Source organism: Nelusetta ayraudi, unplaced genomic scaffold (assembly GCF_046127955.1).
Source record: "Nelusetta ayraudi isolate G7.1 ecotype Tasmania unplaced genomic scaffold, CSIRO-AGI_Nayr_v1 ptg000050l, whole genome shotgun sequence".
NCBI classification, from domain to species: domain Eukaryota; kingdom Metazoa; phylum Chordata; class Actinopteri; order Tetraodontiformes; family Monacanthidae; genus Nelusetta; species Nelusetta ayraudi.
In genome coordinates, this window is record NW_027466100.1 from 4,435,344 (window position 1) to 4,507,432 (window position 72,089).

At 43.1% G+C, this 72,089-nt stretch overlaps 1 protein-coding gene across 1 annotated transcript; it reads right to left on the bottom strand.

The window, feature by feature from the left end:
- Window positions 1–16,539: 16,539 nt before the first annotated feature.
- LOC142895950 (ribonuclease inhibitor-like) lies at window positions 16,540–42,666 on the bottom strand. Its single transcript, XM_076037324.1, has 4 exons — window positions 42,647–42,666; window positions 17,459–17,632; window positions 17,006–17,179; window positions 16,540–16,620 (listed from the first exon to the last, which is right to left on the bottom strand). The coding sequence occupies exons 1-4, from the start codon at window positions 42,664–42,666 to the stop codon at window positions 16,611–16,613; spliced, it is 378 nt and encodes a 125-aa protein (XP_075893439.1). The 3' UTR covers window positions 16,540–16,610.
- Between the last annotated feature and the right edge of the window lie 29,423 nt (window positions 42,667–72,089).

Sequence of the window (72,089 nt, forward strand, 5' to 3'; positions counted from 1 at the left end):
GCAGGCATTTGTGTGTTGACAAAGAGGGAGAAGAGGTCTAATCATCATATGCCTGTGTATGCAAATGATGCATATTTTTGACCTGCATTTTTTTTTAAGTGGCTGTCAAATGTAAAATATAGGTCTTGATGAGACAAACACGTGGATGTTTGAATGACGTCTGTAGCACTTTTGTAAAGGAAACTGCAGCCATTTACAGTATAGTGTGTGTGTGTGTGTGTGTGTGGAAGTAGGGATGTGCGATACCACTATTTTTCCTTTCGATACGATACCAGGTGATACCAAGGCTAGTATCCCGATACCAATACAGATACCGATACTTTTAGACGTCCAACTTGTGTATATGAAAATGATGACTTTTACAACGAAAACTCGTGAATGTTATTATAAAAAATGTATTTTATACCTATGTATAAGAATTAAACAAGCTGCCAAATATCAGACTTTGTTTTAATTTTAATCAGAGAAATCAAATCAACAGGTCAACTGAAAATCTGAGCAAATCTCTCTCAAAAAAGAGAAAATAAGAACAGCTGCTCTCAATTCAATATAATTCTTTTTGGACCAGACAGAGTGGTCTTCAGGTTAGAACTTGACAGAATATGTCTGTCTCTTTGGGAGTCATCTATGAAAAATTTAAATATTCTTGATGTAAAAGGAAGTCTTTTTATGGGAAGTATAACTCACATACCACCACAAATAGACTAAATAGCAACTGTTTTACTTGAAATGTGCCATTTAAGTAATTTAATTATTATGCTTTTCCAACTTAAAAGTGACACTGAATTGTGTTAAGATGATGGCAGGAATGTGAGTTAAATTAACAAATACATATTGTGCTGGGAGGAAACATTTTTATCTAACTAAATAAATAAAATATGTTTTAATGAAAAATTGACAAATATTCTGGTATTTTATGTAAATGTATCTTATCTACGTCTATGTGCCTGTGATGGTGGGCACTGGGATGTATTTTCACTCCACCTGGATATTGCCTTTCTCTCTGCAGTGCTGGTTGGAAATTGCGCTCACGTTGACGGGGGGGGGGGGGGGGGGACGCACGCTATCGCTGTCGCGCTACGCTAACGTGTCGGCAAAGTTAACGTGCCAAGTTTCGTTGCAGGGGGGGTGGGGGCTGGACTCCAAGATGCTCCTGCTGATCACTGCTATGCTGGAGATGTGGGCTGTGATGTCTGCACTGGGAGGAAACTGAAGGCCCTCAAGTCCTGTCTGGTCTGTCGGGCCTCCTACTGTGACTCTCACCTCCAGCCTCATCGTGATCCTGCTCCCCTACAGAGACACAAGCTGGTGGAACCCAGCCAGCAGCTCCAGGAGAACATCTGCCCTCGTCATGATGAGGTGATGAAGATGTTCTGCCGCACTGATCAGAAGATCATCTGTGCTTTATGCTGTATGGATGAACATAAAGGTCATCAGACAGTGTCAGCAGCAGTACAGAGGCCTGGGAGGCAGAGAGAGCTGGAGGAGACCAGGCAGAAGATCCAGCAGAAGATCCAGCACACAGAGGAAGACCTGAAGGGGGTGGAGTCCATCAACGGCTTTGCTGATAAAGCAGTGAAGGACAGCGAGAAGATCCTCACCCAGATGATCCGTCTGCTGGAGAAAAGACGCTCTGAGGTGCAGCAGCAGGTCAGATCCACACAGGGGGCAGCAGTGAGTGGAGTCAAAGAGCTTGAGAAGAAGCTGGAGCAGGAGATGATGGAGCTGAAGAGGAGAGACGCTGAGCTGGAGAAGATCTCACACACACTGGACCACAGCCAGTTTCTCCACAGGTTCTCCTCACTGCCAGCACTCAGTCCGTCTCCAGACTCCTCCAGCCTGGAGATCCGTCCTCTGAGATACTTTGAGGACGTGGCAGCAGCTGTGACCAAGCTGAGAGATGAAATACAGCAAGTTCTGCAGAGTGCACAAACGTCTGTTATTATCTGAGGAGAACAGAAAAGTGACATTCATGGAGGAAGTTCAGTCTTATTGTGATCATCCAGACAGATTCACTGACAAGAAGCAGGTCCTGAGTAGAGAAGGTGTGACTGGACGATGTTACTGGGAGGTTGAGTGGAGAAGGGGGAGGGACTTCTGTGGTTTATTTTAGGGGGTTGGTGTAGCAGTGGCCTACAGGAACATCGGCAGAGCAGGAAGGTCAGAGGAAAGTAGATTTGGATTCAATTGCTGTGTCTCAATTCAGGTTCTGCATCCTTGAAGTGCGCATTTTGAAAGGAAGTTGCGTCATCGCACTGCGCAAAGGCTTGTCCCAATTCCCGAGGGTGTTTAGGACGCTCAAAATGCGCACTCGTAAATACGCACTCGTTTTAGCCGATTCCAAAGATACACCGCTACTATCCTTCGCGTACTTGGGTATCCCATGCTGCTTTGCGTGCTGCTGCAAACCATCGTGGGATCCTGGGAAGTCAGCTGAAATTAGCGGCATGTACTGGTTAAGGCACGACATATAAATCTAAATATTGACGTTTCACATAAAGTATCCAGTTTTTAACGTACATTCAACGGCATCGTTAGATGGCGAACCAATGGTTAGCGTGATACTATAAAAACGTCACTTCCGGGGTTGGCCAGCAGGAGGGAACGGCGGTGACGAAACAAGGAAATACGCCGAAGGCTAGACCGCCCCGATTGGTTACCGGGGAGGCGGGGTTTGGTCCGTCCTTCTAGGCTGGGAACTCTAAGAACGCTTCTTTCAGACGGAGGACACTCGGTCTCAAGGGTGCAGAACCTGAATTGAGACACAGCAAATGACAAATCCTGGAGTTTATATTGTTACCCAGGTGAATATTGGTTTCGTCACAACAACATCAGTACTCGTGTCTCAGGTCCTCGGTCCTCCAGAGTGGGAGTGTACCTGGACCACAGAGCAGGTCTTCTGTCCTTCTACAGCGTCTCTGGAACCATGGAGCTCCTCCACAGCCACTCAGCCGCTACATGTTGGACTTTATGTTCCTTCAGGTTCTTCAGCTGAGTTGATGAAAGTGTGACTGAAGTCGTCAGAGAGACTCTGAGCTGAATTCTCACCTTTGATTCTTCTTCTGTCTTGACGTTTGTTACCCAGTGTCTCCGGCAGTCAATCACAGGGTGGGCGGGGCCTGTACGCCACTTCCTGTTGGTGCTCCTGGTGACTGTTGTCCACCTGCTGGATGTTTGTTCCCTCTAAGCTGCTTGCTTGCGCAATCGCGCACTACTTGCACATTCTCAGCGCACAAGGAAATCTATGTAGCACATAAAATAAAATTCGACAGAAACGTATTAATTAATAATTTTAGAGCTTTTATTAGGCGGCGCACCGCTACGCCTTCGGAATGATGTTTTTTTTTTTTCTTCCAGCTGCACCGTATGAGTCCAAAAGGCAGAGAAAGTTTCCAGGCTGCAGCACCGCGCTGACATAGATTGCGTAACAAAGTGAAGAGGTGCCACTCCGCTCTATTTTCACTGGCTAATTGCAGCACACTGGCTTAACTTGTCTATTCAGAGAAGAGCTATCACTTCGGCTTATTTTTCAATCTATCACGCGCATGCCACTGCACATTGACGCAACATGACCCTCAGCCAGGCCAAAGCAGGACTCTTCCTATGGTTAAAGCAGGACTCTCACATATAACACACTACACATCTCATCAACAACAAGATTTTGCTCTTTTTCATTTGAAGTGGGCCAAATCACTTCTATTCAAAGTAAACTCATGAAAATTGCTGCTGGAATTTGATTCTTTTAATAAGCCATGTAACTTGCTATGATCCAAGGTTTTGAACAGGTGTGATACTGGTGTGTGGCCACAGCGTGCACATCTGATGTTGCCCACAGTGGTCCTCAGTGTGCTCAAGGAGCTTGTCTGGATGCCCAGACACATGGAAAATTAGAGGGAGCATTGATCATAACACCCGTGATCATGTGAATTCATATATAGGGATTATATAATTCTATAATATGTTATATATTATGTTGCCTGACAGCGCCACCTGGGGAGTTGCACCCCAGGAAATAGACTATAATAAAAATTCCTCGGGCTACACAGGTTCGTTACGCTTTGAGATTTGAGAGGATGAGACGGACTTCCAAAGAAACAGCTTTATTCAATCACAATTTAAAATAGTTGACTCTTTTTTAAACACACCAAGGAAAATCTTTTTTTAAAAAAACAATAAGACCAGGTTTAGCTGCCTGAGTGAGTGTCAAAAAAAATAAGTACTATACCAAAAAGATTGTTCAACATCATAAGAAAATAAGGGGAGCAGGGCTGGACGTAGCCGAGCGGAAAGGCTAAAGAAAAAACAAAGAAAAACTGAAAAAAGGGAATAAACAAAGCGAAGGGAATCACTACAAAGCAAAATTTCCCTCGTGCTGTGCAAAATAAAGCAAAGTGAAGGGGAACCACCGACGCAGTCTGCCGCACGCTACGCCAACTCCTGTCCAAAAGAAAAGAGAACACAATGAATACACTAATACATTGAGACACTCAGGCAAGCGTTAAACAGTTCAAACAAAAGAAAATTTTTCTTTAGTTTTCACACACACACAAAACAAAAGGTAACGATCACTGGGGAACAAAATAGTAATGAACTAAAAAGGAAATCAAACTACTCAATAGAAAACCCAAAATTTCACCAAAATTTTACCAAGAAAACAAAAGCAACCAAAGAAAGTGGTGACACCAACAACAAAAACAGACAAACTCAGTTGTCTACACCAAATAAACCACAACCAAAGGAGGGGTGGGGGGGTTTAAACATTCAGCAATGAATGCCCATTGCCCACCTCTGGGATTGCGAGCCGAAATGCCAAGAACTGCGGAGGACAGAGTTCTCAGCGTGGACACTGGGGTTGCCGGGGCGACGGAGTGGAGACAAAGTCAAGTGCGTCCCGTCTCAGTTCATTACGGGACAGCTTTTTTAGTTGCCAAATACGGGACAATCGCGTATTTGAGCACGGAAACGACGCAAAGTCACAAACACAAATACAAGTTTACAACGGTACAAAAAGAGGATCGTGGTGCAAACGCAAAAAAAACAAAACAAAAAAACAACACGCTGCAGGACATAAAAACATTCACTTCATCAGAGGAGCGATGCAAAGCAAGAAAACACATGCAAAAGAAAAAACGCTGCATAACGCATTCCCTACACCGGAAGTAGAGTTGCTCCACGAGGAGCGCTCCCCTACAGCGAAGAACAGTCCCGACACTTCCAGTGAGAGTCGCCGCCTCCTACAGTTTCAACACCGGGACATCTCGCGGGGGTGGAGGACCTCCACCTGAATGTGGAAGTGGGTGTGTTTCCACAAAATATGTGTCTTCATGGTATTTAGCTTTTTAATGAAAGGACTCTTAAAACACTGAAAAATAAATGCAATATAGCTATTTTATGACTTACTGTAAATGTACAGGTAGGAGACATTTCCTGCTTGGCATTGCTGCCTGTCGCACTTCTTTCGGTGCCCACGGGTCAGCTGCAGGGTCATCAACCATGAACTACCATTCATTGACGTTTCGCCCCTTTTGGCGGGACAGTGACAGGGACGTATGCCTCGTTGATTCTGTGGTTGTTGATGGGGTGAGGCGTTTTTTCCCCAACTCCTGTCCTTGTTTCGTTCTTTCTTTTATACAGTCAGGCAATCTTTGTAGATACACTACTTTTATTGTATGGCCGCTAGTTATAACAGTGCTCATCAGGTAAAACACCCGGAAGCCAACGTCATCAACTCGCACTAGATGTCTCTGCATATTGCATGGAACTTGGCTGCCATCTAGTGGTTAACTTTCGTAACATCTCCTTTAACATATGGAAAGAAAGCAGTTGAAAATGGACAATAGTGACCGGATGAGAGTTACGTGGCCAGCAACAACAATAGCTGGCTACAGGTTAAACAGAAATGACTAGTTCACTCTCCTAAACATTAGAAAAAAATGAACAGTCCACATGAACAAAGTGGCACAGAAATAAACAAGAGATGACATTCCTTCTTCAGAAAGTTTAAACAACAAAGTGTTTGCGGTACCTCTCAGGAGGTTTTATGTTGGATCTGGTTCTGGTCTGCTTGAGGCCTAAATGTCCAGATTGGGGGACACTTGGCATATCAGTCAACACTGGAGCCCGTTCTAGTTCTGAAGCCCCTTCCCTCCTGTCACCAACTATGTGCTCGAGTCTGCTGTCTGTTTGACTGTTGTCCCAGTCATCTTCCACCAGGGGACTATCAGATTGCATGATGAGACTTTCATCCACCGGTCGAATGTGCCTCCTGTTGCGCCTGTATACCTTGTCCTGTACAACCACTTCATATGACCTGTCACGCAATTGGTTGGTGCAAATCCCCAGTGACCAGGAGCGAGAGGGCCCATTTGGTTGTAGGAAGACCCAAACTGTGTCGCCTTGCATTATCATGGGCTTGTCGTGAGCATGTTGGTCATATCACCACTTCGATGCAGTGACCCGTGCCAGCTTACGAGGAAGTACCCCCTGTATCACAGCCGGCTTCAGCAGAGGTGGATGAGAGGGTAACAATGTGCGTGTGCGTCTGGACTGGAGTCGCTGAACAGGAGAGCTATTGAGTCCCTCTGTGGAAGTGTTCCTCCGTGCTAGTACGGCCCTCCATCTGTCATCACCAGCATGCACTGCCTTTCTCAGCAGGGTCTTGGCAATTTTGACAGCCGACTCAGCTTTACCATTACTCTGGCTGTGGTATGGTGAGGATGTGAGGTGTTTGAAGTCCCATACTGTTGAAAAAGTTTGAAAGTCCATGCTGGAGAACGGTTGTCCGTTGTCTGTGATGACAATATTTGGTATTCCATGCCGGCTAAACTGACGCTTGCAGCATTCAATGACAGTGGAAGCCGTTGTGTCTAGTGATGTCCAAACGAGGCTTCATGAGGCTTTGAACCCTTTTGGACTATTGTGTTGAAAATTGGTTCATTACTCGAAGCTTCATTCATTAAGAACGTGGGGGTCATCTGCTGGCGCACTGGTTGTACTGCAGCCATGCAAAAGGTTAATGACCATAGCAAGTGTGCGCCTTGAGATTTTCTGTATTTGTACACTTTTATTATTTATTTATTCAAACGTTGGTAACTTTTACTTTGTTTTATGACTCTGTGTTTTCGTATGTCCTTTTATGTATGTTGGCTACTGAACACAAATTTCCCCCTCTGGGGGATTAATAAAGCATCTATTTCTAGATAAAACTGAAACGAACTTCATTTCATGTGTTGCTGTTCCTTCTTGCTCCGCCCTACCAATATATCAAGGTTACCTTGATATATTGTTCATGTTAAACGAAATTTGTTCCTCTGTCTAACATTAAATAAATAATTAATAATAAATAAATAATAAACCATTGCCAAAATCATTGCTGAAAATGTTAGGGTCAGAAATAATAGTAGTAAAGAGGTAAAGTTCATGTGAATATGCAGATAAAAAGAAGAAATTGATTCATAATATATATATGTATATATATATATATATATATATATATATATATATATATATATATAAATATATGTATACACATTTGTATATATATGTATATATATATATAGTTGTTATCTTGCGTTGTTATCTCATAGTTTTCCCATTGTGCTCTAAAGAATGTCCAGTTGTTATATACGTCGCCCTTCATGTCCATTGCGTCTGGTACAGGAATCGAAAAACCCATGGTACGTCAGGTATTAGCTTAGCAGTTTAGCTCCATTGAAAAAACGTCCAGCCTTTATAGCGCCTTGTTGTTCTGTCTTCAGCCGCGGCATTAAGTTTCCGCTTCTTTTATACAGTCAGGCAATCTTTGTAGATACGCTACTTTTATTGTATGGCCGCTAGTTATAACCATAGATATATACAGAAGGCTAGATGTCTCACGGCGCAGAATCAAACGTCCGCACTGGCCGCCATCTTTCCACAGTCAGGCAGTCACGGTCTGATGTAGTGAATGTGAGGGAACGTGAGTGATCTGAACAAACATTAACACTCTGATCTCGCTGAAAACTTGACGGCTTTGCACACGGTTTGCTTTCTTACAAACGTTCATAATGTAGCAATAATTCTGGATGGTTGAACATGTTGAGAGTGCAGCTTTCTATGAGAAAAAAAACACAACGGTGCTATGGCAGCTGCACAAGTTAATACGACTGAGACCACTAAGATTTTCATTTCTTAAGTTAAGTTTAGCCAACATCTATTTCAGGACAAACTAGTATTTTGTTCACATACAATATTTGTGGTGTCGGTTGTAGTTATTCGCTGAGGTGCGTTTCCTATAACGTTGCTGCTGCATGAACGCAGTCTCATCAGTTCATGCAGCAGAGACACGGTGATCAATGAACTAGAGCTGCTGATATCTCATCCCCCACCTGTTTGATTCAGAGTCGAACGGTGACAACCTGAGATTACAGTCCGTCTTTTTTCTTGTTGTGATAAAAGGGATTAGGATTGGTAGGTGTAAATAAAACAAGCAATTTGACATATGGAGAGACAGAATAGCTTTTTTTCTATATCATTTAACTTAATTCGCAAATGATTTACAATTGGATTGCTTTGCTACAGCATCATGCATTATGGTTTCTACAGGAAATCGGTGACTGAAAAAATGCCGAACTTCTGTGCCGCTTATGGATGCAGCAATCGTCGCTGTCCACAAACAAAAGCTTGTAGGATCACATTTCATCTGTAAGCTATTGTTGGAGCTGTTTGATTAATGTTACGATTTAGTGCTGGTTTGTTTAGTTTAGCGTTTAGCATATATGTTTTTATTAAATACGGGTGTGTGCGTGTGTTTGCTATTTTCACATGAAAGCCTATGGTTATAAATCATTAATAAGTATGCAGTATCATAACTATGCTTATAACCTTTATAACAAACCAAACCGCTCGAAATTCGGTTGAAAATAGAGCAATTTAGGGCTATTTAAAAGAACATGCACAATAAGAATACATAGTTATGAGTGAGAGGGGCGGAGCGAGGTGACTGTGGCAAGATGGCCGCCAGTGCGGACGTTCGATTCCATTGGCCAGCAGCGCGGATAAGACATCTCGCCTTCTGTATATATCTATGGTTAGAACAGTGCTCATCAGGTAAAACAACCGGAAGCCAACGTCATCAACTCGCACTCGATGTCTCTGCATATTGCATGGAACTTGGCTGCCATCTAGTGGTTAACTCTCGTAACACTGTCCATTATGAGACATTTCGTCATCTACTCAAATCTTACAATAAAACTGTCAAACAGGCAAGAATAACCCATTTCTCCAACCTCATCACAAACAATAGCAAAAACCCTTGATTTCTTTTCTCTACCTTCAGTCTTTTAACCAATACAAATTTTAATCAGGACGTACAGACACCAACAGATTTCTCATTATGATTATTCTCCCTTTTATACTTTTAGTGCCAGTGTTTCCTCATGGGGGGCCCTTCACGGTGGGAGCTACGCCTGGTCTGTCCATAGGGGCGCTGCAGGCCATGATGCCCCCTTGTATGGACGGCTCCCCATAGTGGCCTTTCCTCATCAGATTCTTCACTGCCAAGCCGTTTTATCTAATGTCTGTGTGAATATGGGGGTGGGCGTTTGTCTGTGTGCGTTGGTGGGGAGGGGTGGGTCCGTATGGGGTGGGGGGAGGGGAAGTGGAGCTTTTTATTTTTTCTCATTGTTATTATTATGATTGTTGTTCTTCTTATTATTATTATTACCTTTCTTTGTTTTGTTTTGTTTTATTTTGTTAAGCACTGTGGGTTGCACATGTTGTGTATGAGCAGTGCTATATAAATAAAGTTTATTGTTATTATTATTATTATTATCAGAGAAACATAAAGACACATCAAAGAGTAACATGAGGTTGTTGTTGTGACAGTGGACGGTAGAGAGTCTGAATCCCCGTCCCAGGCGCAAATCCTCATGGAGGCTTCTGAGGAGGTCAAAGATGGCCAATCCGTCAATCCCAGCTCCATAACCGGGGTCTATGGAATGAAGCCGCGAGCATTGCGCACTGATCCAGGACAGCTTTCACCTGGCTTGATGGATCCGTGTCTTCTCATCCTGGATGGCTTTTAGTGCGACCCATGAAGCCTGGACACACGTGTTGTGGATTGGTTGAACGCTGAAGGCTTAGTGACTCATCTTGGATGACGCAATCCTACTTTGGTGCAAGGGGGCCCAGACACCAACATCATCAAGAGCCAGTAATGGCCTCCACAGTGTAGCACTCGTTCACTTGCCCTCCCTCTCCCATTTTATTTTGTAGAGTCAGATTCTGAAGTCGATTTCACTTTGATTTTCAGAGTGATGACACCCTGGAAAAACTCTCCATCATTATAAACTCTCCATCATTTATTCTCTATTCAGGTTGGAGGGGTGCAGTTTGTCAGAGCTCAGCTGTGATTGGCTGCTCTCAGCTCTGAAGTCCAACCCCTCCCACCTCAGAGAGCTGCACCTGAGTTGGAACCAGCTGCAGGATTCATCAGTGAAGGAATTGAGTGGTTTTCTGCAGAGTCCAGACTGTAAACTGTAAACTCTGAGGTCAGTACTGGTTTGGAACCAGTGGATGATGGTTTCAGCACCAAACACAGTTCATCACACATGTTGAATAAACATTGAACTGAAGGTTGATTCATATCAAAATGACATCCAGAATATGAAAACTTCATTCTGTTCATGTTTGAAGTAAAAAAAAAAAAAAAAAAAGGAAAAGGAAAAGGAAAAACAGGTCATCAGTGGTCATGTGACCAAACATCATTTCAACACACATTAGTTTTGGACTGAGGATTTAATTTCAAGGTGACATTTTCTGTAGTGTCAGATTCTGAAGTCGACGTTTCACTTTGATTTTCAGAGTGATGACACCCTGGAAAAACTCTCCATCATTATAAACTCTCCATCATTTATTCTCTATTCAGGTTGATTGACTGCAGTTTGTCAGAGCTCAGCTGTGATTGGCTGCTCTCAGCTCTGAAGTCCAACCCCTCCCACCTCAGAGAGCTGGACCTGAGTAGGAACCAGCTGAAGGAATCATCAGTGAAGCCACTGATGGATCTTGTCTACAGCAGTGACCATCAACTGGAGAGTGTGAGGTTAGTACTGGTTTGGAACCAGTGGATGATGGTTTCAGCACCAAAGCCAGTTGATCCCACAGCAGAGGTCCAGTGTTCCCAGTCACAGTGTGAGAGGAGGATGGTGACGTCCAGCTGCTCCTCATTCATCCAACATCTGCTGCCAAACTGCTTCTTCTCTCAGTTCACCACTCAATTATTGATCAGTTCATCTTCATCAGGCCTCAGTATCAGTCCAACACTCCATGGTCACATGACCTTCTGATGTTCCACACTTGACATGTGACTGAGAGTCTGCTTCTTCTCACCAGTCACTCCATCATCTCCATCAACAGTCAGCGTCTCTGTGATGATGCGTTCAAGGACCGTGAGTCCTGACTCCTGCTGTCTCTTCTTATCTTTGCAGGTGGTGGTGAGGATGAGGAGAGTGAAGAGGAGAGCTCCATCTACTGGTGGCTGACAGAACTACAACCAATGGAGCCAAACAGCAAGCTGCACGCACCAACACTGTGTGGGCGTGTCACGACCTTTGACCCCAGTGCAGCCTGGTGGCTGGCGGACTGCTTCTCCCTACAAGCTGCTGTGGTTACTGGGAGAGACGTCCCAGAAGCCACTGGTGGAGCTGAATCCTCAGTGGAAGAAGCAGGACTTGGAGCAGCTGCTCAGTGAAGGCAGCAGCAACACAACCACTGCTTCTGCTCTCCTCATCCACGGCTGGAACATCTCAGCATGAAGGTTCCACACATTAACAACACACTGCTCTGCTCTCACTTCAGACTTCTATAACATCTTCATTTTGGAGGTGAAAAATACTTTTCAAGAGACTTTATTTCTGCTTCATGATTTTAAATAAGGAAATCATGTGGAAAAGATAAAGTGATTCACAACACCTGTGATGGGAACTCAAATCATTATTGAATTATAAGTAAGACAAAAGAAATTTCCCTCAAAATAATTCATGGTTTTGATGCTTGCCAGATGTTTGTGTGGAGATTTCAGAAGGACGTCAATGAATCAGAAGGAAACCAGATCATTTATTTTATGTGATTATGTTATATCATACTAACTTTGTTACAAGCTCAAACATTATATTTCAATGATTCAATATTCTGACAATAAAAGCCATCACAACCTCTGACCTGTGTGACCTTGACCTCAACTGTTTCATTTCTGCTGCTTTAACACTTTGATTATATATCTCCTGAAGTCCTGCCATGGGGATTCTCCATATCTGAATAACTTGTGTACTCAAACCTTCTGTAGGCCATACCCACTTCTCCACTCGGTCTCAACATAAACCACATGAATCAATGAAAATAAATCTCACTTTTACAAACAAATCCAATTCAGTTCAAATATAATTTAAATAAAATAAATGATACATTATAATTAATCACCAACAGATAAATCAATGCTGGATATGAGGTGGTTTGCCCTCTCTGGGTCGGTGGGGAGGCCCTGCCTCAGGGGGAGGAGTTCCAGCATCTCGGGGTCTTGTTTGGGACGCCTCCCTGGGGAGGTGTTCCAGGCATGTCCCACCAGGAGGAGACCCTGCTGGAGGGACCAGGTCTCTGGGCTGGACTGCCTTGGGGTCCCACTGGAGGAGCTGGAGGAGGTGACTGGGTCCAGGGAAGTCTGGGGGTCTCTGCTGAGGCTGCTGCCCCAGAGACCTGACTCCGGATACGGCAGTAGAAGATGGATGGATGGATGGATGGATGGATGGATGGATGGATGCCAGGTGATAGAACATTTCATAAAAACAGACTCTGCATTATAACTTCTATTACACTAAAAATAACTCACTCCAATATAACTGCACTTGTCCTTCTCTCACATTACATTGGATCACAATGACCAAACAACACAAAAAAGACAATGATCCAACTGTACTGCCACATCCAGACTCAGTGTAGGTCTGTAGGCCTCTTGGACCTTCATGTGAACCACTGCGTGTTGACTGGAGGTGAAACATGGCTGACTGCTGTCCTCCTACCCGGACAATGCAATCTCACTTTCAATCTCACAGCCACTAAAAAACCTGATTGTGATTGAGAGGTCCTCAGCAGCCAATCACTGTTGGGAGTCCAGCCTTCAAACACTCCTCCTGAATCCAGACTCACATCTGTGAGCATCTGGAACTTTGGCCCTGATCCTCCACACCACACAACTTGGGATGACAGCGCCACCTACCTGGATCCTTTCAGCAGCCAGTCCATGCTCTGACCCGTTTCCACTGTGGCCTCTTGGCTCATCTGGACCGGAGTCTGGATCATCAGTGTCCAGGTTCATGGAATCTGTCAGAGTGCCGCCCTCCTGTGATGTAATGATAGAGAATCACTCTATTTATACTAATGTGCAGAACCACTAGAGTGTCATTTCTTCACTGCTGTCAGCAACAAGCATTTGGTGTCACACTGGTGTACAACACTTATGGGCTAATTAATAAGAAATGACATATTTATGAATCACCCGCAATACCCAGATTGTTGCTGCTTATCTGCTGATATGAGCCGTCAACTGTTGCAATATAGAACCACGGGCAGGAAATTACAATTAGTGTAGAGTGTATTATAATTTAAAAGTTTACTAACGGTAGTTCTTTAAAGAATTTAGCAGGGATGGAACAGGCTAACGTGACGACGTCACCTGTAACACGGTAGGAGCTCAACCTGCTGTCACGGCGAAAACTCTGTGTTATGTCCCGTCTTGGGGGGCCGAGACGCAACGTGTGGGACACCTTCCCCCACTCCCAAGCGTCATTAATTTCTCACGGCAGTTGGCAGTTTTAACAAAAAACATTTATGAATCAGTAAATGAAAGAAACAAAACAACTTAACCAGTGGGCAGCAAAGGCTTCAGGGTGGGCCCAGGCCAAAATAATAAACCAAACTCCAACTAGCTCACCTTAAGAACTAACTAAAGAAAGAAAGAGAAGCCAAATACAGAAAGGCTAACCTCCCTACATACTTAATAAACAGGAGAAAAGAGGGGACAAAGAAAATGGCAGCCCACCCCCTTTTTTTTATTAACCTCATTCAATGAACTCCAAAACATACATGGTCAAAATTCATATTATTATTATGTTGTTGTTTTTTTTTAATGCTCATACAAAACAAAAAAAGTGGAGGGAGAGTCGTCTGAATTGGGTTCAGTGAGGGTCACATCCACTTGTAGCGCATTATTTCCAGTAAGCTTCTCCTGTTATGACTTTTCCGTTCACTAACTCACTCAACCATGATGGGTGTGGTGGAGTGACGAGCACACAGCACGTGACCTCTACGATGAGCTTCCTCCCACGGAAGTGCCATAGGAGGACACGGATTAAATAGTATGGCTTTTCCACCAGAAGGCTGGATTATGGTGTACGTAATATAAAACTTTGGCCCAGTTCTGCTTGTATTGCATTGTATTGGTTGGTGTTCCTGAAGTTTCATTTTTCGTCCCTTTTTATTTTTTACATCCATGTTTGTGATGAAATAGTATTGTGAATCGCTAGCTCGCATTGCATGCTGGGAAACAGCGTCACTCAAGGAAGTTTTGGCTTCGCTGACACGGTCCTGGAGGGAAGTGGGTTTTAGTGCACTGGAACGGGATGACTGTGTTTAATCAAGCAGTACAAACCTGATTAATTGTCTTAATACTTCACTTCGAATGGCCATATTGTTTAGGATTAGAATTAGATGACAACTTCTTCACAATATTTGCAACTATTCAATTTGACCAGCAGGTGTCAGTAGAAGACGAAATTTCATGTTGACTATTTCCTAATGGAAGTGCTCTCTTGACGGATGGTGTAAAAGGAAAATGGCCAGCTGCAGCAGAAAAGTGGACCCATATATATATATGTATATATATATATATATATATATGAATCTGCAATTCATATTTTAACGGTTTATATAGACCCCTCAGGCTCCATTCAAAATGGGGGTCATTGTAGGAGAGTTGCAGTCAACTGAGATTTGGAGAGAGTTTGGATTACTAGATTTTTGATAGCGTTTATAGTTTGGAGTGTTTGAGACTAGATAGCGTTTAGTTTGGAGATATTTTTGAGAGCTTAGGGAGAGAGTGAGGAGAGGAGAGGTGATAGGATGGAGCCCCCTGTCCTGTACATCAATGTCCATGTTACACAAGCATCTATGCCATGCCCATTACGTCCATCGCGATCTACTGGTCAATTGCGAAGAGAGTTTGGGTCTATCGCATGGAGAGAGAGAGGGAGAGAGAGAGTGAGTGTGAGAGAGAGAGAGAGAGAGAGAGAGAGAGAGAGAGAGAGAGAGATCCGCGTCAATTACAGCAGGTAGAATCGTTCAGGCAGGATTAGAAAACACGGTGGATCTGGTTGATTTTGATCATAATGTACAATGTGCTGGATTTTGTTCTTATTTGTGCTGTGCTTTACAGTGAAACGTAAATGTGACGTATCGGCTTCGGCACCATTCAGATCAAATAAAGACCAGACAGGGACAGGAAAAAGAGTTTCGCTGTTGTTTTACACGCAAAACTAACGGGGTTGTCGCGTGAGCTTGCAATCCTGGCGTAAACTGATGGAGACGCCTCGCTCGGAAAATGCGCTTCAAAGTGCGCACGCATTGCAGACGCGCCGGAGATCCTGGGAGATGCTGCTGGCAAAACGTCTGCGTCACACACACACGCACACCAATTATCCCTAACCTATGCGCTGGAAAACACAAAAATATACAGCAAAACATCTTAACTTAAACACACTTTTATTGATAAAACAGATATAACCTTAACAATTTTAAACCATGAGTTTTCTGTGCAATGATGAGCATAAATGCACATGGGAACATGTTGACCCATTTAATCCTTTCTTTCTTTATCATTGGACTACAAATATATTTCTGAATGACTTTTCCTGTTTTATAGGAGGTGGATCTTTTTGACTTGCTCATTTTAAAAGTAGCTTGCATGTTGAAAAAGTGTGAGCACCCCTGATCTATGCCCTTTTCCAAGTCCCACAATCACTTTCACTGTCATCTGCCTGATTACACCCATGCCATTTTCAGAAAAAAATTGCACAAACAGAATACATTCAAAAAATGTATCATACACATAGTTATCAAGTCAAGTTATTTATTTATTGTCATTGTTGAACAAAGTTAACAACAAAATTTGTTTGGAGCATCCCCATAACCACTGGCATCAGTACCGATAAAACAATCATAAATAAGTGAGAAAAAAAAACATATATATATATATATATATATATATAATTTATGTACAGAAATTATTTGGTCATTCATTTTTTGCAATTCATAGTCATTCCCAACAGACATAACAGACAAAAATTCAATGCATCACACGTGGTTCAGACACAGCTTGCCTGTGATTGTACATTTGGCCAGTAGGTGGTTTCGTGTGCACATGAAGCTTCGAACCAGTTGGCTCAAGTGGTTCAATGCCTCATGAGGCTTCACCTCACCATCACTAGTCGTGACACACAGCTTGCTGTTTGGCTCCACTTGTTGTAGTTCTGTCAGCCACCACTAGATGGAGCGCTCCTCTTCAGTCTCCTCCTCATCCTCCCTCACCTCCACCTGTAGAGAGAAGAAGAGACAGCAGGAGTCAGGACTCAGGGTCCTTGAACGCATCATCACAGAGACGCTGACTGTTGATGGAGATGGTGGAGTGACTGGTGAGAAGAAGCAGACTCTCAGTCACATGTCTAGTGTGGAACATGTGAAGGTCATGTGACCATGGAGTGTTGGACTGATACTGAGGCCTGATGAAGATGAACTGATCAATAATTGGGTGGTGAACTGAGAGAAGAAGCAGTTTGGCAGCAGATGTTGGATGAATGAGGAGCAGCTGGACGTCACCATCCTCCTCTCACACTGTGACTGAGAACACTGGACCTCTGCTGTGGGATCAACTGGCTTTGGTGCTGGAACCATCATCCAATGGTTCCAAACCAGTACTGACCTCACACTCTCCAGTTGATAGTCTCTGCTGTGGACAAGATCCATTAGTGACTTCACTCCTGAATCCTGCAGCTGGTTCCCATCCAGGTCCAGGTGTCTGAGGTGGGAGGGGTTGGACTTCAGAGCTGAGAGCAGCCAATCACAGCTGAGCTCTGACAAACTGCAGCACCACAACCTGAATAGAGAATAAATGATGAAGAGTTTATAATGATGGAGAGTTTTTCCAGGGTGTCATCACTCTGAAAATCAAAGTGAAATGTCCACTTCAGAATCTGCAATCTGCAAGCTGACCACTAGATGGGAGGATTTTACACACTGTACCTTTAAACCCAGTTTCATTCATTTCAAACACAAACCAGTGTCTGCAAATTGAATTTCCAACAGCAGTCAAGTGCAAATCATGATGACAACAACAAGAGTGATAGAAGTTGTCGAGTGAAGAGGGTGAACTGACCTCAGAGTCTCCAGTTTACAGTCTGGACTCTGCAGAAAACCACTCAGCTCCTTCACTGCTGAATCCTGCAGCAGGTTCTCACGCAGGTCCAGGTGTCTGAGGTGGGAGGGGTTGGACTTCGGAGCTGAGAGCAGCCAATCACAGCTGAGCTTTGACAACCTGCAATACTCCAACCTGAATAGAGCATAAATGATGGAGAGTTTATAATGATGGAGAGTTTTTCCAGGGTGTCATCACTCTGAAAATCAAAGTGAAATGTCGACTTCAGAATCTGCAACAACACTTATATCAGTAGACTCATCAAGTTGCAAGGCAAATTTCTTACTGATAGGGATCTTGTCCAAAACCACACTTTCGATGTCTGCAGACATCTCATTCATACGTCTGGAGATTGTGTTATCTGAGAGAGGGACTTTGGCTATTTCTTTAGCCGCTTCGGGTCCGAGCGTCTCATTTACAATGGCTTTGCAGGCGGGAAGTATTAATTGCTCTGCCACAGTGTGGGACTTTTTTGATTTAGCCACAAGTTCAGCGTAGTGTTGCCACCCGTCCCGTTTTTCCCAGAATTGTTCTCTCCTTGTCTCCAAGCGCAAGGCAATTAGCTACCTGCTGCTGCCACCTACTGGTATGGAAGAGTACTACATGATTACTCTGCCAGGCGCTAGACTGCACAGGCACACAAATGGGATAATTTCCCACGGCACGCCTGACAATATCTCGCGGCACACAAACACTGGTTTACAGGAACGGGTGCTCATCAGAAAACGCTGGCAGTGTGTTTCCCGTGTCTTACTTCCGGTATAAAGTTCGCTTCAAAATTACAACAGAAATACTACCGAAAGATGCCAGTAGGTGGCAACGACGCTCTATAAATGCTTCTCTTAATGCAACAAATAAATGAAATGACTTTGATACTTACACCAACTGCTCTTAACCTATTTATTAAACAATTTAGACTTAAAGGCTTCTTTGTTGTTTCACCTTAACAGAACACTAATAATAATAATAATAATAATAATAATAATAATAATAATAATAATAATATTAAAAAATTGCCATTTACAAAACGTGCACATTTCTTTTAAACTTAAGTGTAGTTGTTTTCCATATCTATTGACGCAAATGACGTTAACCTTGCAATGAACGCAGCAACACTTGTACCTAATAACACTAATGATACAACAAATACACGTCAAAATGGTGCAGTGAAAATGGACGCTTTTAATCATATATCAGTATATAATATATAATATAATATATAATATATCATATATTATACGATTGTATAAAGCGCTTTGAGACGCCTTTGGTTGTGATTTAGCGCTGTACAAATAAAAGTTTATTATTATTATTATTATTATTATTATTATTATTATTATTATTATTATTATATATGTTTTGGCTCTTGCCAAGTAAAATTTCAGGAATTATTCTTTGTTTGTTTAGAATGTCGGACATGTATTCAGCGCTTTGTGATGAAGAGCTGGATGCCGTCATTGCAGAAATCCAACTCAGTCACCCAAACACAGGGTACAGAATGATGAGAGCATTCCTTCATGCCAGGGGATTACGAGTGCAAAGTAAGTTTGATATGAAGTTGATCCCCACATGAATGTATTCAGTAATCTGTATTGAGCATCAGTTTAACCGAAACAAACAAATATAATTAGCTTTATTGGTATAACGCTTTCCGTACAAAATGTAGCTAAAAGTGCTTACATGGATGATTAAAAAAAGAATGGCGGTATATTTAAAAAAAGAAAGGGGGGGTATTTAATAAATGAAATCATACCTTTTGTCAGCATTATCTGTGTTAACACGGATTTGTGCCTTTAATATTTTATGTAGTTTGTCTTTCTTTTTTTTTTTGCTGTTGTTGTAGTTCAAAGAGTACGTGATTCCTTAAGAAGAGTGGACCCAATTGGGACTGAAGTGCGAGCCTTGGCCAATCGCACACTAAGACGGAGGCAGTATTCTGTTCCTGCACCAAATGCAATGTGGCACATAGATGGAAACCACAAATTAATACGGTATTTTTCAAAACTGTTTTTAAATACTTGAACAAATGAAACATTGAGATTTTCTACCCACTCCAAATCTTTTCATCTTTGTACCATACCTTTTTTGTGTCAAATAAGCTGTGCATGAACCTTTTTCAATTAGCTATCTGATGCCTTATATATTTTAGATTTCTCTTTCCATCTTCTCTCCCTTTTTTACCAAAAGCTGGAGATTTGTCATTCACGGTGGAATAGATGGCTTTAGCCGTTTAATTGTTTATCTGTCTGCTGCAATAAACAACCGAGCATCCACAGTGTTGGAAACAGGGGCGGTCCTAGAATTTTTTTCTTGGGGGGGCAAGCTCGGGGCACAGACTGTGGAAGGGTGGCACACCGGAATGACATTTGTTTTGTTTTTTTAAATGCCCTATGCCTTCGGTAATAATAAATGGTAGGCGGAGGTATGAATAATAGAACTATTTTATTTACCCAAATAATGCACAAAACAGTGTATCATCCAGCATTTAGTAATCTTATCTGACTGAGTAAAATGCTTTTTGTTTGTTTGAGTGGGTTGATCTGTGCTCCGGGAGAGTATACTGGTGTATCTAGTACTAGTAACCTAGTATTAGTTTCAGCAAGATAAACAAGTGTTTCATAGGTATCTATGTATCCTTGTTAACTTATAGAGATGGAGACCAACAACTGAGTTTAGTTATGAATGTTTTTTTTTTTTAAATTCATAACAGATACAAAGTGCATACACATGAAAAATCCCTTTGTGAGAATTATATTCAAGTTACCAAAGTTTGACTTATATTACAAGTACACAGTTTATATGTATTATTTACAAACAGGATTATGACAGCTGAATACACTTGTTTTGGTGTTGACTACCTGCAGAATGCTGAATTGCAGATGATGGGCCCTCAACCTCATCATTGGGAAAAGTTCCTGGGAAAGGTTGTATAAATTACTCATAATGTCAATACAAGTATAACATCAACTCAACTTTTAATACTTATTCAAATGTTATCGATTTTAAAGACACCCTGCTTCCTTTCTTGACATTGTGGACATATCCTATTCACTTCATTTAAGCGTCTTATGTTATAGGCCACCTGTCTATCCATTAGCTCATAAAACAACAACCACACTTCCATTCAGCACCAATAAAGAGCATTAAAATAGACATAAAGTAATAAAACAGAATGTAATTAGATTAAATTAATATTGCCCATTCCACAGTCCAGAACAAAGCAGAGGTGGTGTGCGACTTTGAGTGTGACTGATTCAGGATGCAGTGACTGTAGTGATGGTGAGGTGAAGCCTCATGAGGCATTGAACCACTTGAGCCAACTGGTTCGAGAAACGGTTCATTTCTCGAAGTTTCATGTGCACACGAAACCACCTACTGGCCAAATGTACAATCACAGGCAAGCTGTGTCTGAACCACGTGTGATGGATTGAATTTTTGTGTCTGTTATGTCTGTAGGGAATGACTATGAATTGCAAAAAATGAATGACCAAATAATTTCTGTACATAAATTATATATATATTTTTGTTTTTTTTTCTCACTTATTTATGATTATTTTATGGGTACTGATGCCAGTGGTTATGGGGATGCTCCAAACAAATTTTGTTGTTAACTTTGTTCAACAATGACAATAAATAAATAACTTGACTTGATAACTATGTGTATGATACATTTTTTGAATGTATTCTGTTTGTGCAATTTTTTTCTGAAAATGGCATGGGTGTAATCAGGCAGATGACAGTGAAAGTGATTGTGGGACTTGGAAAAGGGCATAGATCAGGGGTGCTCACACTTTTTCAACATGCAAGCTACTTTTAAAATGAGCAAGTCAAAAAGATCCACCTCCTATAAAACAGGAAAACATATTCATTCAGAAATATATTTGTAGTCCAATGATAAAGAAAGAGAGGATTAAATGGGTCAACATGTTCCCATGTGCATTTATGCTCATCATTGCACAGAAAACTCATGGTTTAAAATTGTTTAGGTTATATCTGCCTATGTTTGATTTTATCAATAAAAGTGTGTTTACGTTAAGATGTTTTGCTGTATAGTTTTGTGTTTTCCAGCGCATAGGTTAGGGATAATTGGTGTGCGTGTGTGTGTGACGCAGACGTTTTGCCAGCAGCATCTCCCAGCATCTTCGGCGCGTCTGCAGTGCGTGTGCACTTTGAAGCGCATTTTCCGAGCGAGGCGTCTCCATCAGTTTACGCCAGGATTGCAAGCTCACGCGACAACCCCGGTAGTTTTGCGTGTAAAACAACAGCAAAACTCTTTTTCCTGTCCCTGTCTGGTCTTTATTTGATCTGAATTGTGCCGAAGCCGATACGTCACATTTACCCTGGACACCCTTGTCCAGGGTGTCCCCTGCCTTCGCCCTAAGACAGCTGGGAGAGGCTCCAGCAGACCCCCGTGACCCTGAGTTCGGGACTAAGCGGGTATGGAAAATGAATGAATGAATGAATGTAAAGCACAGCACATATACGAACAAAATCCAGCACATCGTACATTATGACCAAAATCAACCAGATCCACCGTGTTTTCTAATCCTGCCTGAACGATTCTACCTGCTGTAATTGACGCGGATCTCTCTCTCTCTCTCTCACACTCACTCCCTCTCTCCCTCTCTCTCTCCATGCGATAGACCCAAACTCCCTTCGCAATTGACCAGTAGATCGCGATGGACGTAATGGGCACCCCTGGCATAGATGCTTGTGTAACATGGACATTGATGTACAGGACAGGGGGCTCCATCCTATCACCTCTCCTCTCCTCACTCTCTCCCTAAGCTCTCAAAACTATCTCCAAACTAAACGCTATCTAGTCTCAAACACTCGAAACTATAAACACTATCCAAAATCTAGTAATCCAAACTCTCTCCAAATCTCAGTTGACTGCAACTCTCCTACAATAACCCCCATTTTGAATGGAGCCTGAGGGGTCTATATAAACCGTTAAAATATGAATTGCAGATATACAAAAATGAAAATGGCCAGCTGCAGCAGAAAAGTGGACCCATATATATGTGTATATATATGTATATATATATGTATATATATATATATATATATATATATATATATATATATATATATATATATATATATACACATATATATGTATATATATATATATATATATATATATATATATATATATATATATATATATATATATATATACATATATATATTTATATATATACATATATATATACATATATATATACATATATATACACATATATATGGGTCCACTTTTCTGCTGCAGCTGGCCATTTTCATTTTACACCGTCCAAATTTACAGCTCAGGGCGCTGGGACGAATTCCAAATTGTGTGCAGATACAGGCCTACACTTCAAATAATTATGAGAAAAATCCAACGTAAAGAGAGCACTTCCATTAGGAAATAGTCAACATGAAATTTCGTCTTCTACTGACACCTGCTGGTCAAATTGAATAGTTGCAAATATTGTGAAGAAGTTGTCATCTAATTCTAACCCTAAACAATATGGCCATTCGAAGTGAAGTATTAAGACAATTAATCAGGTTTGTACTGCTTGATTGAACACATTCATCCCGTTCCAGTGCACTAAAACCCACTTCCCTTCAGGACCGTGTCAGCGAAGCCAAAACTTCCTTGAGTGATGCTGTTTCCCAGCATGCAATGCGAGCTAGCGATTCACAATACAATTTCATCACAAACATGGATGTAAAAAATAAAAAGGGACGAAAAATGAAACTTCAGGAACACCAACCAATCCAATGCAATACAAGCAGAACTGGGCTGAAGTTTTATATTATGTACACCATAATACAGCCTTCTGGTGGACAAGCCATACTATTTAATCCGTGTCCTCCTATGGCACTTCCGTGGGTGGAAGCTCGTCGTAGAGGTCACGTGCTGGTTGCACGTCACTCCAGCGATCACCTCTGGGAAGGTCGTTGCCCTTGCAGGGTACCTGATTTAGGTGAGTATATGGACAATATGGGTCAATGTGGTCAGTGTAACAAGAGAAGCTTGCTGGCAAAAATAATGCACTACAAGTGGATGTGACACTTTTTTTTTGTTTTGTATGAGCATTTAAAAAAAACAACAACATAATAATAATATGGATTTTGACCATGTATGTTTTGGAGTTCATTGAAAGAGGTTAATATATATATGTATATATATATATATGTGCGTGTGTGTAACTTTAACTAACTTATCTATTTCTATCCATCTATCAAACTTACTATCTAGGGATCTATCTACTACGAACTCTCAAAAAACTAACGGACAACCAAGAGCAGCAAAACCAACCTACTGCAATTCGTATATTTTAGTGTGAGTGTGTGTGTGTGTGTGTGGGGGGGGGGGGGGGGTTGGGGGGTTGGGATGAGCACAGTGATGGTTCCGCAGCATAAAGTGTATCTTCAGTCGTCGATTGTATGTGTGGGAGTCCCTCAGGTTCAGCCCAGCTGATTTAGTGTTCGGTGAGAGGACCCTTGCGTCTGTTAAGGGGTAAGTGGCTTTCCGATGTTAAACGAGTAGAGAATAATGTGTTAGATTACGTAATTTTTTTTCCGTGAACGCTTGCATCGTGCTTGTGAAACTGCTCACCAAACTCTTGTCGCCAGCCAGTCTAAAATGAAGCGGCAGTTTGACAAGAAAGCTGTGGCTCGAGTTTTTGAGACAGGCGTTGTGTGTTGGTATTGTTGCCGTTACCCGGTTCCGGTTTGCAGGCTGTTTTTTCTGGTCGGTATGTCGTGGAGCGCAAACTTTCCAATACAGATTATGTAGTGCACACTCCTGATAGAAAACGATCGTCCCACGTCAAAATGTTGAAAAGTTACGCCCGGTTCACACAGGACGCGGAAGCGCCGCGAAGCGAAGCGCCGCGAAGCGAAGCGCTGCGAATCGCCAAGCGCTTCCATTCAGCGCCCATGTTAATCAATCAGTGCGTTTACATGCAGAGCTTAATCGGACTAAGCAATCATTCGGTTTTCTCGTCCAATCGGAGTTCTCACCTTGGTCCCCGTATCCATGCAACTGAGAAATTCAAATTATTGACGGGTCCTCCTCCCAACACTAGGGGGTGGAGTGAGTCTTTTCAGCCGGTCAGCTGCTTTCGGTTGACATATTAAATCTATTATGATATGGAACGATAGTTCATAATGTACGTGTTACTTGCTTTGCAGATAAGGTGTACCCTATTTCTTGTGCTCCTGGTTATTTTAAAAGGCAGACAAGAACGTTGTTTGCTGTTGGAGGACTACAACAACACTTCGATGCTACGCTTTGTGCCGTCGCTACGGACCCCAAACTCTCGTTCTTGTTGGATTCGGGTTCGGAGCAGACTGGTGGGAGAGTTTGTGTACAGGTTTTGCAAAGGAACGGTGTCTTCAGTTATACACACGCTCATTAAAGTGCCGACTGTGGAGGAAGCTCGTGCCGCTGCAGGCCGTTTCCAGCAGAATAACAGCGAAATTACCCAAATAAAAACAAATCAGGAAAACATCTCTTTGCTGTGCTTTTATTTACAAAGTTAAATTTCTTCTAACTTACAAAAAATGTGAACGAAAAGGTAGAAATATAAATACGAAGGAATACGTATTTGTTCAGGGGTGCGTAAAGCCGGAGCCCTGCATTTGCTGCGCTACCGTTTTTAAAAAGGTCTCCGTTGCGCGTTATTTTAATATGTCCATCTCTTTTAGAAGAGAAAGCATCGCCCCGGTCTCATCCTCTCTCCAAATGTCAACATTCTTATTCGCGTTTGCCAGGTTGTTTCACGCCGTCTGTTTTGTTAGACGACGTAGTTGTGCGGTCATGAGTCGCGAGAGCGAGGCGTGGCGCATGCGCACTCGCATTGTCCAGTTAATAGTCCGATTAAGGCGTATACATGGCAGAGAAATTCGAATTCCAATCGCATTATCTGGGTGTCCTAATCGGAGTTCTCAAACTCCAATCATAATCGGAGTAAGGTGTTTACATGCACGTGAGTTCTCCGATCATAATCGGACTAAGGCAATAGTTAGATTTTCTCTAGTGCCATGTAAACGCACTGAATGTAGTGGTTCAGACCAGACGCGAACAGGCGCGCGGCTCGTGCCATTCATTTCAATGGAAGCGGAAGCGCCGCGCCAACGAATTTCGCGAGCGAGGCTCCAACTGGTTCACACCAGACGCGAACAGCTCCGCGACGGTCGACAAGCGCTTCTGCTCAGCTGCACTCTTTTTTTCACTCCCACTTTTTCACTTCTTTTTTTTTTCTTTAAAAAAAAATAAAATAAAAAAAATCATTTTCGTCATCGCCCCCCCTCGCCCCGTAGCCAGCCCGCTCCATAGCTCACTTTTGTGCGTGTGTGTGTAAATAAATAGAAACACGCTCTCAGGTGTCCATCTCAAGACAAGACCTCTTTCATAATGATCATTGACCGGCATCTCTAGGATCAAACAGACGTATTTTGATCAAGTCTTCCTCTGTGTGTGTGTGTGTGTGTGTGTGTGTGTGTGTGTGTGTGTTTAATCTCTCTCGCACTCTGATACAATGTACTGACAAATATAACATACAAATATGATATATGATCGAATTTGTCATTGGGTTTTTATTTTTGAAATTAGTTTATTTTGAAAATTCACCGGATTTTCTCGTTTTTATTGAGCGACTTCCTGTACTATTGACGAGGATCGCTCGCGGCTCGCGCACGAAATAGAGCAGACGCCGAAACAACAAATGCATGCCGCGAGCCGCGCAACCACCACATTGATTAACGTGGGCGCCGAATGGAAGCGCTCGGCGGCGCTTCGCTTCCACGTCCAGTGAACTGACGTTAAATGCATGGCGCGATCCGCGAGGGGAGCCGCGCGCCTGTTCGCGTCTGGTGTGAACTACTACATTGCTTAACATGGGCGCCGAATGGAAGCTCTCGGCACTTTGCGGCGCTTTGTGGCGCTTCCGTGTCCAGTGTGAACCGGGCGTTACGTCGCTAGGAAAAATGTGTCGTCTGAGCCTCCGCCCCCTCCGTGCCCATTGGCGGAGGGAGGGCTCATTGAAAAAAAAAAAAAAAAAAAAAAAAAAAATCGGTGTTCCTTCGGCGCGCCTGGGAAACTCTGAAATTATGAATAACTTAAGCTTGTTTTTGTCCCATTTGCCTGCATCAGCCCGTCATGATATTGTTAAATTAATTGAGAGCCACCCACTATTGTTTTCTGACCACCCCCGCCATACGTCAGTTTTGCACCATGACATAGAAGTAGAGGGACATGCCACAAGTAAGCAGCACGCACACAGAGTCAATATTGGGAAGTTAAGAAAGAAGCTTTGGCTCTCCTTCTGGCAGTGCCCATCTTGATGTTAATTTGGGGTCAGGTTTTTACAGACTATAATGCCCTCGTGGTCCTGGATAGGATGCGCAATCAAACCAGCCGTAGATGCGGTGGTCTCTGCTCCTGCAAGACTTCAATCTCCAGATTTGCCACAGGAAGGGGGGTTGATAATGTGTTGGCAGATGCGTTATCACGTGTACATGTGGACTAGCTGCGGAATTCTTATTTCAGGGGAACTGAGGTTTTTCTTGTTTAGTTTTGTTTGTAGGTATGTTAATAGGGTTTAGTTCTTAAGAGAGGGGGTGTTATGACCCACAGGTGGGTCTAGGTGCCTCTATCTAAATAACTATTACCAATTTTAAACGTTTAGTTTTTTACTACTACACAAATGTAAAGTCAAACAACATACGCTTACAGAAACTCACACAACAAAATATGAATTAAAATGTGTAAAACAAAAAGAAAAAAAAATCAGCATTCAGAGAACAGTTTTGTCCTTTAGTGAAGATTGACAATGAGAAAAAGCAAGAGCCTCATCTTTGTGCGGCTGATCCTGTTTCTTCTCTCTGTAAATATCTGCCCTGTTTTGGAGAAGATTCTCTCTGAGGGGACTGATGTTGCTACAATGCACAGTCTCCATGCCATCACATGTGTAAGGCGTCGGTAAATTGAAGCCTGTTGCAGCTGTTGCACGACAAAACGGGTCAACCAACCCGACAAACGACCCAGGTGATAATCGGCTCCGATCGGCTTGCGATGGAATTGGGACACCCAGGACAACACCACCTTTTTTTTTACCTGCCGCACGGAATGACGTTGAGCGTAACGTACGCTAAATCATAATATCGCGCCAGTCAAGGTCATATCGCGGGCCTGTCCCGCTCACCAGATATCCAAGAAGGTTGGTGAGGGCTGAGCGGGCAAAACCTTTGGTGACTAAGTACCGAAGGGGTGAATTTTTTCTCTACCTTTTTGCGCCTGAGTAAAAAAAGGGGGCACAGGGACGCCTGTGCAGCTACAAGTAATAAGTCTAGACAGGGATGGGGAAGAACCAGAGCAAAGTGGCTGCTGCAGTTCCCCAGGGGGGACAAATTGTGGACGACATGCGGAAAAAATACGGTCCAGATTGTCTTGATATGTTGGATGTTTGGGTTGAAAAGTATGGTTTCCCAGAGGGGGGATCACTGAGTATGGAGGAATTGAGAAACCTCCGGGATAAACTGAATATAGCCGAGGGAAAGGTTACAAAAAAGAAAAACAGGTGGGAGATTCAAATCATCAAAGATCATGAAAGGTGTTTTTCATTCTGGAAACCTGAAGCAGAGGTCAGGGACAGGAAACAAGTAAAGAAACGTGTGAACAGCGCTGGGCGCTGGAGCACAGGGGTGACAGAGATAACGGCAGAGGGTGCACACACTCACACACACTCCCCAGAGGAGGGAGAAAAGGAGCCGCTCACACACGAGCATTCAAATGCACCAAATCGTCTGTATCCTTCTCTTACAGGCCCGAGGGACCCTCTCCTGGACATGCCTGTCTTCCCTCCTCCCGCCTGCCCTCATCCAACGCTACCACCGTACAACCCTGCGCACTCCAGCACCGACGCCGCAGCGTCGCCACGTTCATCAGGACTGCCGTCAACCAAACGGCCAGCCTCATCACTGCTTTCAGACAAGGGCTGCTCCCCCAGATCGCCAAAGCAGTTAACAGAAACTGCTGTGTGGGGATTGAAGATGCCCGGCTGACAGAGGTCCGACGTCATGCAGTGCACGCTGAGAGGCTTCTGCAGGAGGCCAGCGATGCAGAGGACAAGAAGATAAAGCGTGCCTCCCTCACCATGATGAAGCACCTCAGTGACACGGCGAGACGGCCCTACAGGAACAACGACAACCGACGAAGGGCGACTAGCGGAGACAGAGGCGAAAAGGGGGCGTGCCACATCTGCGGCCGCATAAATCACTGGGCCAGAGAATGCCCTGACAAAGGAAGACACCGCGGGCAGAACCATGCCCATCGCAGCCAAGAGAGTGATCACGAGGACCGGAAAAGAGGATCCAGAGGGGATCAGGACGTGTTTATGTAGCATAATTGTGGCAAAGCACTGTTCCTGCTTTTGTTGTGGTTTGTGGCGTGTGTGAGAGTGATCAGTGAGCAGGGTGCAGTTACCCACTTCTACCAGTGGAGGTCGTGTTCGCCCCGGGGAATAACGCTAGAGAGGTCTCTCAAGTGGCTCGTGAGACCTATGCGGAGCGAATCGTAGTAGCGGACGTTAACATGTGTGTTGTCTGTTGTGCTTCCACAGGTGAGAAGGGGAAATGGTTGAAAATAAGAGCAAATGTATGTGTGGCTGTTTCGTAATTGAAGTCTGAGATCGAGGGTATGTGAGTTAAATTTACGTTTTGAATGTATCGTCTCTGAGTGATTACCTAGCAAAGAGGAAACAACGGCTAGCCCATTGCTAGGTTACCAGGAGGCGGGGTTGACGCTCGGTTACGTTAGTGTTCGTTTAACGTTATGGGATGTTTATTCAGTAGAAATGTGAATATTTAAACATATACGAGTAAGATTGAATGTGGGAAACGACATGATTAATAAGTTCAAGTCGAAGTCGGGTATGGATCTGTGTTTTGAAATGTAAAAAGTAGATAACGCTCGAGAGGAAGTCTCTCAAGTGGCTCGTGAGACGTATGCGGAGCAAACCGTAGTAGCGGACGTTAACATGTGTGTTGTCTATTGTGCTTCCACAGAAAACCAAAATAAAAGCTTCTAAAGAAACAAAGAAAAACAAAAATAAATGTGTCTTCGCAACATTACCATGCTACATTTACGTTTGACTATCTGCTTTAATATAAAACCACAACAAATGTGTTTTATAATTGTCTTTATATAATCTACAAATGTATTTGTGTGATCCAGGGAAAATTCCATGTTTGTTTGTTTGTTTGCGAAACTCATTGGAAGAATGAAGAAAATCTGTTTGATTGTTATTGTCATGAACATGAATCACAAAACATATATATATTATTATTATTATTATTATCATTATTATTATTATTATTATTATTATTATTTTTCCATGTGTCACTTTAACAGAGACAACACCATCTGTAATTACTATGTTTGGTTGCATTTCCCTGGCAGGCAAAGATAGATGGAAGAGACATCTCTCTGGGTGGAAGATGGGACTGGCTTGTCTGTGGATGGTGGAGGCTCGCTGGGCTCATCAATCCGTCCATCCATTCACCTTGTTCGTCTCATCCTGACTGCAGCACGCCACTGTGGAGGCTTGACATAACACACATTAGATTAATAACAGAAAAGCAAAATGTGACTGATGGTGTATTATTTAGTGTGCTTCAGTTATAATTCTCATAATGACTATTTTGCTGGCTTCAGACAATATAATATAATTGTCCTGTCTTAGTTAAAAGCCCACTCACCACGACAAGATGCAGGCCAAGAGTGGGAACACAAACACAGACCAGAAACAAACAGGACAAATCCAGACAAGACTACAAAAAACACAAACACAAATAACACTAATATCACTTTGACCACTATCTTTTTTCACAAGAACTTTTATTTCTTTACAAATTGAACCTTAGATTGTGTCACAACAAACTAAATAAACCCTTGAAACAGCCAACAAAACATGAAATAACACTTCATCAATATTATAATGAGTATCCTCATAAATGATTTCAAGATAACTTTCAACACTTTCTTACAAATTTTTTTTTACGTCTGCCGTAACGATTTTCAAGTTTTTTTCATGTGAATATTTTAACATTGAACATGTTAACTGAACAGTCAATGTAAAATCCCTTCATTGTTGCTCTGACCTCTTCATCATTTGTGACCTCTTCATCATTGGTGATCTCTACATCATTTGTGACCTCTACATGTACATCAGACACAGTATGGCTGTCACATGGCTCCTGAATCACGAGAAAACTGTCTTCTTCAAAGATCTCTGACACCTCTTTACATTTTTTAGAATATGTGTGGTCAAAGATTTGATCAAAATCACGTGTGTGTGTGTGTGTGTGTGTGTGTGTGTGTGACTCACTTACCTTTTGTTTGGTAGCCATGCTCTTACCTGATTTGAAGAAACTAAAAATGGTTGGTACAGCTGTTGAAGTTAGGCACTTTCTCTAACCACGCAAAATGAAAGATTTCTCCTCAAAGTGAAGAGCACACAGCCTGGAGTTGTCATTGGGTGTCCAGTTTTTTCTTCTCACATTTTCCACCCATTTGTGCAACCTTTTTCTGTCCCCAAAAGGAAAGCTGTAAAAAGCAAAACATTCCAAAATTTTTTTTGTGTAATTTTACTTAAAATTGGGTATGCAAACATATTTAACTCATTTAAGCTTGAACACAATGCAGACAGTTGTGCAGAAAGTTTAGTGTTAGCTAAAATATCGGGCACACAGACGTACTTATTATGTATACATTTCTTTCCATTGTAACAGGTCACTACAAGATCTGCAATCCATTACCTAGAATTGGTTTTCCTTAAACTGATGTACAGGATTACTAATCTGACTTTGATGGGCAAATTTGACAACAGAATACAATTATGAAGCACTAAAACACAGGACCACAAAACAATTAAATGCATGATGAAATAATGATATGCTTTGTTAAATGAAATAAAATGGCATTTTCAACTGAGTAATAAAATAGTCGGTGGTGCAGTGGTTAGCGCTGCCGCCTCACAGCAAGAAGGTCGTGGGTTCGATTCCGGGGCCTGGACCTGGGACCTTTCTGTGTGGAGTTTGCATGTTCTCCCTGTGTCTGCGTGGGTTCTCTCTGGGTTCTCCGGCTTCCTCCCACACTCCAAAAATATGCACGTGAGGTCAATTGAACGTTCTAAATTGTCCGTAGGTGTGCATGTGAGTGTGAATGGTTGTTTGTCTCTATGTGGCCCTGCGATGAACTGGCGACTTGTCCAGGGTGTCACCCTGCCTTCGCCCTAAGACAGCTGGGATAGGCTCCAGCAGACCCCCGTGACCCTGAATAGGAATAAGCGGGTATAGAAGATGAATGAATGAAATCTTTATTGAATGAATGACACATTTTATTTCACTCGTGGTTTATGTAATTATTATTTTTTGCTCCATAGCTTTCATGATTCAGCATTACATGTTAAGCGTGATGAATTGCATGAAAAGAGAGAGCACTCGCTGATAAATTAACATGGTGTGCTGTTTAATTCCATGAGGACGACAAAATATTTGCAAATTTGTGTTAGCTACACACACACGGACGTACGTACGTAAAAACGTCAGCGGCATAAAAGTTCCTTACAGTCATTTCATTAATCATTCTTACCGAAGTAACGTGGGTCCTTTGCACCCTTTGCCTGTTGATCGGGTGACACAGTTAATTGCAGCACAGGTCGGCATTTTCTCGAACACTGTAGAGAAGCCAAAAGTTGACCGGTCGACAGGTGCAAGAGAAAGGGAGGAACTTTCAAGATCGTTCAGTTTTTATTTTTTATTTTTTAGTTCTGATGAAATAAATAGACCAATCATTTCATTACTTTGTCTGCTTTCCAAAGAGAGTTGCTTCAAATAATTATCATTTATTATTCAGTGGCACATTGCTCACTTGTTTAATACACAAATAATAGTATATTATTATAATAATACTATTTTATTAATATAATAATAATAATCGTCATCATCATCATCATCATCATCATCATCATCAAAATTTCCAAACAACAATCGTCAGTTGTTCCGTAAAAAATACATTCATTTCCACGTTGAATTTCGTACGGTTCGTGACGGTCTCCACACTGACACAACTGCGCATGTTCTATTATCCCATCAATGCGGAAGTCAAAAAGTTTTTGGGAGCCATGCGCTGGGTGAGCAACTTCATTGAAAGGAATGGGACGCCATCTTGGACTCTGGGGGCTTGCCGCACTGTCACGCAGGTTTTGACGTAGCGGGCCGGCGACGCACAGGTATGATGTGAATGATTGACAGCTACCATTCGTTCCCGTTAGCGAGAGGATTAAAAACAAACAGACACCATAATGGCATCAAAAAGGACTTATCCCAGCGGTGCGGAAAAACGGAAGGAAAAGAAAACTGATCAAGAAAAACTTGCAAAGGGGAAAGGTAAGTTATTTGTTTATGTGGGCTGGAGAGGTGGAGGTGAAACGCTGTTGTCCCCCCCCAAGTTTGTTTATTTGTCCTGCTAGCCAGCTAGCTAGCGTCGGATAAATGTTAGCTGGCTGGCTAATATTTGTTCGTCATGAATCAGCGTTTTTGTTTGTTTTATGAAAGTTGACCATATCCTGCCATGTTGGCCTATCCTGCCATGGGAATGACTGATTGACTCCACACCCGTTTATTCACATTCTAACAGGGAAGGAGGGAGGGAGGGCATGTTGTAGTTGTTGTTGTAGTCAGTCCCCTGTTATTGTTCAGTGGAAGTTGTCTCTCACATATTTGACTCTTAATGTTATTTTAGCCTTAACTTAGGATGAATTTACTAAGCTTAGTTTGTATTTTGTAGGCCCTTCATTAGAAATGTGCTACTGTTTTATAATTCAAAGAAATATTTTATGGAAATACTTTATTTGGCATGGTGTTGACTATTTTAGACTATTGTGGTAGTGGGTCATTTATCTTAGTTTTATTACTTTAACTAGTACAGTGTGTAAAGAAATGCCAAAAACTCTTAAAAGTGACAGTTTTGTAATTGGGTAAAAGCTTTAAAGGGACACTGCAATCATAATGTTTAATTTAAAAACAAATACATTTTTAATTTTCCTATATTACTGCAACATCACTGTAATAATAAAATAGGAAAATGTGCTTCTGATCTGTTTTGCTTGATGATCTAGTGAGCTTTGTCTCTGCAGGAGCAATTCTAAAATATGTTGGCGCTGCAGACATTGAGCCCGAGGGATCTCCCGAACATCCTGACCAGGAAGCTCCAGGACCAACATGTTCCTCAGAACCTCCTTCTGTCCAGGTGAATAATGTGTGTTATTCTTAGTAGCTAAGCTGATAAGTGTGGGACGAAGCTAAGGCAATTAAGCATTATTTTGATTGTTGGTTTGCTTTTTAGTGTTGCACTTGTTGGTTTGTTGGATTTTCTTATTTAAAGTAAGCATTTTTTTTTATGAATACTCAATCTGTTGTATTTATTGACATATAGAGGATTCTTTTCCTAGTATTATAGTGTTTGTTTGTTTTTAAATCAGTTTAACTTGCCTGAGTTGCTCAACTGAAGATGTTTAATTTTACCTGTAGCCTGTTTTGCTCACGAGGTGTAATAGATTGTGGAATCTTAGTAGACCTTAGTAGACGCACGCTGCTGAGAGTGGCAGCGATCAGCTCCGATGACCGTGGTGCTTGTAAATAAGGCAAATGCGCCATCTAGTGGGACGCAACGTTTATTCGTGTTGGAGCAATGACAAGTACTACTAACAAAACAAAAGATGCACAGGGTAAAAAAAATAATCATAAACTCAAGCCCAACAAAGATAACAGATGGGCATAACTGTACATAGTAATGATTACTAGTACTTCCAACATTTGTATATTTTACTTTCAACTCGAATTTGAACTATTCATCCCCTTTTTTCAGCAGCCATTAACACTAATAAATTAAATTAAATCAAAACAATAAATTAAAGCTGCAGGCAGCGTTTGCGGGACTGAGCCGCCGTGGCCGACGTGATGCCCGATGACCCCCAATGACGCCTGACCCCTGTCGACGCCCGCAATTGACCCCCGTCCTCTGCCGACGCCCGGCGACATCTGCTGAAAGAAGTCTATGCAAATGATGCAGATTTCTCACCTCCATTTTTTTTTGGGGGAGGATGCTGTCAAATGTAAAATATTGGCCTTGATGAGACAAACACGTAGGTGTTTGAATGACGTCTGTAGCACTTTTCTAAAGGAAACTGCAGGCATTTGTGTGTTGACAAAGAGGGAGAAGAGGTCTAATCATCATATGCCTGTGTATGCAAATGATGCATATTTTTGACCTGCAGTTTTTTTTAAGTGGCTGTCAAATGTAAAATATAGGTCTTGATGAGACAAACACGTGGATGTTTGAATGATGTCTGTAGCACTTTTGTAAAGGAAACTGCAGCCATTTACAGTATAGTGTGTGTGTGTGTGGAAGTAGGGATGTGCGATACCACTATTTTTCCTTTCGATACGATCCCATGATGCTTTGCGTGCTGCTGCAAACCATCGTGGGATCCTGGGAAGTCAGCTGAAATTAGCGGCATGTACTGGTTAAGACACGACATATAAATCTAAATATTGACGTTTCACATAAAGTATCCAGTTTTTAAGGTAGGATTTTATTTATTTGAACATTCAACGGCATCGTTAGATGGCGAACCAATGGTTAGCGTGATACTATAAAAAGGTCACTTCTGGGGTTGGCCAGCAGGAGGGAACGGCGGTGACGAAACGAGGAAATATGCCGAAGGCTAGACCGTCCCGAGTGGTTACCGGGGAGGCGGGGTTTGGTCCGTCCTTCTAGGCTGGGAACTCGGTCTCAAGGGTGCAGAACCTGAATTGAGACACAGCAAATGACAAATCCTGGAGTTTATATTGTTACCCAGGTGAATATTGGTTTCGTCACAACAACATCAGTATTCGTGTCTCAGGTCCTCGGTCCTCCAGAGTGGGAGTGTACCTGGACCACAGAGCAGGTCTTCTGTCCTTCTACAGCGTCTCTGGAACCATGGAGCTCCTCCACAGAGTCCAGACCTCCTTCACTCAGCCGCTACATGTTGGACTTTATGTTCCTTCAGGTTCTTCAGCTGAGTTGATGAAAGTGTGACTGAAGTCGTCAGAGAGACTCTGAGCTGAATTCTCACCTTTGATTCTTCTTCTGTCTTGACGTTTGTTACCCAGTGTCTGCGGCTGTCAATCACAGGGTGGGCGGGGCCTGGACGCCACTTCCTGTTGGTGCTCCTGGTGACTGTTGTCCACCTGCTGGATGTTTGTGCCACGTTGTTTCTCTTCCTCTGCAGCCCATTCATTCCGCAGATTAATAATGTGTCATTAGTCCACATGACAACTTTATTACTGTGGAAACACAGCTGAGGTCTGTTTCCACTCTGGACCTTTCCACCCTGACCTTTGACCTTTCAACAACTCATCCATTTGATCAACCTTCTGACTGTTGATCCGTTTGTCAACAATCAGATGAATGCATGTAAATATTGTGAGAGAATTTTGTCTTTTGATTCTGCTTGTTGGCTCAATGTGACAACAGTCAATCAATAAGTCATGAAATATACCATCAGTCTATACTGCATAACAATGTCAAGTCAATGATCAACTGTTGAATTGAAGCAATAAAGCAACAAGACAATCCGGATAAAGTCTCTGCTTGTTGGTAGATTTCTCTTCTGTCAAGATCTCCATGTATTCACCACAGACATTTAGAAAGTCAACACCATGAAGACAAGATCAAAGTTTCAAAAGCACATCAGTGAATGTGGGAAACAGCTGATATTTATCTGGCATACACACAGACACACACACACACACACACACAGACACACACACACACACACACACACACACACACACACACACACACACCACTATTTTACAGAACAAGTAGAGAATGGGTACTTTACTGAGTCACAGTGTATTTACTTTATTGCATCATAACCAATGTTCCCTCCAAGCTGCTTGCTTGCGCAATCGCGCACTACTTGCACATTCTCAGCGCACAAGGAAATCTATGTAGCAAATAAAATAAAATTCAACAGAAACGTATTAATTAATAATTTTAGAGCTTTTATTAGGCGGCGCACCGCTACGCCTTCGGAATGATGTTTTTTTTTCTTCCAGCTGCACCGTATGAGTCCAAAAGGCAGAGAAAGTTTCCAGGCTGCAGCGCCGCGCTGACATAGATTGCGTAACAAAGTGAAGAGGTGCCACTCCACTCTATTTTCACTGGCTAACTGCAGCACACTGGCTTAACTTGTCTATTCAGAGAAGAGATATCACTTCGGCTTATTTTTCAATCTATCACGCGCATGCCACTGCACATTGACGCAACATGACCCTCAGCCAGGCCACAACTGGACCTCAGCCCGGCCAAAGCAGGACTCTTCCTATGGTTAAAGCAGGACTCTCACATATAACACACTACACATCTCATCAACAACAAGATTTTGCTCTTTTTCATTTGAAGTGGGCCAAATCTCTTCTATTCAAAGTAAACTCATGAAAATTGCTGCTGGAATTTGATTCTTTTAATAAGCCATGTAACTTGCTATGATCCAAGGTTTTGAACAGGTGTGATACTGGTGTGTGGCCACAGCGTACACATCTGATGTTGCCCACAGTGGTCCTCAGTGTGCTCAAGGAGCTTGTCTGGATGCCCAGACACATGGAAAATTAGAGGGAGCATTGATCATAACACCCATGATCACGTGAATTCATATATAGGGATTATATAATTCTATAAAATAAGGGGAGCAGGGCTGGACGTAGCCGAGCGGAAAGGCTAAAGAAAAACTGAAAAAAGGGAATAAACAAAGCGAAGGGAATCACTACAAAGCAAAATTTCCCTCGTGCTGTGCAAAATAAAGCAAAGTGAAGGGGAACCACCGACGCAGTCTGCCGCACGCTACGCCAACTCCTGTCCAAAAGAAAAGAGAACACAATGAATACACTAATACATTGAGACACTCAGGCAAGCGTTAAATAGTTCAAACAAAAGAAACATTTTCTTTAGTCTTCACACACACACAAAACAAAAGGTAACGATCACTGGGGAACAAAATAGTAATGAACTAAAAAGGAAATCAAACTGTAACAAAATCGCTACTCAATAGAAAACCCAAAGTTTCACCAAAATTTTACCAAGAAAACAAAGAAAACAAAAGCAACCAAAGAAAGTGGTGACGCCAACAACAAAAACAGACAAACTCAGTTGTCTACACCAAATAAACCACAACCAAAGGAGCGGGGGGGGTTTAAACATTCAGCAATGAATGCCCATTGCCCACCTCTGGGATTGCGAGCCGAAATGCCAAGAACTGCGGAGGACAGAGTTCTCAGCGTGGACACTGGGGTTGCCAGGGCGACGGAGTGGAGACAAAGTCAAGTGCGTCCCGTCTCAGTTCATTACGGACAGCTTTTTTAGTTGCCAAATACGGGACAATCGCGTATTTGAGCACGGAAACGACGCAAAGTCACAAACACAAATACAAGTTTACAACGGTACAAAAAGAGGATCGTGGTGCAAACGTAAAAAAACAAACAAAAAAACAACACGCTGCAGGACATAAAAACATTCACTTCATCAGAGGAGCGATGCAAAGCAAGAAAACGCTGCATTACGCATTCCCTATACCGGAAGTAGAGTTGCTCCACGAGGAGCGCTCCCCTACAGCGAAGAACAGTCCCGACACTTCCAGTGAGAGTCGCAGCCTCCTACAGTTTCAACACCGGGACATCTCGCGGGGGTGGAGGACCTCCACCTGAATGTGGAAGTGGGTGTGTTTCCACAAAATATGTGTCTTCATGGTATTTAGCTTTTTAATGAAAAGACTCTTAAAACACTGAAAAATAAATGCAATATAGCTATTTTATCACTTACTGTAAATGTACAGGTAGGAGACATTTCCTGCTTGGCATTGCTGCCTGTCGCACTTCTTTCGGTGCCCACGGGTCAGCTGCAGGGTCATCAACCATGAACTACCATTCATTGACGTTTCGCCCCTTGTGGCGGGACAGTGACAGGGACGTATGCCTCGTTGATTCTGTGGTTGTTGATGGGGTGAGGCGTTTTTTCCCCAACTCCTGTACTTGTTTCGTTCTTTCTTTTATACAGTCAGGCAATCTTTGTAGATACGCTACTTTTATTGTATGGCCGCTAGTTATAACAGTGCTCATCAGGTAAAACACCCGGAAGCCAACGTCATCAACTCGCACTAGATGTCTCTGCATATTGCATGGAACTTGGCTGCCATCTAGTGGTTAACTCTCGTAACATCTCCTTTAACATATGGAAAGAAAGCAGTTGAAAATGGACAATAGTGACCGGATGAGAGTTACGTGGCCAGCAACAACAATAGCTGGCTACAGGTTAAACAGAAATGACTAGTTCACTCTCCTAAACATTAGAAAAAAATGAACAGTCCACATGAACAAAGTGGCACAGAAATAAACAAGAGATGACATTCCTTCTTCAGAAAGTTTAAACAACAAAGTCTTTGCGGTACCTCTCAGGAGGTTTTATGTTGGATCTGGTTCTGGTCTGCTTGAGGCCTAAATGTCCAGATTGGGGGACACTTGGCACATCAGTCAACACTGGAGCCCGTTCTAGTTCTGAAGCCCCTTCCCTCCTGTCACCAACTATGTGCTCGAGTCTGCTGTCTGTTTGACTGTTGTCCCAGTCATCTTCCACCAGGGGACTATCAGATTGCATGATGAGAGTTTCATCCACTGGTCGAATGTGCCTCCTGTTGCGCCTGTATACCTTGTCCTGTACAACCACTTCATATGACCTGTCACGCAATTGGTTGCTGCAAATCCCCAGTGACCAGGAGCGAGAGGGCCCATTTGGTTGTAGGAAGACCCGAACTGTGTCGCCTTGCATTATCATGGGCTTGTCGTGAGCATGTTGGTCATATCACCACTTCGATGCAGTGACCCGTGCCAGCTTACGAGGAAGTACCCCCTGTATCACAGCCGGCTTCAGCAGAGGTGGATGAGAGGGTAACAATGTGCCTGTGCGTCTGGACTGGAGTCGCTGAACAGGAGAGCTATTGGGTCCCTCTGTGGAAGTGTTCCTCCGTGCTAGTACGGCCCTCCATCTGTCATCACCAGCATGCACTGCCTTTCTCAGCAGGGTCTTGGCAATTTTGACAGCCGACTCAGCTTTACCATTACTCTGGCTGTGGTATGGTGAGGATGTGAGGTGTTTGAAGTCCCATACTGTTGAAAAAGTTTGAAAGTCCATGCTGGAGAACGGTTGTCCGTTGTCTGTGATGACAATATTTGGTATTCCATGCCGGCTAAACTGACGCTTGCAGCATTCAATGACAGTGGAAGCCGTTGTGTCTAGTGATGTCCAAACGAGGCTTCATGAGGCTTTGAACCCTTTTGGACTATTGTGTTGAAAATTGGTTCATTACTCGAAGCTTCATTTATTAAGAACGTGGGGGTCATCTGCTGGCGCACTGGTTGTACTGCAGCCATGCAAAAGGTTGATGACCATAGCAAGTGTGCGCCTTGAGATTTTCTGTATTTGTACACTTTTATTATTTATGTATTTTTATTTGTTGGTAACTTTTACTTTGTTTTATATACATATATACATATATATATATATATACACATTTGTATATATATATGTATATATATATGTATATATATATGTATGTATATATATATATATATATATATATATATATATATATATATATATATATATATATATATATACATATATATATATATACATATATATATACATATATATATAGTTATCTTGCGTTGTTATCTCATAGTTTTCCCATTGTGCTCTAAAGAATGTCCAGTTGTTATATACGTCGCCCTTCATGTCCATTGCGTCTGGTACAGGAATCGAAAAACCCATGGTACGTCAGGTATTAGCTTAGCAGTTTAGCTCCATTGAAAAAACGTCCAGCCTTTATAGCGCCTTGTTGTTCTGTCTTCAGCCGCGGCGTTAAGTTTCCGCTTCTTTTATACAGTCAGGCAATCTTTTTAGATACGCTACTTTTATTGTATGGCCGCTAGTTATAACCATAGATATATACAGAAGGCTAGATGTCTCACGGCGCAGAATCAAACGTCCGCACTGGCCGCCATCTTTCCACAGTCAGGCAGTCACGGTCTGATGTAGTGAATGTGAGGGAACGTGAGTGATCTGAACAAACATTAACACTCTGATCTCGCTGAAAACTTGACGGCTTTGCACACGGTTTGCTTTCTTACAAACGTTCATAATGTAGCAATAATTCTGGATGGTTGAACATGTTGAGAGTGCAGCTTTCTATGAGAAAAAAAACACAACGGTGCTATGGCAGCTGCACAAGTTAATACGACTGAGACCACTAAGATTTTCATTTCTTAAGTTAAGTTTAGCTAACAGCTATTTCAGGACAAACTAGTATTTTGTTCACATACAATATTTGTGGTGTCGGTTGTAGTTATTCGCTGAGGTGCGTTTCCTATAACGTTGCTGCTGCATGAATGCAGTCTCATCAGTTCATGCAGCAGAGACACGGTGATCAATGAACTAGAGCTGCTGATATCTCATCCCCCACCTGTTTGATTCAGAGTCGAACGGTGACAACCTGAGATTACAGTCCGTCTTTTTTCTTGTTGTGATAAAAGGGATTAGGATTGGTAGGTGTAAATAAAACAAGCAATTTGACATATGGAGAGACAGAATAGCTTTTTTTCTATATAATTTAACTTAATTCGCAAATGATTTACAATTGGATTGCTTTGCTACAGCATCATGCATTATGGTTTCTACAGGAAATCGGTGACTGAAAAAATGCCGAACTTCTGTGCCGCTTATGGATGCAGCAATCGTCGCTGTCCACAAACAAAAGCTTGTAGGATCACATTTCATCTGTAAGCTATTGTTGGAGCTGTTTGATTAATGTTACGATTTAGTGCTGGTTTGTTTAGTTTAGCGTTTAGCATATATGTTTTTATTAAATACGGGTGTGTGCGTGTGTTTGCTATTTTCACATGAAAGCCTATGGTTATAAATCATTAATAAGTATGCAGTATCATAACTATGCTTATAACCTTTATAACAAACCAAACCGCTCGAAATTCGGTTGAAAATAGAGCAATTTAGGGCTATTTAAAAGAACATGCACAATAAGAATACATAGTTATGAGTGAGAGAGGCGGAGCGAGGTGACTGTGGCAAGATGGCCGCCAGTGCGGACGTTCGATTCCATTGGCCAGCAGCGCGGATAAGACATCTCGCCTTCTGTATATATCTATGGTTATAACAGTGCTCATCAGGTAAAACAACCGGAAGCCAACGTCATCAACTCGCACTCGATGTCTCTGCATATTGCATGGAACTTGGCTGCCATCTAGTGGTTAACTCTCGTAACACTGTCCATTATGAGACATTTCGTCATCTACTCAAATCTTACAATAAAACTGTCAAACAGGCAAGAATAACCCATTTCTCCAACCTCATCACAAACAATAGCAAAAACCCTTGATTTCTCTTCTCTACCTTCAATCTTTTAACCAATACAAATTTTAATCAGGACGTACAGACACCAACAGATTTCTCATGATGATTATTCTCCCTTTTATACTTTTAGTGTCAGTGTTTCCTCATGGGGGGCCCTCCATGGTGGGAGCTACGCCTGGTCTGCCCATAGGGGCGCTGCAGGCCATGATGCCCCCTTGTGTGAACGGCTCCCCATAGTGGCCTTTCCTCATCAGATTCTTCAGTGCCAAGCCGTTTTATCTAATGTCTGTGTGAATATGGGGGTGGGCGTTTGTCTGTGTGCGTTGGTGGGGAGGGGTGGGTCCGTATGGGGTGGGGGGAGGGGCAGTGGAGCTTTTTATTTTTTCTCATTGTTATTATTATGATTGTTGTTCTTCTTCTTATTATTATTACCTTTCTTTGTTTTGTTTTGTTTTATTTTGTTAAGCACTGTGGGTTGCACATGTTGTGTATGAGCAGTGCTATATAAATAAAGTTTATTATTATTATTATTATTATTATTATAGAAACATAAAGACACATCAAAGAGTAACATGAGGTTGTTGTTGTGACAGTGGACGGTAGAGAGTCTGAATCCCCGTCCCAGGCACAAATCCTCATGGAGCCTCATGTAGGCTTCTGAGGAGGTCAAAGATGGCCAATCCGTCAATCCCAGCTCCATAACCGGGGTCTATGGAATGAAGCCGCGAGCATTGCGCACTGATCCAGGAGAGCTTTCACCTGGCTTGATGAATCCGTGTCTTCTCATCCTGGATGGCTTTTAGTGCGACCCATGAAGCCTGGACACACATGTTGTGGATTGGTTGAACGCTGAAGGCTTAGTGACTCATCTTGGATGACGCAATCCTACTTTGGTGCAAGGGGGCCCAGACACCAACATCATCAAGAGCCAGTAATGGACTCCACAGTGCAGCACTCGTTCGCTCGCCCTCCATCTCCCATTTTATTCTGTAGTGTCAGATTCTGAAGTCGATTTCACTTTGATTTTCAGAGTGATGACACCCTGGAAAAACTCTCCATCATTATAAACTCTCCATCATTTATTCTCTATTCAGGTTGGAGGGGTGCAGTTTGTCAGAGCTCAGCTGTGATTGGCTGCTCTCAGCTCTGAAGTCCAACCCCTCCCACCTCAGAGAGCTGCACCTGATTTGGAACCAGCTGCAGGATTCATCAGTGAAGGAACTGAGTGGTTTTCTGCAGAGTCCAGACTGTAAACTGGAGGTTCTGAGGTCAGTACTGGTTTGGAACCAGTGGATGATGGTTTCAGCACCAAACACAGTTCATCACACATGTTGAATAAACATTGAACTGAAGGTTGATTCATATCAAAATGACATCCAGAATATGAAAACTTCATTCTGTTCATGTTTGAAGTAAAAAAAAAAAAAAAAAAAAAAGGAAAAGGAAAAACAGGTCATCAGTGGTCATGTCACCAAACATCATTTCAACACACATTAGTTTTGGACTGAGGATTTAATTTCAAGGTAACATTTTCTGTAGTGTCAGATTCTGAAGACAACATTTCACTTTGATTTTCAGAGTGATGACACCCTGGAAAAACGCTCCATCATTATAAACTCTCCATCATTTATTCTCTATTCAGGTTGATTGACTGCAGTTTGTCAGAGCTCAGCTGTGATTGGCTGCTCTCAGCTCTGAAGTCCAACCCCTCCCACCTCAGAGAGCTGGACCTGAGTAGGAACCAGCTGAAGGACTCATCAGTAAAGCCACTGATGGATCTTGTCTACAGCAGTGACCATCAACTGGAGAGTGTGAGGTTAGTACTGGTTTGGAACCAGTGGATGATGGTTTCAGCACCAAAGCCAGTTGATCCCACAGCAGAGGTCCAGTGTTCCCAGTCACAGTGTGAGAGGAGGATGGTGACGTCCAGCTGCTCCTCATTCATCCAACATCTGCTGCCAAACTGCTTCTTCTCTCAGTTCACCACTCAATTATTGATCAGTTCATCTTCATCAGGCCTCAGTATCAGTCCAACACTCCATGGTCACATGACCTTCATATGTTCCACACTTGACATGTGACTGAGAGTCTGCTTCTTCTCACCAGTCACTCCATCATCTCCATCAACTCTGTGATGATGCGTTCAAGGACCGTGAGTCCTGACTCCTGCTGTCTCTTCTTATCTTTGCAGGTGGTGGTGAGGATGAGGAGACTGAAGAGGAGAGCTCCATCTACTGGTGGCTGACAGAACTACAACCAGTGGAGCCAAACAGCAAGCTGCACGCACCAACACTGTGTGGGCATGTCATGACCTTTGACCCCAGTGCAGCCTGGTGGCTGGCGGACTGCTTCTCCCTACAAGCTGCTGTGGTTACTGGGAGAGACGTCCCAGAAGCCACTGGTGGAGCTGAATCCTCAGTGGAAGAAGCAGGACTTGGAGCAGCTGCTCAGTGAAGGCAGCAGCAACACAACCACTGCTTCTGCTCTCATCATCCACGGCTGGAACATCTCAGCATGAAGGTTCCACACATCAACAACACACTGCTCTGCTCTCACTTCAGAGTTCTATAACATCTTCATTTTGGAGGTGAAAAATACTTTTCAAGAGACTTTATTTCTGCTTCATGATCTTAAATAAGGAAATCATGTGGAAAGGATAAAGTGATTGACAACACCTGTGATGGGAACTCAAATCATTATTGAATCATAAGTAAGACAAAAGAAGTTTCCCTCAAAATAATTCATGGTTTTGATGCTTGCCAGATGTTTGTGTGGAGATTTCAGAAGGACGTCAATGAATCAGAAGGAAACCAGATCATTTATTTTATGTGATTATGTTATATCATCCTAACTTTGTTACTAGCTCAAACATTATATTTCAATGATTCAATATTCTGACAATAAAAGCCATCACAACCTCTGACCTGTGTAACCTTGACCTCAACTGACGTTTCATTTCTGCTGCTTTAACACTTTGATTATATATCTCCTGAAGTCCTGCCATGGGGATTCTCCATATCTTAATAACTTGTGTACTCAAACCTTCTGTAGGCCATACCCACTTCTCCACTAGGTCTCAACATAAACCACATGAATCAATGAAAATAAATCTCACTTTTACAAACAAATCCAATTCAGTTCAAATATAATTTAAATAAAATAAATGATACATTATAATTAATCACCAACAGATAAATCAATGCTGGATATGAGGTGGTTTGTCCTCTCTGGGTCGGTGGGGAGGCCCTGCCTCAGGGGGAGGAGTTCCAGCATCTCGGGGTCTTGTTTAGGACGCCTCCCTGGTGAGGTGTTCCAGGCATGTCCCACCAGGAGGAGACCCTGCTGGAGGGACCAGGTCTCTGGGCTGGACTGGGAAGCCTTGGGGTCCCACTGGAGGAGCTGGAGGAGGTGACTGGGTCCAGGGAAGTCTGGGGGTCTCTGCTGAGGCTGCTGCCCCCAAGACCTGACTCCGGATACGGCAGTAGAAGATGGATGGATGGATGGATGGATGGATGGATGGATGGATGGTTGCCAGGTGATAGAACATTTCATAAAAACAGACTCTGCATTATAACTTCTATTACACTCTAAATAACTCACTCCAATATAACTGCACTCGTCCTTCTCTCACATTACATTGGATCACAATGACCAAACAACACAACAAAGACAATGATCCAACTGTACTGCCACATCCAGACTCAGTGTCGGTCTGTAGGCCTCTTGGACCTTCATGTGAACCACTGCGTGTTGACTGGAGGTGAAACATGGCTGACTGCTGTCCTCCGACCTGGACAATGCAATCTCACTTTCAATCTCACAGCCACTAAAAAACCTGATTGTGATTGAGACGTCCTCAGCAGCCAATCACTGTTGGGAGTCCAGCCTTCAAACACTCCTCCTGAATCCACAGTCACATCTGTGAGCATCTGGAACTTTGGCCCTGATCCTCCACACCACACAACTTGGGATGACAGCGCCACCTACCTGGATCCTTTCAGCAGCCAGTCCATGCTCTGACCCATTTCCACTGTGGCCTGTTGTGTCATCTGGACCGGAGTCTGGATCATCAGTGTCCAGGTTCATGGAATCTGTCAGAGTGCCGCCGTCCTGTGATGTAATGATAGAGAATCACTCTATTTATACTAATGTGCAGAACCACTAGAGTGTCATTTCTTCACTGCTGTCAGCAACAAGCATTTGGTGTCACACTGGTGTACAACACTTATGGGCTAATTAATAAGAAATGACATATTTATGAATCACCCGCAATGCCCAGATTGTTGCTGCTTATCTGCTGATATGAGCCGTCAACTGTTGCAATATAGAACCACGGGCAGGAAATTACAATTAGTGTAGAGTGTATTATAATTTAAAAGTTTACGAACGGTAGTTCTTTAAAGAATTTAGCAGGGATGGGACAGGCTAACGTGACGACGTCACTTGTAAAACGGAAGGAGCTCAACCTGCTGTCACGGTGAAAACTCCGTGTTACGTCCCGTCGAGAGGGACCAAGACGCAACGTGTGGGACACCTTCCCCCACTCCCAAGGCTCATTAATTTCTCACGGCAGTTGGCGGTTTTCAACAAAAACATTTATGAATCAGTAAATGAAATAAACAAAACAACTTAACCGGTGGGCAGCAAAGGCTTCAGGGTTGGCCCAGGCCAAAATAATAAACCAAACTCCAACTACCTCGCCTTAAGAACTAACTAAAGAAAGAAAGAGAAGCCAAATAAGGAAAGGCTAACCTCCCTACATACTTAATAAACAGGAGAAAAGAGGGGACAAAGAAAATGGCAGCCCACCCCTACGGCTGCGTGCTCTAACACCATTTCAGAAGTGACTAACTGCAGACTTGGGAGCGGAGGAGGGATGACCGTCAGGCTGGCTTGACTGCTCCTCCTTCTCAGCCATGGCGCGTCCAATCAGCAGCCAACATCCAGGACCGCACCTGCAAGGCATCATCCACTCTCACACACACACACAGACACAAACATAGAGGCACCTAGACCCACCCGTGGGTCATAACACCCCCTCCCTTAAGAACCAAACCCTATTAACATACCGACAAACAAAACTAAACAAGAAAACCCTCAGTTCCCCCGAAATAAGAATTTCGCAGCTAGTCCACATGTACACGTGATAATGCATCTGCCAACACAATATCAAGATCCCTAGATAGTAAGTTTGATGGATGGATAGAAATAGATAAGTTAGTTAAAGTTACACAGACTATGTATATATATATATATATATATATATATATATATATATATATATATATATATATATATATATATATATATATATTATATTTTTATTTTATTATTAACCTCTTTCAATGAACTCCAAAACATACATGGTCAAAATTCATATTATTATTATGTTGTTGTTTTTTTTAAATGCTCATACAAAACAAGAAAAGTGGAGGGAGAGTCGTCTGAATTGGGTTCAGTGAGCATCACATCCACTTAGGATGGGCATTAGTAGTAAGTAGGGCATTATTTCCAGCAGCAAGCTTCTGTTACGACTGTTCACTTGCAAACTCAACTGCAACGATTGGTGGAGTGACGAGCACCCAGCTTGCCTGTGATTGTACATTTGGCCAGTAGGTGGTTTCGTGTGCACATGAAACTTCGAGAAATGAACCGTTTCTCGAACCAGTTGGCTCAAGTGGTTCAATGCGTCATGAGGCTTCACCTCACCATCACTACAGTCACTGCATCCTGAATCAGTCACACTCAAAGTCGCACACCACCTCTGCTTTGTTCTGGACTGTGGAATGGGCAATATTAATTTAATCTAATTACATTCTGTTTTATTACTTTATGTCTATTTTAATGCTCTTTATTGGTGCTGAATGGAAGTGTGGTTGTTGTTTTATGAGCTAATGGATAGACAAGTGGCCTATAACATAAGACGCTTAAATGAAGTGAATAGGATATGTCCACAATGTCAAGAAAGGAAGCAGGGTGTCTTTAAAATCGATAACATTTGAATAAGTTGGTGTTATACTTGTATTGACATTATGAGTAATTTATACAACTTTTCCCAGGAACTTTTCCCAATGATGAGGTTGAGGGCCCATCATCTGCAATTCAGCATTCTGCAGGTAGTCAACACCAAAACAAGCGTATTCAGCTGTCATAATCCTGTTTGTAAATAATACATATAAACTGTGTACTTGTAATATAAGTCAAACTTTGGTAACTTGAATATAATTCTCACAAAGGGATTTTTCATGTGTATGCATTTGTACCTGTTATGAATTTAAAAAAAAAACATTCATAACTAAACTCAGTTGTTGGTTTCCATCTCTATAAGTTAACAAGGATACATAGATACCTATGAAACACTTGTTTATCTTGCTGAAACTAATACTAGGTTACTAGTACTAGATACACCAGTATACTCTCCCGGAGCACAGATCAACCCACTCAAACAAACAAAAAGCATTTTACTCAGTCAGATAAGATTACTAAATGCTGGATGATACACTGTTTTGTGCATTATTTGGGTAAATAAAATAGTTCTATTATTCATACCTCCGCCTACCATTTATTATTCCCTAAGGCATAGGGCATTTAAAAAAACAAAACAAATGTCATTCCGGTGTGCCACCCTTCCACAGTCTGTGCCCCGAGCTTGCCCCCCCCAAGAAAAAAATTCTAGGACCGCCCCTGTTTCCAACACTGTGGATGCTCGGTTGTTTATTGCAGCAGACAGATAAACAATTAAACGGCTAAAGCCATCTATTCCACCGTGAATGACAAATCTCCAGCTTTTGGTAAAAAAGGGAGAGAAGATGGAAAGAGAAATCTAAAATATATAAGGCATCAGATAGCTAATTGAAAAAGGTTCATGCACAGCTTATTTGACACAAAAAAAGGTATGGTACAAAGATGAAAAGATTTGGAGTGGGTAGAAAATCTCAATGTTTCATTTGTTCAAGTATTTAAAAACAGTTTTGAAAAATACCGTATTAATTTGTGGTTTCCATCTATGTGCCACATTGCATTTGGTGCAGGAACAGAATACTGCCTCCGTCTTAGTGTGCGATTGGCCAAGGCTCGCACTTCAGTCCCAATTGGGTCCACTCTTCTTGAGGAATCACGTACTCTTTGAACTACAACAACAGCAAAAAAAAAAAAAAGAAAGACAAACTACATAAAATATTAAAGGCACAAATCCGTGTTAACACAGATAATGCTGACAAAAGGTATGATTTCATTTATTAAATACCCCCCCCCTTTCTTTTTTTAAATATACCGCCATTCTTTTTTTAATCATCCATGTAAGCACTTTTAGCTACATTTTGTACGGAAAGCGTTATACAAATAAAGCTAATTATATTTGTTTGTTTCGGTTAAACTGATGCACAATACCGATTACTGAATACATTCATGTGGGGATCAACTTCATATCAAACTTACTTTGCACTCGTAATCCCCTGGCATGAAGGAATGCTCTCATCATTCTTTACCCTGTGTTTGGGTGACTGAGTTGGATTTCTGCAATGACGGCATCCAGCTCTTCATCACAAAGCGCTGAATACATGTCCGACATTCTAAACAAACAAAGAATAATTCCTGAAATTTTACTTGGCAAGAGCCAAAACATATATAATAATAATAATAATAATAATAATAATAATAATAATAATAATAATAATAATAATAATAATAATAATAATAAACTTTTATTTGTACAGCGCTAAATCACAACCAAAGGCGTCTCAAAGCGCTTTATACAATCGTATAATATATGATATATTATATATTATATTATATATTATATACTGATATGATTAAAAGCGTCCATTTTCACTGCAACCATTTTGACGTGTATTTGTTGTATCATTAGTGTTATTAGGTACAAGTGTTGCTGCGTTCATTGCAAGGTTAACGTCATTTGCGTCAATAGATATGGAAAACAACTACACTTAAGTTTAAAAGAAATGTGCACGTTTTGTAAATGGCAATTTCTTAATATTATTATTATTATTATTATTATTATTATTATTATTATTATTATTGTTAGTGTTCTGTTAAGGTGAAACAACAAAGAAGCCTTTAAGTCTAAATTGTTTAATAAATAGGTTAAGAGCAGTTGGTGTAAGTATGAAAGTCATTTCATTTATTTGTTGCATTAAGAGAAGCATTTATAGAGCGTCGTTGCCACCTACTGGCATCTTTCGGTAGTATTTCTGTTGTAATTTTGAAGCGAACTTTATACCGGAAGTAAGACACGGGAAACACACTGCCAGCGTTTTCTGATGAGCACCCGTTCCTGTAAACCAGTGTTTGTGTGCCGCGAGATATTGTCAGGTGTGCCGTGGGAAATTATCCGATTTGTGTGCCTGTGCAGTGTAGCGGCTGGCAGAGTAATCATGTAGTACTCTTCCATACCAGTAGGTGGCAGCAGCAGGTAGCTAATTGCCTTGCTTGTTTTCCAGCGCATAGGTTAGGGATAATTGGTGTGCGTGTGTGTGTGACGCAGACGTTTTGCTAGCAGCATCTCCCAGGATCTCCGGCGCGTCTGCAGTGCGTGCGCACTTTGAAGCGCATTTTCCGAGCGAGGCGTCTCCATCAGTTTACGCCAGGATTGCAAGCTCACGCGACAACCCCGTTAGTTTTGCGTGTAAAACAACAGCGAAACTCTTTTTCCTGTCCTTGTCTGGTCTTTATTTGATCTGAATGGTGCCGAAGCCGATACGTCACATTAACGTTTCACTGTAAAGCACAGCACATATAAGAACAAAATCCAGCACATCGTACATTATGATCAAAATCAACCAGATCCACCGTGTTTTCTAATCCTGCCTGAACATTCTACCTGCTGTAATTCTCTCTCTCTCACTCTCTCTCTCTCTCTCTCTCACACACACTCTCTCTCTCTCTCTCTCTCTCTCTCTCTCTCTCTCTCACACACACACACACACACACACACACACTCACTCTCTCTCTCCCTCTCTCTCTCCATGCGATAGACCCAAACTCCCTTCGCAATTGACCAGTAGATCGCGATGGACGTAATGGGCACCCCTGGCATAGATGCTTGTGTAACATGGACATTGATGTACAGGACAGGGGGCTCCATCCTATCGCCTCTCCTCTCCTCACTCTCTCCCTAAGCTCTCAAAAATATCTCCAAACTAAACGCTATCTAGTCTCAAACACTCCAAACTATAAACGCTATCAAAAATCTAGTAATCCAAACTCTCCAAATCTCAGTTGACTGCAACTCTCCTACAATAACCCCCATTTTGAATGGAGCCTGAGGGGTCTATATAAAGCGTTAAAATATGAATTGCATATATATATTTATATACATATATATATATATATATATATATATATATATATATATATATATATATATATATACATATATATATATATATATATATATATATATATATATATATACATATATATATGTATATGTATATATATATATGTGTGTGTGTGTATATATATATGTGTATATATATATATGTATATATACATATACATATATATATATATATATATATAAATATATATATATATATATATATATATATATATATGGGTCCACTTTTCTGCTGCAGCTGGCCATTTTCCTTTTACACCGTCCGTCAGGAGACCACTTCCATTAGGAAATAGTCAACATGAAATTTCGTCTTCTACTGACACCTGCTGGTCAAATTGAATAGTTGCAAATATTGTGAAGAAGTTGTCATCTAATTCTAATCCTAAACAATATGGCCATTCGAAGTGAAGTATTAAGACAATTAATCAGGTTTGTACTGCTTGATTAAACACAGTCATCCCGTTCCAGTGCACTAAAACCCACTTCCCTTCAGGACCGTGTCAGCGAAGCGAAAACTTCCTTGAGTGACGCTGTTTCCCAGCATGCAATGCGAGCACGGGATTCACAATACTATTTCATCACAAACATGGATGTAAAAAATAAAAAGGGACGAAAAATGAAACTTCAGGAACACCAACTAATACAATGCAATACAAACAGAACTGGGCCAAAGTTTTATATTACGTACACCATAATACAGCCTTCTGGTGGACAAGCCATACTATTTAATCCGTGTCCTCCTATGGCATTTCCGTGGGAGGAAGCTCATCGTAGAGGTCACGTGCTGTGTGCTCGAGTGAGTTCGTGAACGGAAAAGTCGTAACAGGAGAAGCTTGCTGCTGGAAATAATGCGCTACAAGTGGATGTGACCCTCACTGAACCCAATTCAGACGACTCTCCCTCCACTTTTTTTGTTTTGTATGAGCATTAAAAAAAAAACAACAACATAATAATAATATGGATTTTGACCATGTATGTTTTGGAGTTCATTGAAAGAGGTTAATAAAAAAAAGGGGTGGGCTGCCATTTTCTTTGTCCCCTCTTTTCTCCTGTTTAATAAGTATGTAGGGAGGTTAGCCTTTCTGTATTTTGGCTTCTCTTTCTTTCTTTAGTTAGTTCTTAAGGCGAGCTAGTTGGAGTTTGGTTTATTATTTTGGCCTGGGCCCACCCTGAAGCCTTTGCTGCCCACCGGTTAAGTTGTTTTGTTTATTTCATTTACTGATCAATAAATGTTTTTGTTGAAAACCGCCAACTGCCGTGAGAAATGAATGAGGCTTGGGAGTGGGGGAAGGTGTCCCACATGTTGCGTCTCGGTCCCCCTCGACGGGACGTAACACAGAGTTTTCACCGTGACAGCAGGTTGAGCTCCTACCATATTACAGGTGACGTCGTCACGTTAGTCTGTTCCATCCCTGCTAAATTCTTTAAAGAACTACCATTAGTAAACTTTTAAATTATAATACACTCTACACTAATTGTAATTTCCTGCCCGTGGTTCTATATTGCAACAGTTGACGGCTCATATCAGCAGATAAGCAGCAACAATCTGGGCATTGCGGGTGATTCATAAATATGTCATTTCTTATTAATTAGCCCATAAGTGTTGTACACCAGTGTGACACCAAATGCTTGTTGCTGACAGCAGTGAAGAAATGACACTCTAGTGGTTCTGCACATTAGTATAAATAGAGTGATTCTCTGTCATTACATCACAGGACGGCGGCACTCTGACAGATTCCATGAACCTGGACACTGATGATCCAGACTCCGGTCCAGATGAGCCAACAGGCCACAGTGGAAACGGGTCAGAACATGGACTGGCTGCTGAAAGGATCCAGGTAGGTGGCGCTGTCTTCCCAAGTTGTGTGGTGTGGAGGATCAGGGCCAAAGTTCCAGATGCTCACAGATGTGACTGTGGATTCAGGAGGAGTGTTTGAAGGCTGGACTCCCAACAGTGATTGGCTGCTGAGGACCTCTCAATCACAATCAGGTTTTTTAGTGGCTGTGAGATTGAAAGTGAGATTGCATTGTCCAGGTAGGAGGACAGCAGTCAGCCATGTTTCACCTCCAGTCAACACGCAGTGGTTCACATGAAGGTCCAAGAGGCCTACAGACCTACACTGAGTCTGGAAGTGGCAGTACAGTTGGATCATTGTCTTTGTTGTGTTGTTTGGTCATTGTGATCCAATGTAATGTGAGAGAAGGACGAGTGCAGTTATATTGGAGTGAGTTATTTAGAGTGTAATAGAAGTTATAATGCAGAGTCTGTTTTTATGAAATGTTCTATCACCTGGCATCCATCCATCCATCCATTCATCCATCTTCTACTGCCGTATCCGGAGTCAGGTCTTGGGGGCAGCAGCCTCAGCAGAGACCCCCAGACTTCCCTGGACCCAGTCACCTCCTCCAGCTCCTCCAGTGGGACCCCAAGGCTTCCCAGTCCAGCCCAGAGACCTGGTCCCTCCAGCAGGGTCTCCTCCTGGTAGGACATGCCTGGAACACCTCCCCAGGGAGGCGTCCCAAACAAGACCCCGAGATGCTGGAACTCCTCCCCCTGAGGCAGGGCCTCCCCACCGACCCAGAGAGGGCAAACCACCTCATATCCAGCATTGATTTATCTGTTGGTGATTAATTATAATGTATCATTTATTTTATTTAAATTATATTTGAACTGAATTGGATTTGTTTGTAAAAGTGAGATTTATTTTCATTGATTCATGTGGTTTATGTTGAGACCTAGTGGAGAAGTGGGTATGGCCTACAGAAGGTTTGAGTACATAAGTTATTCAGATATGGAGAATCCCCATGGTAGGACTTCAGGAGATATATAATCAAAGTGTTAAAGCAGCAGAAATGAAACGTCAGTTGAGGTCAAGGTCACACAGGTTGTGATGGCTTTTATTGTCAGAATATTGAATCATTGAAATATAATGTTTGAGCTTGTAACAAAGTTAGGATGATATAACATAATCACATAAAATAAATGATCTGGTTTCCTTCTGATTCATTGACGTCCTTCTGAAATCTCCACACAAACATCTGGCAAGCATCAAAACCATGAATTATTTTGAGGGAAACTTCTTTTGTCTTACTTATGATTCAATAATGATTTGAGTTCCCATCACAGGTGTTGTGAATCACTTTATCTTTTCCACATGATTTCCTCATTTAAGATCATGAAGCAGAAATAAAGTCTCTTGAAAAGTATTTTTCACCTCCAAAATGAAGATGTTATAGAAGTCTGAAGTGAGAGCAGAGCAGTGTGTTGTTGATGTGTGGAACGTTCATGCTGAGATGTTCCAGCCGTGGATGATGAGAGCAGAAGCAGTGGTTGTGTTGCTGCTGCCTTCACTGAGCAGCTGCTCCAAGTCCTGCTTCTTCCACTGAGGATTCAGCTCCACCAGTGGCTTCTGGGACGTCTCTCCCAGTAACCACAGCAGCTTGTAGGGAGAAGCAGTCCGCCAGCCACCAGGCTGCACTAGGGTCAAAGGTCGTGACACGCCCACACAGTGTTGGTGCGTGCAGCTTGCTGTTTGGCTCCACTGGTTGTAGTTCTGTCAGCCACCAGTAGATGGAGCTCTCCTCTTCACTCTCCTCATCCTCACCACCACCTGCAAAGATAAGAAGAGACAGCAGGAGTCAGGACTCACGGTCCTTGAACGCATCATCACAGAGACGTTGACTGTTGATGGAGATGATGGAGTGACTGGTGAGAAGAAGCAGACTCTCAGTCACATGTCAAGTGTGGAACATCAGAAGGTCATGTGACCTTGGAGTGTTGGACTGATACTGAGGCCTGATGAAGATGAACTGATCAATAATTGGGTGGTGAACTGAGAGAAGAAGCAGTTTGGCAGCAGATGTTGGATGAATGAGGAGCAGCTGGACGTCACCATCCTCCTCTCACACTGTGACTGGGAACACTGGACCTCTGCTGTGGGATCAACTGGCTTTGGTGCTGGAACCATCATCCACTGGTTCCAAACCAGTACTAACCTCACACTCTTCAGTTGATGGTCTCTGCTGTAGACAAGATCCATCAGTGGCTTCACTGATGACTCCTTCAGGGGGTTCATATTCAGGTCCAGCTCTCTGAGGTGGGAGGGGTTGGACTTCAGAGCTGAGAGCAGCCAATCACAGCTGAGCTCTGACAAATTGCAGCCCCACAACCTGAACAGAGAATAAATGATGGAGTTTATAATGATAGAGAGTTTTTCCTGGGTGTCATCACTCTGAAAATCAAAGTGAAATGTCCACTTCAGCATCTGCAATCTGCAATCTGACCACTAGATGGGAGGATTTTACCCACTGTACCTTCAAGCACAGTTTCATTCATTACTATCACAAACCAGTGTCTGCAAATTGAATTTCCAACAGCAGTAAAGTGAAAATCATGACGACAACAACAAGAGTTATAGAAGTTGTAGAGTGAAGAGGGTGAACTGACCTCAGAGTCTCCAGTTTACAGTCTGGACTCTGCAGAAAACCACTCAGCTCCTGAACTGATGAATCCTGAAGATAGTTCTCAGCCAGGTCCAGCTCTCTGAGGTGGGAGGGGTTGGACTTCAGAGCTGAGAGCAGCCAACCACAGCTGATCTTTGACAACCTGCACCTCTCCAACCTGAATACGGAATAAATGATGGAGAGTGTCATTCACAGTTGGGTGTGCGCGCGCGCGCGTGTGTGTGTCTGTGCGTGCGTGAGTGCGTATGTGCGCATACGTGTGTGTTTGTGTGTGTGTGTGTGTGTGTGTGTGTGTGTGTGTGTGTGTGTGTGTGTGTGTAATTTAAAACCAGTTTTACACATTTCTAATGGAATCAAAGTGAATTCCAACAAACTCAATTCAAAGTCATGACAACAATAACTGCAGCAGTTGTAGAGTGAAGAGGGTGAACTGACCTCAGAGCCTCCAGTTTACAGTCTGGACTCTGCAGAAAACCACTCAGCACCTTCACTGTTGAATCCAGAAGGCAGTTCCAACTCAGCTCCAGGTGTCTGAGTTGGGAGGGGTTGGACTTCAGAGCTGAGAGCAGCCAATCACAGCTGAGCTCTAACAAACTACATCTCCACAACCTGAATAGAGAAGAAATGATGGAGAGTTTTTCCAGGGTGTCATCACTCTGAAAATTAAAGTGAAATGTTGACTTCAGAATCTGACACTAAAGCAATCTGAAATCTGACCACTAGATGGTAGGATTTTACACACTGTACCTTTCCACCCAATTTCATACGCTTCAAACACAAAGCAGTGACTGTAAATTGAATTTCCAACAGCAGTGAAGTGAAAATCATGACAACAACAACAAGAGTGATAGAAGTTGTAGAGTGAAGAGGGTGAACTGACCTCAGAGTCTCCAGTTTACAGTCTGGACCCTGCAGAAAACCACTCAGCTCCTTCACTGTTAAATCCTGAAGGTGGTTCCAACTCAGGTCCAAGTGTGTGAGGTGGGAGGGGTTGGACTTCAGAGCTGAGAGCAGCCAATCACAGCTGAGCTTTGACAAACTGCACCTCCACAACCTGAATAAAGAAGAAATGAAGGAGAGTTTATAATGATGGAGAGTTTTTCCAGGGTGTCATCACTCTGAGAATCAAAGTCAAAAGTCGACTTTAGAATCTGACACTCAACAAAGGAGAGAGGGTGAGTGAATGAGCGCTGAAATTTGACCACCAGATGGCAGGATTTTACACTCTGTACCTTTAAACCAGGGGTGCTCACACTTTTTCAACATGCGAGCTACTTTTAAAATGACCAAGTCAAAAAGATCTACCTACTATACAATCGGTGTGTGTGTGTGTGTGTGAGTGTGTGTGTGTGTGTGTGTGTGTGTGTGTGTGTGTGTGTGTGTGTGTGTGTGTGTGTAACGCACTTGTTTTGCTAGCAGCATCTCCCAGGATCTCCGGTGCTTCTGCTGTGCGTGACTTTGAAGCGTATTTTGCGAGCGAGGCGTCAAAAGAAAATTCAGCACATCGGACATTATGACCAAGGGCCAATTCCAATTCCTCCCTTAACTCCTCAATCTCAACCCTCGCCCTTAACCCTCAATCTTTGGCCCTCAATCTTGCCCCTCAAAAATAAGTGTAAGGGCTTAGAAATGGGACACCCCTTAAGTGCAGTTACGTCTTCAGACTGTGGGGGGCTGCCTTACGCCAAAGCTAAGTCCAGTCTGTCAAGAAGACGACAACGACGAAGAAGAAGGAGAAGAAGAAAAAGACGATGAAAAAGAAGAAGTCCTCCGTCGCTACACAACGAGGTACACAAGTAACGTGAAGCCGGGACCGCCGGTCCGGCTGACAAACATTGTAAAGTAAAAAAAATAAAAATGTTACGCAACAACGATGTCAATAATCCATAAAAAACTCTTAAACTAAGACAATAAAATGGTTTCGTAATATTTATATCTTTATTAACTAAGAAAATACTTCCATTTGTAGCTCGCTTTTTTGTCGCCATCTTTTTCGAAGATGTCTTGGCAAAAATACACAATGCCTTCTGGGTAGCCCTCACTGCCAAGGGTGGTCCCGGAGAATCTCAATATTGAGGGTGATACAGCCCTTAATCTCCTCCCTCAACTGGACGTTCTTAGAATCGGGACAGCATTTGCACCTAGCAGGGAGCGCGCATTTTTGAGATTGAGGGTTGAGATTGAGGGTTAAGGGAGGAATTGGAATTCACCCCAAGATCAACCACAACCACCGTGTTTTCTAATCATTGACTTCCTGCCTGAACCATTCTACCTGCTGTAAGTGACGAGGACTCCACTCTTAAAGCTCTCTCTCTCTCTCTCTCTCTCTCTCTCTCTCTCTCTCTCTCTCTCTCTCTCTCTCTCTCTCCCTCTCTCTCCGACCTAATGGGCACCCCTGTTTCAAACCCAGTTTCACTCATTTCAAACACAAACCAGTGACTGCAAACTGAATTTCTAACAGCAGTGAAGTGAAAATCATGACAACAATAACAAGAGTGATAGAAGTTGTAGAGTGAAGAGGGTGAACTGACCTCAGAGTCTCCAGTTTACAGTCTGGACTCTGCAGAAAACCACTCAGCTCCTTCACTGATGAATCCTGCAGTTGGTTCTGACCCAGGTCCAGGTGTCTGAGGTGGGAGAGTCGTTGGACTTCAGAGCTGAGAGCAGCCAATCACAGCTGAGCTCTGACAACCTGCAGCCCTCCAACCTGAATAGAGAAGAAATGATGGAGAGTTTAGAATCAAAGTCAAATGTCGACTTTAGAATCTGACACTCAACAAAGGAGAGAGGGTGAGTGAATGAGCGCTGCAATCTGAAATCTGACCACCAGATGGCAGGATTTTACACTCTGTACCTTTAAACCAGGGGTGCTCACACTTTTTCAACATGCAAGCTACTTTTAAAATTACCAAGTCAAAAAGATCTACCTACTATACAATTGGTGTGTGTGTGTGTGTGTGTGTGTGTGTGTGTGTGTGTGTGTGTGTGTGTGTGTGTGTGGAATGCAGATGTTTTGCTAGCAGCATCTCCCAGGATCTCCGGTGCTTCTGCTGTGCGTGACTTTGAAGCGTATTTTGCGAGTGAGGCGTCTCCGTCAGTTTACGCCAGGATTGCAAGCTCACGTGACAAGCACGGTAGTTTGGCGTGTATTTAAAGAAAACAACAGCCAAACTCTTTTTGCTGTCCCTGTCTGCTCTCATAGAGAATGCAGGTATCTGAAGTATACATTGATTTTAACAATTATTATAGTTTCAGATTTAAAATGAAATCTGCTTTATGTCTCCTTTATTTGATCTGAGCGGTGCAGAAGCCGATTCGTCTCATTTACCTTTGACTGTAAAATCCAGCACATATAAAAACAAAATCCAGCACATCGTACATTATGACCAAGATCACTGAGTTGCTGCCTGAACCATTCTACCTGCTGGAAGTGACGAGGACTCCACACGATTGACCTAATGGACACCCCTGCTTCAAACCCAGTTCCACTCATTACAAACACAAACCAGTGTCTGCAAATTGAATTTCCAACAGCAGTGAAGTGAAAATCATGATGACAACAACAAGAGTGATAGAAGTTGTAGAGTGAAGAGGGTGAACTGACCTCAGAGTCTCCAGTTTACAATCTGGACTCTGCAGAAAACCACTCAGAACCTTCACTAATGAATCCTGCAGCTGGTTCTGACTCAGGTCCAGGTGTCTGAGGTGGGAGGGGTTGGATTTCAGAGCTGAGAGCAGCCAATCACAAATGACCTTTGACAACCAGCAGTACTCCAACCTGAATAGAGAAGAAATGATGGAGAGTTTATAACGATGGAATTTTACCAGGGTGTCATCACTCTTAACATCAAAGTGAAACGTCGACTTCAGAATCTGCAACAAAAGCAGTCTGCAATCTGACCACTAGATGGGAGGATTTTATCCACTGTTCCTTCAAGCCCAGTTTAGGGCGTGTTTTCATTGCCTTGCCTCACCACGGTTCGCCTCGGTACGATTGCGTTTTCATTGGCTCTGTGATTACGAGACCGTGGGCGGAGTCGACACGGTAAAGCGGAACAATGTTTTCCCCAGCATCACTTCTGTGCGATACACAACAGCGCAGCGATGGACAAAGTAGAAGTTGTTTCATACCTGCTGCTCGGTCTGTGGTTGCTTTTCTGTTCAAGAAAGAACACTTTCCCTCACTGAAGTCACAGTTGATCATTTATGCAGCAACATTTATAATTTATTGTTTCGTTTTCCATGCGAGCAAATGTGTAGTTCAACTTTCATATTTTCACCAAAAGTAAACACGAGACGGATACAACGGGAAATAGTGTTTATTTAAAAACAAACAAACAGAAAAACAGACAGTAAACACGCCTCCTTATTTGAAATAGCTGCCCTCGCGAGCCAAGGACGACTTTGTTATATGCCGCGGTGTTTGAGGTTTCCTCGCGGCCAAGAGCCACGTCCTCTCGACGAATCAGTATTTCTTCTCTCCTCAAGGCTCCTCGGGTTCCCTAGCTTACCGCGCCTCACGCAGGAGCAACTCGATTTGTTTTCTTTACCGAACGCTTCGTCAATTTGCCGTTTGTCGTTTTCGCGAATATGGTTGAACACACTCGCGACGTCGAGGGCATTCCCGGTTCGCCTGCCTCTCCCCAAAAGACGAAAGTAAACATGTATTGAAAAAGCTGTTTTCAAAAACTGTATAAACATAAATGTATTTGTACAACACCAATAGTAGCTACTTGTATTCACGGTAAAATGGACCTGACACGGAAGTTCTGTGTCAAAGGAGTTGGCATGGATGTCCGCTCTGACAGGGAACATCGACGCGGACACGGAGCCAATCCAGTGCCCTGCTCGTCGCTACGTCACCACTAAACTCGCTTCGTCTTGCTCGGACCCTGGGGGATTGAGGTACCAAAACAGCGCCCCCTACAACTGTGTAGCAGCCAGTGCAAACACCCTAACACCATACCATGGCGAGGCGAGGTGAGGCAATGAAAACACGCCCTTTCATTCATTATCAAAAAAAAGTGTCTGCAAATTGAATTTCCAACAGCAGTGAAGTGAAAATCATGACAACAACAACAAGAGTGATAGAAGTTGTAGAGTGAAGAGGGTGAACTGACCTCAGAGTCTCCAGTTTACAGTCTGGACTCTGCAGAAAACCACTCAGCTCCTTCACTGATGAATCCTTAAGGTGGTTCCAACTCAGGTTCAGCTCTCTGAGGTGGGAGGGGTTGGACTTCAGAGCTGAGAGCAGCCAATCACAGCTGAGCTTTGTCAACCAGCAGTTCTCCAGCCTGAATAAAGAATCAATATTTGATTTCTTCCATGGTGTAAATGTCATATTCAGAGTCATTTCTCCCTGTTGATGATCCAGATGTGCAGCTGTTGGGATCACTGAGTCATTCCCTCAAAGGAGTCATTGTGCCAGTGGGTTGTCAACACAATAACAACAGCAGTGTGTCAGTCAGTGTGCAGCCAATCAGCAGTGAAGATGGAAAATAATCAGTGAGTCCTTTGTGTGCTTGTGGCTGTTTTCAGTCATCAGAGTCTCATTACAAGTCAAACACATTCAAAGGACAAGATGAAGAAATACTGCTGCACTATTAATCTGCCTCTAATATTTCTTCACACGATCTTCTGCTCAGTCATGTGACCTTCATCACCAATCAACAACTTCCATTGAGCTCCAAAGTGACTGGAGACATTTTCCACACTTTCTTCCACCATCCAAAGTCTTTTCTGGCTGCAGATTGTTGACATGAAAATATCAACAACATCCACTTTGTCTAGATGAGTCTTTAATATCTGCTTCAAAGTCTTCACACTGAGCAGCGTTACACACCAGTTGTCATCTGCTGACACACACTGTCCACCAGTAGAAAGCAGGAACTGACCTGAGAACTTCCAGTCTGCAGTTTGGACTCTGCAGTCCAGCACAGAGCAGCTTCACTCCAGGATCCCTCAGGAAGTTCTCACTCAGATCCAGCAGTGTGAGGTGGGAGGGGCTGGACTGCAGAGCTGAAGACACCACTGCACACTGAAGCTCTGAGAGTTCACTGGATGAAGGAGAGCAGAGAGAGAAGTTGTGGTCGACATGTGAGATTCTAAAGACAGTGAAAGTGAATCAAGACACATTAATGTCTGATCATCATCATCATCATCATCATCATCATCATCACCATCATCATGTAAATGGAGGGAAGTCCCGCGGTGGTGCAGCATGTGTTTACATCTGTGGTGCGTGGTGCCGGGACACTGCAGTGGTATGCAAACACTGTTCACCACTGGCACAGTTGATGATCATAAAGTGCCGTCCATTCTATCTGCCCTGGCAGTTTACTGCCATTTTGCTAGTTGCAGCTTACATCCCTCCCACCAACAACAGCAGTGAGAGGAACGCTGCACTCAATGAACTGTACCAGGCCATCAGTGATCAACAGACAGCAAACCCAAAAGCTTTACCATCCTCACTGGAGATTTTAGTCATGCTGACCTCAAGACTGTCCTTCCAAAAGTCCAACGCTTTGTATGTGGAGGTGTTCCGAGGGAGGAGCAGGGCTCGTGCTCATGTGCGATCAATTCCACGAGGATTGGGACTCTCAAAGGAAATGGGTGGTGTGCGTTTGTGCGTTCGCAACATTTTGAAAATCCAGATTTTTTTGTTTCAGGATGAAATCCATGTACGTTTTTGTAAATGAAGCCCCAAGTCCTCAGTGTCTCCACTACAGTGTCCTCAGTGCAGCTTCACACTCCAGTGTGTTCCAGCCACTGAGTGTCAACACGTCCTGTTGTGACTGACAGTGTTGCTCTGATCTGCTGCTTCAACTCAACATGATGCTCAGTTGTGTGTAAAGTCACTGCAGCTTGGAGCTCCACTGGATCAGAGATCCTTCACTGGCGTCTCTTCGGACTCCACTGCATCTTTGATCCAACTGCTGTTTTATTGTCTGCTGCCAAATGAAGGAAGGATGTGATGTGTTTGTGTGTTCAATGTGTTGATTGTGTTGATTGACTGTGTAGTTCCACAGTTTTCATTCATGTAGCCGCTCTTTACCTTTGACGCTCAGGTGTCTTCAATGTCCGTCCGTCATACCAGCACCACTACATCATTCATAAATTGATGAGACGTGGGTTCCATTTAACTCGTTTATTTTCCTTCTTGAGTTTTTGGTTCGAGGCAACACAGACAACGTGAGGTCAAAAGAATTTTTGGCTCACCAACCACTCCGGCTTGACCCGCTTTCCATCAAACAAACATTTCGGCCATTTTTTTTTTCTCGACCTAAAATAGCTGCGGGTCACCTTTCAAAATAAAATAACGGCTTCAGCATCAGAATCGGATGGTCTTGGTTCCCTTTCTTGAAGAACTTGGCAGTTGTCAGCCGGAAGGCATCTTGCACTGTACCCCTGACGACGGCATTAACTTTGTCCAGCAGTGCAACGTAGGGCTCTTTCATCAGACGTTGACTGATACATGACTGAACGAATGGCTCGCGGCTTAGCGCATCAGCGACAACGTTCTTAACGCCAGGGACATACTTCAGATCGAAATCGAATGCGGCAAGCTTAGCAACCCATCTTTGTTCACATGCATCCAAACATGGCTTTGTTAAGATGTAGGACAATGGGCAATGACAATGACCAAACTTGTCACAAATGGCCCATTTTAACGCCAGGAATTCCAACCTGTGCGCTGGATAGTTAATTTGTGATCGGGACAGTGTCTTGCTGGCGAAAGCGACAGGTCGAGCAACAGTCTCACCTGGTGGCACTTGAGACAGGACTGCGCCAATGCCATCAAACGACGCATCAACAGCGAGAACGAAGGGCTCACTGAAGTTGGGGTGGGATAAGGTGACATTGCAAGCTAATTCATTCTTCAGGGTCTGGAACGATTCTTTGCATGCAGCAGTCCAGTCGCTCGCCATAAGCGCTGGTGGAGCAGATGATCGCTTTTTCACCTTCCTGCCTCTCATGGCCTTATGCTGCACCTGCCTTCCAGAGAGGAGTCTGAACAAGGGTTTTGCTTTAGCAGAGCAGTCAGCTATGAAGTGCTGATAGTAGAAGATTAGGCCCAGGAAAGAATTAATCTTCCTCCAGGAAAGGGTCACACCATCACTCTCCATCAGGTCAGCCTCTCCCACATCCATGATGGCTTTCATCTTGTCAGGGTCCTTCATCACCCCGTCCCCACAAATGACATGTCCCAGGAACCTTACTGACCTCCGCAAGAGATGACACTTCTTGGGGGCCAGTTTGAGTTTGTGACTTTTCAGACGGGAGAACACCATCTCTAGACGCTCAAGCGCCTGCTGTTCAGTTGGGGCAAAGACCATCAGGTCATCAAGATAGCAGAGCAGACTAGTGAAGTTTTCATCTCCGAAGATTGACATCATCATTCGCATGAATGTTGCAGGACTGTTGGACAGACCTTGTGGCATTCTGTTGTACTAGTGGAGGCCAAAAGGTGAAGAGAAAGCTGTGTATTTTTTGTGCTCTTCATGGAGTGGCACATTGTAGAAGCCAGACGTCAAGTCCATGGTGGAGAAGAAGACATTTCCTCCAAGTGCAACCCACCGATCCTGGGGTGCCTTGGGCCAGGCAGTCGAGTCGGACCATGAACAGGACTGTTTGAAGCTGGGGAAGATCTTTGCAGGAGCACCTTCTCCAGCATGTTAATAAGGCGGTTCAGGGCATCAGGGTCAGTGGCCTGTGGCTGCAGTGGGCTCTGTTCTTCAGCAGGTGGTGCAGGTGGCGAGACAGCAGCAAGAGCATTCACTGACACCCTTTCTCTGGAAGTTCTGTTCACTGACATCATTTCAGAATGATATTCGTTCAGAATGTCTTGGACTTCACCACCAGTCCACTTGTCTATCGTCTTCGACCTGTAGGTCATGGCGAGCTCAGTAGAAGGGCAGTTCTTTATGAACATTCGAGTCACCTCAGTGCTGGGGCTGTCCAGTGACTTTCCTTGCTCCTTCAGACGTTCAATGGCCAAGTCAACCTCGCGGTTCAGTCTAAGCCAGTAGTCAAAGGCATCCTCACCCTTCCCAGGAAGAGTGGTGTAAAAGTCTGCTAATGGGAGTGGTGAACACGGAACAGAATCAAAGTGCTTCCGCAAGAGACCATAAATGGCATCGGGGTTACAGGTGATGTTAATACCACTGTTCCTGGTCCCAAACCTGACAACATCCTTTGCTTTGCCACCAAGATGAACAAGGATCTCCTCCGCTTGTTCCTCAGGTTGCAGATTCCCCCTCTTAATGAAACTCCTCATGAGCTCCTCCCACTCCTGGACGGAAACGGAGTCTGAGTTGTCTCCTCTGAAGCAGGGGGGCTCCTTCAGCTTTCGATGAGGGACATATTGCAAATGGGACACGTCAAAAGCATTTGTGGCAGACACATTTGCATGGCTAGGTCGAGGGGTAGCACTATGTAAAGGGGAACTGGCTAGCATATCAGCATGGGCAGGTGAAGGGGCAGCACTGAGTAAAGGGGTAGTGACAGATGCACTGAGGTGAGAGATAATGTCCTGTGCCACCCGCTGGCTGACCTGTTGAATCAATGCATCACCCATCTGACCTACAATACTAGCAGCAATAACATCAGGGGTAGGTGCAGGGGAACACATGCTGTGCCTGTCCGGGACAGGGGAACGCGTGCCCTGGCTAGCAAGGGCATGAGGGTTTGCATCTGAGTTGGGGGAGGGATAACACCAGTACTGAGCAAGGGGCGCCCAGGTTTACACTGATTACCCAACACTACACCACCCCCCTGAACAGGACTCTCAAACAGTAAACTTGAAGGATGCATAAAACCCCTCCCTCTGCCAGCACCAAAAGGAGTTACAAAAACATTACCCTGAGGATTACTCATCTTTCCAAAAAGTTAACAAAACACAATACCACAAAACAAAAGGATGAAACCACAAAAGGCCTAGACTGGAAACTGAAAAAAAAAAAAAAAAAAAAAAAAAAAAATCTAATAAAAGTACATAAACCCTCTATCTGATGTCTAACACTGCACAAAAGCAACACATCTGACTGACTTCAGTGACCGCAGATGAACAGCAGCAGCAGAACAGTCCCCGGGTCGCTCTGCAGCATCGGTAGCACAACAAAAGAGTCTCGAGTCACGGCACCAATGTGACCTCTCCTATTCTGTCCTGCTTGCTGTATAATGAAGACTTGCAGAAGTCAGGTGTGGAGCAGCAGTTTATTCTCTGAAACAGAATGGGACACAACCATAACTTGCTCCGTGAAACTTGGTCACCTCCTGCAGAGACAACGTGCTCCGTATGAGAGCTGTGTGCTGCTAATGGACATGGTAGCATGCTAATCGTTTTTAATAGCAATAAAAATAAAAACGAACTTTGCTAAAAAAAAAAAAAAAAAAAAAAATGAAATGAAAGACACCAGCACACATTTAAACACTGAAACACAGTTACATGACTTATTGCATTAATTTCTGTCTCAGCAGGGAGGAGACCGTCTCACCTGCTTCATGGGCTTCCTCTGTACTGAGGATCGCCCAGAATGCAAAGCGCTAACTTCAAAATAAAATACAAAATAAAATAAAAATAAAATATAAAGAGCCATGGCTGTGCGCCAACCAAGTTTAACATGATTGAACACAATTTATTTTGTGTGTGTGTGTGTGTGTGTGTGAGAGAGAGAGAGAGTGGATGACGCCTTGCAGGTGCGGTCCTGGATGTCGGCTGCTGATTGGACGCGCCACGGCTGAGAAGGAGGAGCAGTCGAGCCAGCCAGACTGTCATCCCTCCTCCGCTCCCAAGTCTGCAGTTAGTCACTTCTGAAATGGTGTTAGAGCACGCAGCTGTAGGTAGTGATGGCCGATGGAGGCTTTGTTGAAGCTTCGACACTTGTTTCAAAAAATGGTTCATTACTCGAGGCTTCAATGACACAGTGCTCGAGGAGGTCATCTAGTGCTCAATAAAATGAAGTGCAATAGAAACGTGTTCATTGTTTCATAGGTTGTTTGGGATTTGATTCGCCATGCATTCTTGTTGGACAACACTACATGGTTGTACGGTTCAATGCTGACACAATAAAATAAAAATGAAAAATAAAGACAATGTCTCTTTTTTGGCAAGACTGATTGTAGTAGACTATAGCTCTATACTTAGCCTGACAGTTTGTGCAATGAATTATATTATATCCTAAAACAAGACTAAATAGCCCATAGTTTAAAAATATGTTCAATAGTAAGTGTTCAGTGGGTCAGATGTCAAATGTGATCTATTTAAAATGTAGAATAGATGAGCTAAATAACACATATATAATACACGTTGATGAGAATTGAACCGTCGCCTCAGTCTTGCAAGTCCAAGATTGTCATAATGTACCACAAACCCAAATCACACTCCCTTTTTTTCATCGAAGCTGTTTGAGTAGCGTTAGCACACCGTGATTCCTCATCAACTACAGGCCTACAGTTCAAATAATTATGAGAAAAACCCAACGTAAAGAGAGCACTTCCATTAGGAAATAGTCAACATGAAATTTCGTCTTCTACTGACACCTGCTGGTCAAATTGAATAGTTGCAAATATTGTGAAGAAGTTGTCATCTAATTCTAATCCTGAACAATATGGCCATTCGAAGTGAAGTATTAAGACAATTAATCAGGTTTGTACTGCTTGATTAAACACATTCATCCCGTTCCAGTGCACTAAAACCCACTTCCCTTCAGGACCGTGTCAGCGAAGCGAAAACTTCCTTGAGTGACGCTGTTTCCCAGCATGCAATGCGAGCACGGGATTCACAATACTATTTCATCACAAACATGGATGTAAAAAATAAAAAGGGACGAAAAATGAAACTTCAGGAACACCAACCATTGCAATACAAGCAGAACTGGGCTGAAGTTTTATATTATGTACACCATAATACAGCCTTCTGGTGGACAAGCCATACTATTTAATCCGTGTCCTCCTATGGCACTTCCGTGGGTAGAAGCTCGTCGTAGAGGTCACGTGCTGGTTGCGCGTCACTCCACCGATCACCTCGGGGAAGGTCGTTACCCTTGCAGGGTACCTGATTCAGGTGAGTATATGGACAATATGGGTCAATGTGGTCAGTCGTAACAAGAGAAGCTTGCTGGCAAAAATAATACACTACAAGTGGATGTGACACTTTTTTTTTGTTTTGTATGAGCATTTAAAAAAAACAACAACATAATAATAATATGGATTTTGACCATGTATGTTTTGGAGTTCATTGAAAGAGGTTAATATATATATGTATATATATATATATATATATATATATATATATATATATATATATATATATATATATATATATATATATATATGTGTGCGTGTGTGTAACTTTAACAAACTTATCTATTTCTATCCATCTATCAAACTTACTATCTAGGGATCTATCTACTACTAACTCTCAAAAAACTAACGGACAACCAAGAGCAACAAAACCAACCTACTGCAATTCGTATATTTTAGTGTGTGTGTGTGTGTGTGTGTGTGTGTGTGTGGGGGGGGGGGGGGGGGGTTAAAATGAGCACAGTGATGGTTCCGCAGCATAAAGTGTATCTTCAGTCGTCGATTGTATGTGTGGGAGTCCCTCAGGTTCAGCCCAGCTGATTTAGTGTTCGATGAGAGGACCCTCGCGTCTGTTAAGGGGTAAGTGGCTTTCCGATGTTAAACGAGTAGAGAATAATGAGTTAGATTACGTAATTTTTTTTCCGTGAACGCTTGCATCGTGCTTGTGAAACTGCTCACCAAACTCTTGTCGCCAGCCAGTGTAAAATGAAGCGGCAGTTTGACAAGAAAGCTGTGGCTCGAATTTTTGAGACAGGCGTTGTGTGTTGGTATTGTTGCCGTTACCCGGTTCCGGTTTGCAGGCTGGTTTTTCTGGTCCGTATGTCGTGGAGCGCAAACTTTCCGATACAGATTATGTAGTGCACACTCCTGATAGAAAACGATCATCCCGCGTCTGCCACGTCAAAATGTTGAAAAGTTACGCCCGGTTCACACAGGACGCGGAAGCGCCGCGCCGCGAAGTGAAGCGCTGCGAATCGCCGAGCGCTTCCATTCAGCGCCCATGTTAATCAATCAGTGCGTTTACATGCAGAGCTTAATCGGACTAAGCAATCATTCGGTTTTCTCGTCCAATCGGAGTTCTCACCTTGGTCCCCGTATACATGCAGCTGAGAAATTCAAATTATTGACGGGTCCTCCTCCCAACACTAGGGGGTGGAGTGAGTCTTTTCAGCCGGTCAGCTGCTTTCGGTTGACATATTAAATCTATTATGATATGGAACGATAGTTCATAATGTACGTGTTACTTGCTTTGCAGATAAGGTGTACCCTGTTTCTTGTGCTCCTGGTTATTTTAAAAGGCAGACAAGAACGTTGTTTGCTGTTGGAGGGCTACAACAACACTTCGATGCTACGCTTTGTGCCGTCGCTACGGACCCCAAACTCTCGTTCTTGTTGGATTCGGGTTCGGAGCAGACTGGTGGGAGAGTTTGTGTACAGGTTTTGCAAAGGAATGGTGTCTTCAGTTATACACACGCTCATTAAAGTGCCGACCGTGGAGGAAGCTCGTGCCGCTGCACGCCGTTTCCAGCAGAATAACAGCGAAATTACCAAAATAAAAACAAATCAGGAAAACATGTCTTTGCTGTGCTTTTATTTACAAAGTTAAAATTCTTCTAACTTACAAAAAATGTGAACGAAAAGGTGGAAATATAAATACGAAGGAATACGTATTTGTTCAGGGGTGCGTAAAGCCGGAGCCCTGCATTTGCTGCGCTACCCTTTTTAAAAAGGTCTCCGTTGCGCGTTATTTTAATATGTCCATCTCTTTTAGAAGAGAAAGCATCGCCTCGGTCTCATCCTCTCTCCAAATGTCAACATTCTTATTCGCGTTTGCCAGGTTGTTTCGCGCCGTCTGTTTTGTTAGACGACGTAGTTGTGCGGTCATGAGTCGCAAGAGCGAGGCGTGGCGCATGCGCACTCGCATTGTCCAGTTAATAGTCCGATTAAGGCGTATACATGGCAGAGAAATTCGAATTCCAATCGCATTATCTGGGTGTCTCAATCGGAGTTCTCCGATTCCAATCGGAGTTCTCAAACTCCAATCATAATCGGAGTAAGGTGTTTACATGCACGTGAGTTCTCCGGTCATAATCGGACTAAGGCAATTATTTGATTTTCTCTAGTGCCATGTAAACGCACTGAATGTAGTGGTTCAGACCAGACGCGAACAGGCGCGCGGCTCGTGCCATTCATTTCAATGGAAGCGGAAGCGCCACGAAGCGGAGCGCCGACGAATTTCGTGAGCGAGGCTCCAACTGGTTCACACGAACAGCTCCGCGACGGTCGACAAGCGCTTCTGCTCAGCTGCAGTCTCTTTTTCACTCCCACTTGAGCTTCTTTTTTTTTTCTTTAAAAAAAAAAAAAAAAAAAAAATCATTTTCATCATCGCCCCCCCTCGCCCCGTAGCCAGCCCGCTCCGTAGCTTACTTTCGTGTGTGTGTGTGTGTGTGTGTGTGTGTGTGTGTAAATAAATAGAAACACGCACTCAGGTGTCCATCTCAAGACAAGACCTCTTTCATAATGATCATTGACCGGCATCTCTAGGATCAAACAGACGTATTTTGATCAAGTCTTCCTCTGTGTGTGTGTGTGTGTGTGTGTGTGTGTGTGTGTGTGTGTGTGTTTAATCTCTCTCGCACTCTGATACAATGTACTGACAAATATAACATACAAATATGATATATGATCGAATTTGTCATTCGGTTTTTATTTTGAAATTAGTTTATTTTGAAAATTCACCGGATTTTCTCGTTTTTATTGAGCGACTTCCTGTACTGTAGACGAGGATCGCTCGCGGCTCGCGCACGAAATAGAGCAGACGCCGAAACAACAAATGCATGCCGCGAGCTGCGCAACCACCACATTGATTAACGTGGGCGCCGAATGGAAGCGCTCGGCGGCGCTTCGCTTCCACGTCCAGTGAACTGACGTTAAATGCATGGCGCGATCCGCGAGGGGAGCCGCGCGCCTGTTCGCGTCTGGTGTGAACTACTACATTGATTAACATGGGCGCCGAATGGAAGCGCTCGGCGCTTCGTGGCGCTTCGTGGCACTTCCACGTCCAGTGTGAACCGGGCGTTACGTTGCTCGGAAAAATGTGTCGTCTGAGCCTCCGCCCCCTCCGTGCCCATTGGCGGAGGGAGGGCTCATGAAAAAAAAAAAAAAAAAATCGGTGTTCCTTCGGCGCGCCTGGGAAACTCTGAAATTATGAATAACTTAAGCTTGTTTTTGTCCCATTTGCCTGCATCAGCCCGTCATGATATTGTTAAATTAATTGAGAGCCACCCACTATTGTTTTCTGACCACCCCCGCCGTACGTCAGTTTTGCACCATGACATAGAAGTAGAGGGACATGCCACAACTAAGCAGCACGCACACAGAGTCAATTCTGGGAAGTTAAGAAAGAAGCTTTGGCTCTCCTTCTGACAGTGCCCATCTTGATGTTAATTTCGGGTCAGGTTTTTACAGACTATAATGCCCTCGTAGATGCGGTGGTCTTTGCCCCTGCAAGACTTCAATCTCCAGATTTGCCACAGGAAGGGGGGTTGATAATGTGTTGGCAGATGCATTATCACGTGTACATGTGGACTAGCTGCGGAATTCTTATTTCGGGGGAACTGAGGTTTTTCTTGTTTAGTTTTGTTTGTAGGTATCTTAATAGGGTTTAGTTCTTCAGGGAGGGGGTGTTATGACCCACAGGTGGGTCTAGGTGCCTCTATGTTTGTGTCTGTGTGTGTGTGTGTGTGTGTGAGAGAGTGGATGACGCCTTGCAGGTGCGGTCCTGGATGTTGGCTGCTGATTGGACGCACCATGGCTGAGAAGGAGGAGCAGTCGAGCCAGCCTGACGGTCATCCCTCCTCCGCTCCCAACTCTGCAGTTAGTCACTTCTGAAATGGTGTTAGAGCACGCAGCCGTAGGGGTGGGCTGCCATTTTCTTTGTCCCCTCTTTTCTCCTGTTTATTAAGTATGTAGGGAGGTTAGCCTTTCTGTATTTGGGTTCTCTTTCTTTCTTTAGTTAGTTCTTAAGGCGAGGTAGTTGGAGTTTGGTTTATTATTTTGGCCTGGGCCCACCCTGAAGCCTTTGCTGCCCACCGGTTAAGTTGTTTTGTTTATTTCATTTACTGATTAATAAAATGTTTTTTGTTGAAACTGCCAACTGCAGTGAG

What these genes read in the sequence shown, in the direction of transcription:
- LOC142895950 (XM_076037324.1), bottom strand. Translation starts at nt 42,666, where the DNA reads ATGAGGCTCCATGAGGATTT. An exon ending in ATGAGGCTCCATGAGGATTT is followed by an intron (nt 17,633 to 42,646) that starts GTGCCTGGGACG and finishes TGCTCTATTCAG; the next exon opens with GTTGGAGTATTGCAGGTTGT. An exon ending in TGTAAACTGGAGACTCTGAG is followed by an intron (nt 17,180 to 17,458) that starts GTCAGTTCACCC and finishes TTCTCTATTCAG; the next exon opens with GTTGTGGTGCTGCAGTTTGT.